Source organism: Apodemus sylvaticus, chromosome 13, assembly GCF_947179515.1.
Source record: "Apodemus sylvaticus chromosome 13, mApoSyl1.1, whole genome shotgun sequence".
Classification (NCBI taxonomy): Eukaryota; Metazoa; Chordata; class Mammalia; order Rodentia; family Muridae; genus Apodemus; species Apodemus sylvaticus.
Window position 1 is genome coordinate 40,403,104 of NC_067484.1, and position 72,089 is coordinate 40,475,192.

The window sequence follows — 72,089 nt, forward strand, 5'->3', positions numbered from 1 at the left end:
GTGGGCTTCCTTGTGGGAAAGGTCAGCCTCTCCCTAGCTCAGCTTCCTAACTGTAATATGGGTATAATACCGTGTCCTAGCAGAGCTGCATCGGAAACAATGACGTTGGTTGAAATAAGGGCCACATGTCCTGCCAGTGACTGTTGTTTTCTTTCTTTCTTTTTTTTGTTTTTTTGGGTTTGTTTTTTGTTTTTTGTTTTGTTTTGGATTTGGTTTTTTTGAGACAGAGTTTCTCTGTATAGCCCTGGCCGTCCTGGAACTCACTCTGTAGACCAGGCTGGCCTCGAACTCAGAAATCTGCCTGCCTCTGCCTCCCAGAGTGCTGGTATTACAGGCGTGTGCCACCACCGCCCGGCTGACTGTCATTTTCTATTGCGTTGCTGCTTACAATGAACATCGTGACCTTGGATAAATCTTGAAGTTGCATGGAGCTCTATAATTTTTTTTTGTCCTTTTAAATATAGGAATAGAATTCTACTGAATAGATCATTCATCTACAAACTGTGGTCCAGTGCAGGCCAAGCGTCTGTCCTTCCCCGTTGTAGAAGAACGTAACTTACAGGCTGCCCCAAGGACCGTCCACACCGCACGGTGTATTTTAGACTTTTGTCATATAAGGGCTAGCTGTCGATAGCCGCCGTTTTCATTTGTTGCAGAATGGGAAATAGCTTGGAAAAAAGTTCACGAGGGTTTTACATGTTATCCTAGCTGGCTTTCTGGCCTGTGATAAAAGCCATGACCAAAAACAATGTGGGAGGGAGGAGTGTAGCAGTTCACCTTCCAGCTCCTCATGAAGAGAAGTCAGGGAAGTAACTCAAGGCAGGAACGGAAGCAGAGGCCGTGGACTAACGCTATTTACCGATGCACAGCCTCCTTTCTTATACAATTGAAGACCACCAGCACAGGCATAGCACTGCCCACAAGGAGCTGGGCCCTCTCATGTCAACCATTAATTTTAAAAAATGCCCTGTCAACTTGTCTTCAGCTCAATCTTCTGAGGGCATCTTCTCAAATGATGTTCCCTTTTCCCATGTAACCTTGCCTGTGTAAAGTTGACAAATTTATGAAGTAATGACAATCAGCTGCAGCAGCTGCAGCAATCACAGCATATGTCCTAGATAAGTACACAAGGGTCAGGAAAACAGCAGTGAAATTAATATATACTCTTGTGATCTTGTGTAAATCACGGGACCTTCAAGTCCTGACTGTCTTACTAGATTCTGAAGACTGGAATGTTCTTTCCCTCAGTCACAGAAGTGAAGTAAATATGGGACAGAAGCAGGAGAGTCACCTTTTTTTTTTATTGGATATTTTCTTCATTTACATTTCAAATGTTATTCCCTTTCCAAGTTTCCCAAACCTCAGAAACCTCCTATCCCATCCCTCTCCCCCTGCTTCTGTGAGGGTGTTCCCCCACTCCACCCTCTTCTCCGCCCTCACATTCCCCTACACTGGGGCATCCAGTCTTCACAGGACCAAAGGCCTCTTCTCCCATTGATGCCTGACAAGGCCATCCTCTGCTACATATGTAACAAGAACCATGTTTACTCCTTGGTTGGAGGTTTAGTCCCTGGGAGCTCTGGGGGAGTCTGGTTGGTTGATATTGTTGTTCTTCCTATAGGGTTGCAAAACCCTTCAGCTCCTTCAGTCCTTTCTCTAACTCCTCCATTGGGGACCCCATGCTCAGCCCAATGGTCATTTCTGTTTGAAATTTGAAGATGGTTCAGGTTATGATGCCTAGATATTTTATGTGCACCTGGTGCCCTCTAGTGACATAATGCAGAGTAGCAAGTGTCATTAAACTTGAAGCCACCATTATTCCTACCAGACTGAGGAGTGGTAGGCAGGGGCAGGAAGGCAGGTACTGGAACCCCTTTCTAAGTCAAATGGCTGGATGTGGCTTGCATGCTGGAGTTTACAGGTTAGGGGTCCCCATCTTTTTGAAGTTTCTCTTTTCTTTAAAAGGAAGGGAACTTTCTTAACTGTGTCTCTGAGCTCCCTGGCTTGGAGCTGAGGGTTTCCAGGCTGCCTGAGGTAACTCAGATATGCTCCCCGAATCACCCAGTCCTTTCAGCTCTCGGATACCAGACATGAAAGAGCAGTTCTCCAACATCCCACAATGCCAGCCAGAACAGAATATATCCCCTTTGTAAGCCCAGGTCCTTTCAGGTCAGCCAAGAACAAAAAGTATCAGCTCAGAAGTATTCTCCACAGGGAACACTGCGGAAGCTTCTCAGAATTCCTTCCTCAGCCTGTGGTTGCACGCTGCAGCTATCCTCAGGCAGAGGCCGTGCTGTCCTCCCTGTTCCTTCTCACCCTGTGGCATTGTCACCAAGCTGTCTTCCATGTGTCTGTCTAGACACCGTTGCTCCAATCTGTCTTAGCCATTTCCCACAGAGATGATTTTTTTCCCCTCTCACAAACCAGATCCTCTGTTCCCTGATATTCGTGTTACATTGCTTCTAGCAAGTCTTCACAACATAAAACCAGCTGTTCTTTTGCCTGGCCACCTTATGAAAGGCAAGATGCAGCGGGTTTCTTTCAGCTCCCCCCACCCCATCCCACTCCCTCAGTGCACTGCCCAGGCTGTTCTACAGTAGCACACAGGTCAGCCTCTATATGGGGACTCCCCAGGGCTCCCGTATCACATGCGATGCCACCTCCAAGAAGCATCCCAGCCTCGTGGGTATCCCATAAGCCTACAGAGCACCATAATAGCACCACTGACAGGAGCCCCATCCACACCTCTGTCTCCACTCAGTCTGCCTTACTTTTTGCATACATCCAGAATTTCTGGCATGTGCATACAATCATGTATCAAGATGCACACATATGCCAGTTGAGATATAGGTGTCCATCCTTGAACATTTATTGCATTTATATTTCATCAGTCAAAACACATGTTGAAGGCACCGTGGAAAGAGCACTGGATGCAGCGTCCAACAGGACATGGTTTGAATCTTCATCCTACCTTTTCCCAGTTGTGTGACTTTAGGCAGCACAGTAACTCCGTCTTGGGTTTGGGCTTACAAACTGAGGTAATGCTTAGCCCTCGTGTAAGGTGAAATGAAATTAGACATTGTATGTAAATTCCCGCGTGCCTGTAAGGTGGTATATAAGAGCAGTCCTCAACAGTGCATTGTCCCACTGGATACAGTCTCAGCTAGCTACTGTATCTGTCTACCCATCTGTCCATGCATCTGATAACGCAGCATGCATACCTACACACAAAGAAGATTCCTGTGTATCAAAGCAAGGTTGAGGAAGCCCAGCTCCGGGCTCACAGTAAACAGATCTGCTCGTTGTTCCACGGCCCCTCCTACACTGGTACATTCTCATCTACATTTGACATAAACTAAAACATTTTAAACTAATAGGTGCTTGCTCGTGTTACGTCACAGAAACATGTCTACCGTGCCTCGCTTTCACACTGAGAGGCATGGGAAGGTGTGGCTTTGCGGACAGGCCATTCACGGTTTTCTCCTCTTACCCCCTCTATGTGCACCAGAGCCAAGTGAGCAGGAAAGGGATAGAGTATATACGGCCACGTTCTCATCCTGTCCTCAAAGCTCCTGACAGCAGCACACATCTCACCTACCAGAAGTAAAACATCATCATGAAAAAGAGAGACTTCAGCAAAATGCACATGCGCGCATGCGCATGCGCACACGCACCACATAATATCCTCTTTTCTGTAACATCAGATTCATAGTTCAGTTCTTGGTGGGTAATTCACTGTACTGAGGATGCCACAAGGCACAGGGGACCCAAAACAGGTGAAACTAGTTGCCAAGTCCCAGCAGATGAAACTCCTTGCTTGTACCCTTTAGAACATTAAGCTTAATATAAGTTTAATATAATTAAGCTTAAATAATTTGCTTAATATAAGCAAAAGAACAGGAGAAATAACCTGGCCCACCAATAAGCTATTGCAAAAATGTAAGAATGTGCGTGAAATCTAACCTCTCTGTGTTCTTTCAATGATAAGCTGTCTAATTACTGCCTCAACTGCAGAGCTATCTCAGGTTTTATGTTATGCAAAATACTGAAGAATTAAAAATCCAATTAGCCGTTTATTAGGGACAATGCTTCAACGATTTTCTGTACTGTAGTTCTTGGTATTAAAGAAACCATTGACCAGGGAGGGGGAGTTTAGAAGAACTTCAAATGTCTGTGTTTGGCTGTGGATGTTGGGATGCATCTGGGGTAGGCTAGTTATACAAAGGGAAAATAAACCTAGTGTTTTTGCTCTGGGAGAAAGCATGTACGAACAGCCTTTTCTTTTCTAAATGTCTATAACAAGACATTTAAAGACCCAGACCCAGAAAAAGAAGCATGGTATGTACTTACTGTTACATGGGTGTTAACTGTCAAATAAAGGATAATCATGCTACAATCCACCAACCCAGAGAGGCTAAATAAATAATAAAGGTGCCCAAGCCAGGGGAATGCACGGATCTACCTGGGAAGGGCAATAGAATAGATTGTTCGGGTGGACTGAGGACCAGTGGGGATGGGAACAGGAGGGATGGAAGAGGAGTACTGGGAGTGAAGACTGGAACTGGGGGACATTTCTGAGTGATGTGGAAACCTAGTACAGTAGAAACTCCTGAAATCTAAAAGGGTGGCCCCAATGAAGATTCTTAGTAATGGGGGACACAGAGCCTGAACCAGCCATCTTCTATAACCAGGAAGTGGTAGGACTGGGGCACCAACCCAGCCACAAAACCTTCGACCTACAATTTGTCCTGCCTGCAAGATGTGCTGGGACAATGGTGGATCAGAACTTATGGCCCACAGATGACCAGTCCAACTCGAGGCCCATGCCATAACAGGGAGCCCCGACACTACCTGGATGACCAGGAACCAGGAGCTAGATAGCCCAGAGACCTAAATAGAACTTAACATCACTAATTAAGAAAGAAAAGAAAAGAAAAGAAAATCAATGAAATGATTCTTAATGATACTCTGCTATATTCATTAATCAGTGCCTAGCCCAATCATCAGAGAGACTTCATCTAGCAACTAATGGGAGCAGATGCAGAGACCTACCGCCAAATACTAGGCAGGGCTTGGGAGAATCCCTTGGAAGAGGGGAAGGAAGAATTGTTGGAGCCAGAGAGCTAAAGAGCACCATGAGAGGACAGTCCACAGAATCAGGCTAGCAGGGCTCACAGGGGCTCATGGAGACTGAGGTAACAAGCACAGAGCCTGTGGGGGGCTGACCTAGATCCTCTGCATATGTTACGGTTGTGTAGCCTGGTGTTCTCCCCTAACAGTGGGAGTGTGTGTGTGGGGGGGGTGTCCCTGACTCCTCTGCCTGTTTTTAGGACCTTTTTCCTTCTAATCCAGCCTTGATGCAAGGGTTTGTGCTTAGTCTATTGTAACTTGTTATGGTATGTTTGGCTGATATATCTGGGAGGTCTGCTCTTTTCTGTAGGGAAATGGAGAAGTGGACCTGGAGAAGAGGGAGGGAAAGTGGAGAGAGGCTCTGGGAGGAGAGGAAACTGTGGTTAAGATTTAATGTGTGCGCGGGAAGGGAAACGAAAAGGGTATTTTAAAGGGTATGGTTAGTACTTTACTTCAACAGCAAGCTGAAAGAAATTCCCTTTATGGTTAGGGATGGGGGCTTGTGTCCACTCCCCTCTCAGCCCTGGGACCCCATCTGGCTCAGACCAGGGTGGGTCCTGTGCATGGTGCCAGTCTCTGTGTGGGCATGTGCATCAGACCATTGTGTCTAGAAGAGCCTGTTTCCTTGGTATCTTCTATCCCCACTTGCTCTTACAATCTTTCTGCCTCCTTATGCAGAGTTCCCCGAGCTCTTAGGAGAGGGGTTTGATAGAGACTCCCTATTTATAACTGAGTTTTCCAAGGCCTCCCTCTCTCTGCAAATTGTCTAGCTCTCGGTCTCTCTATTTATTCCCATCTGCTACAAGAGGTTTCTCTGATGATGACTGAGTAAGGTACTGGTTCGTGAATATTGTGGAATGTCCTTAGGGATTGTTTTACCATCCCATTCCATTAGTACAACAGTAGTGTTTGGTTTTCCCCGAAGTCCAAGGCCTCTCTAGTCTTAGGCTCTTGACGATCTGAGTAGTGTCAGGCCTAGGTCCATCTCATGGAGTGAGCCTTAAATTCATTCAGATATTGGTTGGTTACTCCTGCAGCATTTGTGCCACTGCTGTGGCAGCATATCGCATAGGCAGGTCACCACTGCAGATTGAAGGGATTGCAGCGGGGTGGGTGTTCACCTCTCTCCTTTGGTATCGTGCAGGGTACTTTCTAGTACCATGAATACTATTCAGTAAGGGTGGAGGTTCAAGGTAGGCACCAGATCAACGTCTTAGAGAGTTATGTGGGTGTTGTCTTGAGGAATAGAGCCTTACTGTTACAAGATATTTCTGATCCATTCACACTGAGGCAGTGAGAGGCCAGTCATTGGAGGGGAGAGAGGAGGAGGAGCTAAGGGAAGTGAGGGGCGGAGAGAGCAAAAGAGAAGGGGAGGCGAAGACCATATGAGCTGACCAGAGAAAGAGACAGGGATATCCAGATGGCTTCAGAGGTGCTTCTGGTGTTTCGGAGTGGTTAGAAATATCGGGATAAGTCGTTATCATTGTAAATTGGCATTATGAAATTGGGAGTTATATATATATATATATATATATATATATATATATATATATATATATATATAAAGATATTTGGCTAACTATTCAAGTTTAAGAGTCATGCTTTACCTTGGATACTTGGTAAAGAGTGGGTGCAGGGCAGACCTGTAGGATTCCTGCATCTAAGGTGGAGAGGAAACAGCGGGATACAGTGAGAGTTGTCCCTGGGAGTGAGACCTACCACCAGGACTGAGGCCTGGAGGGGCGGTACACTGTGGTGCAGAGGCCTGGCGGGGCGGTACTCTTTTTTAATTATTACCCACTACACCTTACCATCAGTTTGTAAAGAGCAACCAAAAGCTTTGCCAATAACCTATGTTGTGTGCATTTCATGGGACCTCTTTTGCCAACAACTCAGATTCCTGACAGTGGATGTTACTTTTGGGACTGAGAGATGCCTAGTTGGGGCTTTATCTCTTCTGTTATTCGGTGATTCCATTTAGATTTCTTGCATATAATGTACATATTTTAAGAAGTTTCTACTGACCCAGAAGCTATCTCCAACTGATAATTGTTCACAATGGAAAATTTAGTTTTCTCCAATGAAGTTTCACTAGAGATACATGCCACACATGAGGGTAGGTAGGCCCCAACCAGATGGCCAATGCAAAACAAACTCAGTGGGATTTTTGGAATTTTTTTTGTCTCATAATGCTTTGTCTAGGTATTTTTTTTTAATTTGCAGGCCTTTGTGTGTGTGTGTGTGTGTGTGTGTGTCCGTCTGTTTCTTGTGCTTTTGCTTTGTTTGTTTTTCCTATTGGGTTTTGTTGTTTAGATGTTTGTTTTCTAGTGAGTGAAAGGTTGTGTGTATTTGGGTGAGTGGGGAGGTGGGGAGGATCTAGAGGGAGTTAGGGGAGGGGAAACTGATCAGAATAAACTCTATGAAAACACTCTATTATCAATAAGAATCAAATTATATACAAAATTTACTTCAAAATACTTCTTGATGTCACTTGGAGACCATCCAGTTTTGAACTCAAATGTGATGCTTCAATATAAACTTATTTTATGGTTTCTCAGACTGCAGAACAAATTATCCAAATGTTGTAAGCAGTTTCTCACAAGCAGTGAATCTTCCAAGAGCCCTTTCAAACAAAAATGAGATCTATGGGGTGAGCAATGTGTTACCCTAAACAAAAGTATAAAATTAGAAACTCAGAGAAGCAATGCCCTACTGTTGTTTGAATTGTTCCATCCCACATGTTATTAGGTGTCCACAACTCTTAAGGAAATATCCAGAATACTGTGGAAAGCAAGTTTACTTGGTAAGTTACAGTGTGAGAAAAGGGCTTTAATGCACATTTCAGTCACTTTATATGAAATGGGCTAAGAAAATCAGGTCGTGGTGGCAGGATGGTGTTCAAGTCCCCTTCTGATGCTCACCCAGACACACAGCGTGCTGCAGAGGCCTGCCCCCTTACTGACAGATGAACAGCCAGCTAAGAGTCTCTCCCTCTGTGCCTTCCTCTTCATTCTCCTATTGGTTCTTTCACTGCACAGCTTTTTACTTTTATGAGGTCCCCTTGTCAATGGTCAGCCTCAATTCCCTGGGAAATGGTGTCCTAATCAGAAAGTCCTAGAGCTGAACCCTGCGGGATACTGCTATGTGTTCTAACAGTTTCAATTGTTGGATTTTCCAGGAACACTGAACTCCTAAAATGAGCTCCCCTGAAACTTCACTCACCACTCCCTGCATCTACAGCTTTCACTTCCTTGATGCCTTGTCTGCCACTTTCATTTCTGTTGTCAATGGCTGCTTAATATGCCTGTTAAAAATATTGTTGATGCTTGGCAAAACAAAAACAACAAACAAAAATGAGCCCAAAAAAGCAATTATATGTCTCTTGTCTTCTGGCAAGATTCCCCACTGCTCTCTGACCCAGCTTTGCTAGGTCAACTCAAAACATAAATTTGCTTCAGGCAAGTACAATCAGGACCGAACTTTAACAGAAGGATGTTGAAAAGTTTTTATACAACTGTTACCATAATAAGACTTAAAAACAGTCCACACAACACCTGAAGATATTTACAGCAACTCACAGCCACCAAAGCTCAGACGACTGAGATGTCCTTGGGTAGGTAAATGGAAAATTAACCTTTGGAACATCCAAATAGTACTACTTTTCAGAGTTAAATAAGAAAACCAAACCATGAAAATGCACGCAGGAAAGCTTAAATAAGTGTCACTTAGAGCAGCAGCCAATCCAGTGTCACAGATTTCAACTATGACATCCCAGCAAGAAAAAGAAAAATTGTTCCAGAGAGTAAGAATCCTGGTTGCCCATGGGAAGAGGCCTGGGCTAGGCAGGCAAAGCACTGGACTTTCAGAGCAGTGAATGGCATTCAGAGTTACGTAGCCCGGTGAGGCTGAATGTAAACTGTGGGCGGTTCCACTCTGTCACTGACCTTCATGTACTGCATGAACTGCCCTGACAGTCACGGCTAAACACTTGCAGTGCCAGGTGAAATTCAAAACCTTTGTACTTTCCCTCAATTCATATTGCTGACCCTAAAACAACTCCAAAAAAGAGAAGAAAAGAGAAATCTGAATGGAAAGCAGAAGCCACGCCAGGCATGAGAGTCCCTTCCGAAGCCCCTGACTTCCCACCATTACTGTATCTCATGGGTCCTTTTCCCTCTGAACTGAGTTCTCCCGCCATCATGCTGGAACCTGGCACATCCGGATGTTACAATTCTACAGAAAAAAAATGTGAATCTGATACTTTGTGGCAGTTGGTAACCAATTTAGACCCCTCCCCCAAAAGAGTACCTGGTTTTCTGATATGCTAATACAAATTAGCATTTAAGTCAGTGCACACCTTTGAGAAATAAGTCAAAGTATTTATTTATGACATATTTACATACTTACAAAATTGATTTTTCTCCAATACATCATTCTATGCAATATCATAAAATGAATACAATATCCTAGGGAAAAAAATCTACACTTAATAATTTATGTTTAACACAGCAACTTTTACATCAGATTATCAATTTGGCTTCACAAATCACACAGTCCTATTTAGTTTTCCTTTTTTTTTTCTTTTTGCCAAATAAGAGTAAACTAAATGGCAAGGTGAAGTAATTTAGTTGACCCTGAGTAAGAGCTAATTTGCATAATTTAGAATAGTTGTACATTTTGTGCCTTCATTTGTTTTCTTACACACCCACGCTTACTTCTATCTAAAGACTGAGGAAAAAAATAACGAGAGAATCAGAAAAGTCCCAGCTTCTGAACCTTTTGCAGCTTCAGAAGTGCGTGGCAGCTCTGAGTGCTGGGCTTTCGTTCAGCGTGCTTGCCTAGAGTACATGAGACTCTCAGCTCCACGCCCAGCCTTATTATGAACAAAGCAAAAACAAGACAAGCAACACAAACTAAAAGGAGGACCTTGGAACTACACAGTTGAGCCATCCTGTGAGATGGATGCTAAATTATTTTTCCTGTTTTATTTTCCAACTGACAAAAATAAATTAAAATAAAAATCCAATAATCTGGAGCTCAAAACAAAAAAACAAAAACTTCACAAAAAACACTACCACCAACCATGGCAATGGTGACAAACTGTTACATGATTTCTTTCCTGAAAGGCTTGAAAAAGGCAACAGCCACCCACAAAGTCTCTAAAACTGTCAGTGTGGATGCTACACAAAGACAGGTAGGAAGAGAAAAGTACACAGAACAGAAGGGCTGGCCCAGGCCTAAACACCACCACGCAGACTCCTGGACGAGCTACCAGGAGAGACGTCAGCACTGCTGTTCTGATTTAGCAGAACCTGCGGATGACGGAGGATAGGGAGGAAAGGACTGTGCAGTCAGCCCTGCTGATAACTTTCAATCCTAAGCCAGAGGAAACTGCCTCAGAGATTAGCCTGGATCAAACCCTTCTCTCTTCCATCTACCCTTCACTCTCCCTTCTCCCCTCTCACAGAAGGCAGACTAGGTAAGGACAATCATTCAACAAGCCATCGGAAAATTGGCCACTGTTATTTGAGGAGTCGAGGAAAACTATCACCCCATGAGATGTCAGTGACTTCCTGTTCGTCTACTAGGATGGCCTCTAAAGCTAGCACAGATTCAGTTAAACAAGGAAGGGAATAACTGGGTGCCTTCGGGATCTGCAAAACCTGCCTTCAGAGTACCGTAAACAATCATCCAGGCAATGCCCCATCGAATACTGTTACACGAGGACAGCGTTTAATCCCCCACATCGTGTGAGTGTACATGCATGTGTGCACGCTTTGGTACCGCAGACTGACCATGGGACCTGACATTAGCTGGTGCTGTCACAGAGCTACATCTGTAGAACCAATTTTTAAAGCCCGAGCACAGCCAACAAGTGGTAGAGAAAGTCCCCGCTTCTTATGCATAAACAATTCCTGAGGCCCCGTCTCCCCGGACCAGGTGTGTGCACCACATGAGCCACGGCAGTGTCCTTCCTACCTTGCCAAGCAACACACAAAGTGTTTGGAGATTGATACCCTCCTCAAAAGCAAAACGTCCCTTCCTTCTGTAAAAGCAGCAGAAATGATGTAATTATGGAAAAGCAGTATGCTTCGTCAGGCACACTGCGCATGTCAGGACAAGAGTGAGTGCAGAGACTTCTAATGCTAACATCTCCAGAACTACATCAACAAGGAAAAGAAAGTTAAATTACAGTTATGTATCAAATTGTCATCAGGAAGATACCTGAATTGCATATAAGAGCTCAAGTAAGAAAAAAATTTACTTAATTTTGACTTATGGAAATCTCCAAATGGTAAAATACAGTATGTCTGGGAGGAAAAAGCATTCACTAAACTCAATGGAGTAAATAAGCAACATCTAATATAAAATCATCCCATTGAAAACATCCTTAAGAAATAAAGGCAGAGAGTCACAGTTAGGAATGTCAGACTGTGCTTAAGGCAGACTGAGAAATAACCTCAACTCTACATATCCCAGCCTGACAACATCCCAGCATAGACGGGCCCACAGCCTCCAACCTCCCAAAGCACACAGCTGGGGAGTTACTGGCAGTTGGTGGCTTCTGAGGGAGGGACAGTCAAGTTCCTTTAAGGGTGTCACCTCTTGTTGGTCAACTGGACGCAGCCTCACACATACTTGGACTATACAAAGTGGACTTGGTGGGCTGGGGAGAAAGAAGACAGGAACGGGAGCACAGAGTACGGATGGAAGAGGTAAGGGAGGGTGGGGTGGGAGGTAAACGTTATCAGAACACATTGATGAAATTCTCAAATAATAAAAAAGCTTTAGTTGAAAAAAAAAAATACCATCCCAAAAGAAGAGGATTCCTCTTACAGTCTGCAGGACGTGAGTGGGTGCAGGAAGACCTGTTGTGAGAGCTGATGATATAAAAGTAACATGGGGGTGGGGGGTGCTGGAGAGATGTGGCAGTGGCTAAGAACGCTGACAGCTCTTCTAGAGAAGTCAAGTTCCTTCCCAGTACCCACAGGGCAGCTCACAACCAGCTGTGACTCCAGTTCCAGAGCTCTGCCGCCCTCTTCTGGCCTCCGTGGGCACTGCACACACATGGTACACAGCCGCAAGGGCAAGCAAACACCAATATATGAAAATGAACAAGATAAAAAATAAAAATAAAAACACAAATACATTTCTGATCTAAGATATACTTGATCTGTCCTTTAGTTTTTAGATAGCGATGAAAAAATAAAACATTATTTTCTAAGGTTCATAATATAAATCTGTAAAATACCAAAATTTAAAACAAAAAAGAACAAGTATAACTTCCAAACTATTCATGTACATAATGACAAAAAATATCCATTCTGTTAATTTGGCCCACATTCTGTAAAACACTGTGCACACCCACCCAGAAAGCATGTAAGGTCCTCTGCTGACCATGACTGAGGTCGTGTACACACACAGATGACAGGAAACAAGCCCTCACGAGAGAGTGAGCACACACAGATCCCATTACATATTAAGAAACCAGAAGAGTCAAGAACAAATCAACAAATATGTGAACTCAGATCTCCACTTTATAAATTTGGCATACTGAATTGTGCTGTAACGATATTTGTGTATGTTTTTTGAGAACCAGAACGTATGGAATTATGACAATAAAAAGAGGATCTATTTCTTTTGTTTTACTGGAATGACACTGTGCCTTTATTTAAAAAAAATTTTTTTTTTTTTTTAAGGATTGCTGCCTACGGGAAGATCGTAAAAACTGTTGGATTCATGGAAGCTACTCAATTTCCTCTGACCCGGAGCCCAAGGTGACGATGGCAGGTCTCTGTGTCCCAGGAGCTGGTTTCACATGGGCCTGGGTGGCAGCCGCTGCTTATACATGCCTGCCACAGCCTTGGCTGCACTGTAGATCATCTGTCGGCGAGACATGCCAGTGAAAGCCAGGTGCCAATCAGTCCGGCTGACATTTAGCAAGCTCTTTTCCAGGACCTCGCCCACTGTCACCAGCAGGCCTGACCACCTCAGATTGTAGTCCTGGGGAGTCAGGCTTTGTGCCTATGGGAAAAGGAAACTGTGTTACTTGTCACGCACTGACACAGCATTGAAACTCACTATGTTAGAAGCGATAGCTCAAAATCTCAACCCAGCTCATTTCTAATATAGATTATGACAAACCCTCTAAAACTCAGCTCTGCTGCCACCAACTGTATAAAGTGACACTGGTCAGAAGAACCAAGCAACACTGCACACACCTACTGTTAATAATAGCCATCACTTTCTGTCTAAATATAATCTGTCTCCTCATGTACGTCACATTTTTAGTGGTGCTGAGGATGAAGAACGGGACTGAGCGCACGTCCAGGCTGGAAAGAACTCCACCCGCTCACAACACACACTGAGGGCTTAAACCCAGGTCTACACCAGGGACACTTCATGCTAATAACAGGTTTGTCTAAATTGATCTTCTTATAGTCACAAAACTGCAAGCAGAGAGAGACCGCATATTACATTTCTAGCCCATTTAAGGAAGGCTTTACTTAGTGTGTGGACCATGTCTGCAGAGCCGGCCAACGTGCCAGTAAGTCAGTAGCTGTTCCCAAACAGCACCCAGGCTGGGCCAGCACCCGCCAGCGCTGGTGCTCACCACTGTTGACCAGCCTGTCCCTGCTTGCACGAAAGCCACTTGCTCGTACACAGGAGTGAAAGGCAGATGGGTCCAAGTGTTCAGTAGCCAGGGTTTGTTTAGAGGGCTACACAGTCCAGAGAACATCAGTGTGCAGAATGAATCTGCACTGTGCACGGATCCCCAGCTAGCTGCTTCACTATCGTGGGGGAAAGCTTTCTTTTCCCCCCAAAACCCCAGTTTTTAGGCTCAATTTATTTATCTTAAGACAACTAAATTGAAACCACTTCGGCCTATTCCAAGACAAATAGTCAGGAGTTACATGACACAGCTTCCCAGCAACCCTGACAGGAACAGTGCAGTGCTCTGTGCTGCGAGCACTGCAGCAGGCTTCAGAGAGAGATGTCTGATCCTCAAAGACCCCGGGGCCTGCCTCTCACACACCACAGGAGTCTCCCGGGGGTCTTGCTGAAGCACAGTCCTGACTCAGAAGTTCAGCATAGGGACTTAGAAGCTTTGATTTATTTATTTTTTAGTCAAATTTGGAGGTGACACTTGTGATGCAGCAAACATGATAATACTTCTAAGTGATCTGATTTTCAAGAAAATCCCAAACAGCTGGGTTCTACGGGAAAGAGAAGCGTAAGTTACAGAACGACACCTACTGACAGCTACAGTTTGTTGAAGAAATGATATCTAAGCCCTTAAAGTACGAAACTGTCTGGGCACAGACATAGGACGTTCAGGACAGATCAAGAAGCCACTGTGGCTTCTGGTGATGGGGGAGGAGTCAGTTATCTTTAAAGACCTAGTCACTGGGGTTGGACCATGCTGCAGTGGGTGTACAGACAACAAAAACTGGACTTGGTGGACTGTTTTCCTTTTTCTTCATTTCCTTTTGTGGAGGAGGCTATGAGGATGGGAGGGGGACCTTGGAGGAATGGGAAGCCAGTGTGACCAGAGTACAGTGTGTGACATTCCCAAATAATCAATAAAATATTATGTTGGGGAAAAAAAAGCAAAGAAATATAAACAACTAGGAACAAAAGATATTTCAATGCACCTATTTATCCTGGGAATTTCGAAACCATACAATAAAAATTTAACAGAACGAAATGCAAATTCCAGTTTGAATAACACCTTTCAGCTGTACGCAGGGCTTGCTGGGCACCTCCCGGCCCCCCCCCCCCCCGCGCCCCCCCACCCCCATCGGCCCGCACTCCTCCTCCTGCTCAGGGGCCTGCACTAACCAAAAGTGCTCTCTGACACTTGGCAGAGAGTTAGTGCTTTGGACACGTGCGTACATGTGGGTCTATTTCACTGTTTGAGCCGCATGCCCAACGAGCCCTGTAAAGAAGGAATTAGAAACCCTCAGACATCCTGCACAGGGGCCAAGAAAGCTTTTCTGAAAGAAGCAGAATGGTCAAGATTTTAGGTGTTGAGGGCAGTATTAGCCACTACAGTCCATTTGTCCTTTCAGTACAAAAACCTGTCTATAAACAGTTTGTGAATAGATCGGCAGGTATGTGCAAGAAATACATAAAAACAGGCAGTGGGCAGGAGCTGCCGTGGGTCACTGTGAGCTGACCCTGATCTATCTCTCCATCTACAACGTGGGGATGGGAGCCAGTACGACTCTCACAGTCCTCCGGATGCTTCAGCAATGGACTGAAGAGCAATACTGATCCTGACTAGCTAGTTCTCTGTGACGGCACGCCTGGAACTTCTAACACACGCCAGCTCTGCTGAAACACTTTCTTCTTAAGTCAGTTCATGTCACTAACAACGCAGCTGCTTTGTAGCTCCTTTCCAGCTCGTGGGTCAGGACACAGTGCTCTGAGGTGTTCTGGGCTGGAAGGGGTTACCCACGATTCCCATACCTGCTGTGAGCAGTGTGGGTGAGGCCTTACAATGGCCTATACAATGTTCTGCCTATGTCACTGGGTTCCATGTGCTCTTTAGTGTCTGCAGATCTGCTTTATTAGTGATTTATTGCAGGGTAGCAGCTTTCCCTGTGGTGCATCACAGAAGTAATTAAGCTAAGTCACATAAACAGGGCAGGGACTCCTCAACTAGGAAAGACAGCAATTTTTATGGCTCCATTTAATACTTCTGAAGCAAAAGTGGTAAAACTTACTTCTTCCTAGAAAACCTGTAACTCTTTGTCCACTCTAGGTTTTATTAGAGCATGACAATGTACACAGACAGCATCAGCTTATAAGCCTCTAAACATCCTGCCCGCAGGTCAGAGTAATAGAAGGGTTTCCAAAACTCCAAGCATCTTTGTACACTGCAAAACATCTGGAAGGACCACTAGCACTTTTAGCAACTTTATGGCCATACATTAAACCAAAATGTAATTGCACACATGCGTTTCCTCAGAGAACCCTAATGGTCCTCCCACGGCCTCCAATGCCTATACACTCCAAATAATTTTAAAAAGGATCAGTTAACAGTACAGAGATCTCAGTGACAGACACTTTCTATTTTGTTCATTATTGAATCATGAGAACTACCTGTGGCTACATGATTAGGTCCATTTTCCAGCCAGAAAATCTAAAGACAAATTCCTATCCACCCCATTTTTTACTTAAACTTCATTTTTATCTTATGTGCACAGTAATTTTGTCTGCCTCTGTGGTTGGCGCGCCACATGCAGGCCTGGTGTTTGCTGAGGGCATCGATTGCCTGGAACTAGAGTCACTGCCGTGTGGGAGCAGCCAATGCTATTAGCTGCTGCGCCGACTCTCCACCCTCATCCAAATTTTGTTTGTTATTTTGATTTTTTGAACAAGGTAACCATCACTGTGTAACTCTGACTGGCCTGGAACTCGCTCTGTAGACCAAGCTGGCCTTAAGCTCACAGAGGCTTGCCTGCCTCTGCCTCCTGAGTGCTGGGATTAAAGGTCTGCACCACAGCGCTTGGCTTTCATCTAGCTTTTAAATAAGTCAAATGTTAATAGCACCTGCCTGCAATCCCAGTGCAGGGCAAGTGGAGACAGGAACATGCTGGGCTCTCTAGCCAGCCAGTCTCACATAACTGGTGAGTTTCAGGTCTGTAACAGCCTTGTCTCAAAAAAAAAAAAAAAAAAAAAAAAAAAGGCAAAGCAGTGTGGACAGCTGCTGAGGAGGGCCACCCGGGGCTAACCTCTGGTTTCCGTACACACATATCCACACACATATCCACACACTGTAGATAAATAAAGAGAAAGGAACACATCACACAGATGTAAAGGCCGACTCCCTTCTGATTTCAAGGCCATGAGAAGGGAGAAGGAACAAAAGGCACAATCAGGACACCAACAAGCAAGAGGGGACAGCAGAGTCAAGGGCAATCCTCACAACAGAGGCAGAGCTCAAGAGACGGCAGAGAAAGCCAACCTGTTGCACAAACTCCAAAGGCACTGGTGTGGCTTGGGTAAACGCTTCCAGGCGGATGCCATGCACGGGGTCTTCAACCACCAAGCAGCCAATGTCAAACCATCTGCAACAGAAATGTGAGCGGCACACGGTTTACATGCTGCATAAATAAAGCAAAAGTTAAGAGACAAAGGAGAAGCAAGTCCTATTTACTGTTCAGATAAAAGGATTACAGTTCTCAGAGAGAGAGAAAATGGTTTCTAATTAGTTTGCAAATGGTCACTCCATAAATACAAAGATAAAATACTCTGTTGTCCTAATTCCAAGAAGAGAAAGTAGGAGAGTGGCAAACGGAAAAGCTGACTGACGTTACTGAGCATGGGAAACTTTCTTCTTGGTAAGATGGGGAGGAGGGCTATGGGAATGGGGTACTCAGACACGCAGCTGATAAAACCTACACTTATTTGAACATGTAAAGAGTTGCTTGTGGATATTTTTAAGTGATACTTACACTAAAATATGGGGAAGTTTGTATTACCAGTTCTCACCAGCAGGTAGCAATCTAACAATGTGACTACTAAATAGAAAGTAGTTCACTCGGGAAATAGCATGTACTTGGTACCGATGAACACAATCCCTTCAAATCACATGTTCCATGCTACCCTCCAGGAGCTGGCCTTTAAAAAGGCACTCATGAAATCAAGGTACTGTCCCCACTGAATGATACTTACCTGGAGATTATTTTTAAAAAAAAAAATGAGGCATTATAAACACACTTAGACAACTGGGGTAACACTGGAATCCTAGCTCCCAGAATCATTGAGCAATACTGAAACAAATGTAAGAAGGAAACCTGGACAAGGCTGTGGTCAATGTCTCTGCCGCTTACAGACTAAGTACCTTTAATAAGCACAAAGAACTACAAAATGATTAAGGAGATATACGGATACTGAAAAAAACAGTAGGACAGATAGCAGCATAAAAAGCCACTGTGGAATATTAAAATGGTACTCTGTAATGTCTCAGCCCTCATATGTTTAAAAATGTTTCAACTTATGAACACTGAATAATATTTATTCTACTTGACTACTGATCAAATTTTTATATTTTATTTTGACAGTGTTTCTCAATCAAGGAAATGTAGCCAAGCTCAGGTCAACCTTGCCTCCCCTCATGCATGCTGTGGGCTGAGTCCATCAGGGCATGCACTGACTCAGGCAGAGGCGTGCACCTCTGCATTCTGAGGAGCTGTCACCAGGCACAAGCAGTGTCTCACTGCCACACTGGAGAACATGCGTCAGAACTCCACAGTCAACCTTGGCTGGAGAGCACCACCTCCAGCAGCTGCTGCAACCTGGAACCTGCTTTCCCGGTCCTCCTCTGCAAACCTGCCATCTCCGCCATGTGCCCAATGCCCAACGTTTCAGTCCCTGGATCTGCTTGCCAGAGAAGGTTTCCCTCTCCTTCAACAGGATGACAACTGTGGACGGGGAGGGAAGAATCTAAGCTGATCACCTATCACTAGGGATCTCCATCCTCCCATTCTGTGTATAAAGCCAGATTGGAGGAGCACAGGCTGTGGCTCAAGGCAGTTACATTTCACATAGCAGAAAAAGGTCAGACTAGCCTCAGAAGCCACAGAGGGACCCACTAGCATCACCAATCAATGCCCAAAGAAGGAGTGCACTTAGCACATTATGAGAACATTTTGTACACTCAATACCAATCCAAGACTAATAGCAAACTCTAGATCTGTTCATCTCAGAATACTTACACTAAATTTTTCTGGATGTGGAAGAAAACATCAGACTAACGTTTCCAACTTAGCATGGATGAATGGCAATAGTTGAAAAGCTCTAAGTAGGTTCTACTATCACCATGAAATTTTAATGTAAGTAGAATTCAACAGAGTGTGGTTGTTTATTATAAAATAAGCATATCCAAAAAGGTTTTCCATTTAAAAAAAAATCTATTAATGGCATAAAGACTTAAAGTCCTTAAAAGCAAAGCTAACTTATGATTTCTAGAAGGCGTTTAAAAGCTAACCATGGAATACTATGTAACTCCAACCTGTTAACTACCATCAAGTCCTGCCTGCGTCTGCCACTCTGGTGAGTCACCACAAGAAGCGGCGTGCTTACCTGCAGTGCTCAGTAACACCCAATGTGCACTGGGTCCTAGGTATCAAGTGGTCGTAAGCAGTCTTGGAAATGTTTATCCTAGTGCCATATTGAAACATTTAAAAGAACCTTGGCACAAATAGTTAAGGTCATTGTTCAAACGAGTGAGCATCTCTGGATAGTTGGTTAAAATATCTGAATTAATATGTGGTCTAATGGCAACAACCAAGTGGAACAGCCTATCACTCATTCCCACTGAAGACTTTAACTCACTTTCCCTATTCAATTGACACAAACACCTCTATAAACTTTCTGTTGATACTCCTGGGATACTTCCTAAATTAGTTATTTCTTCTCATATTTGATTTCTAATTATCTTAGCCATGGATCACTTTCAGTTTTATTTAATAAAGTGCGTCTTCCTCTTCCATTACCCTTTGCATCGCTGCAGGCCGCCACTGTGAATTTCAGTGTGCCTTTTTGCCTTCTCTCCCAATATCCTGCACAGCCCCATTTCTAAAGGCAAGCTTTTAACACTAGGTAATGGCAGTAACAAATCTGCTTCTCTTTCTGAACGGTACAATGCAAGCGTTCTGTTTTTAAGAAGAAAGGCTTGTACTTTGATGAATATTCCATTTGCATTTGTGTCTTTCAACTTTTCTACAATGAAAATAAAATTGTCAATCAAAACAATCTTGCAGGTGAATTTTAGGCAAATCATTTGCGAATTCAGAAACATTAACAGAAGAAGACAAAAAGAAAACACCATTCTTAAACACTTTTCAAAAGAATAAGTCACCAATGACATATCTACTACTTGAAATTTGGGCATGATTATATTGCTTATTTCATAAACATATCCTTATATAAAGCTATCTAAATATAAAATTCTTTTTTCTCCAGAAGTATGACATAGTAGAGAGAAACCCAGCTCCAAATCCTAAAAGAAGCAATGCGGGTTCGAATCTGAGCACATAGCTTGAACCGACCATTAATGAGACAACGAGTGATCTTTTCACTTTGTCCATTCAGAAGACTCACAATGCTTGCTATGGGAACACATTTTATCTTGTATTTGCCAGTTTTCAAAATCCTTCAAATGCTATGGTAGACTTTGTTTAAATTTGGAGTCCAAAAGAAACTGACTCCAAGACAAAATGTCAAGCGTGGGAGGCAAACTTGGGACATGATGAGGAGAATACTGGGTGACGAGCAAGCGAGTGAGCCGAAGGACACAAAAAGAAATGACGGGCTTTGCTCCCAGTTCCCAAGGAAGGCAACCAGGCTTTGAACTTCCTGGGTTCTCTGGCAATCGCCTAAAAGGATGCTGCAAGCTTATGTCAGCTAAGGAACCGCTCCATGTCTGTTCTGGGTGTAAAGGATGCTTCTGAGGACGCACATTGTATAGCACACCTAGCGCTCTGCTGAGCAGGCCTGGTGCTTCCAGCCATTTACAGTCTTTGAGTAGAGCTATAGTTTTTGGTGGTGTGTGAAGCCGCCAGTTCGGGGGTTAAGAGAATGTCACCATAAAGTATGCTGTCTCCTCCAACAAAACCTTAACTTAAAGAAAAGAAAGCAGGCGGGGTCTGCACTGCCCAGTTACAGAAGCACGGTGAGGACACAGTGAGTGTCAGCTAAGCTCAGCAGCCCGCCCACCCACCATTGGAGCAGACTTCAACACCAAGCTGGTTCCCAGGGAGCCCCGCCCGCGCCCTTACTTGTCAGGCAGCAGCTCGGCAATGAAGTTTTCTACTGACACCGCAGTTTGTTTTTCGTGGATCACTCCAGACCTCCGCAGGCTATCGATGCGTTCCTGGGCGCCCTAGGCAACAGCCGCACATAGAAACCAGTCTTAACAAACAACATTAAAATCAAACACACCAATAGTCACACAATGCATGCACATATGTAACACACACTGTAATGTTCAAACAATATAAAGGTATAGAGTAGCACTCCCAACCTGGGTGGAGACCCCTTTGGGGCTCAACAACTCTTACCCAGGGGTCACCTAAGACCATTGAAAACACAGACATTTACATTACAGTCCATAACAGCATCAAACTTATAATTACAAAGTAATAAAGAATATAATCTTATGACTGTGGGTCACCACAACACAAGGAACTGTATTAAAGGGTCACAGCACTGGGAAGGTTGAGGACCACTGGTTTAGAGGAAAAAATGTTCAATAGAATTCCTTTGATACTAAGTTTACGGTATACTTTCCAAAATATTCCCTCATGCATGACTGTGTTGTTTGCAATTAATTTAATGGATTATTTTTAAATTATAATTTCTAATTGAGTATTCATATAAGAAAGCCTCATTTTTAAATGTTGATTTAGCAAGAGGTCATCTTCTAAAGTAACATCTTCTCAGCCCTGGCATCTGCTCGGTCATTTGCTCTTGATTTGGCTGCTTGGTCATACCCACACTCAACATGTGCTTCCCCAGTCTTTCTAATTCCCTTTTAAATATACATGCAGAGACATAAAGACTAAAATAACATAAATTTTTACATGTGTATATGGTATACTAAAGCTGATTCAGCAAAAATTGTCATTAACGAACCCAAAATGGTTTTGAGAAAACTGAGCAAATAACTTAAAGCTAAGAGTATATACTGGAGAGTAAGAGAGGCTAAAGCCAGATTATGAGGGTGGGTGCTCATGTGCGCACAAAAAAAAAAAAAAAAAGCCAAGAATAGACCTATTTTTAAGGACAGAAAGGGAGGGAGGGAGGGAGGGAGGAAGGGAGGGAAGAAGGAAGGAAGGTAGGAAGGAAGGAAGGATGGAAGGAAGAAGGCAGTGAGGGAGGGAGTGCTTAATTTCTATTCATACAATGGTTAAGAAACAAATGAAACATGAAATAGAGAAGGGTCAACTATCTAAGAATTGACTCACAACTTAAGACTCTAGCTTGGGAAGAAGGCTAATAGGATTCGACAACAGAGTGAATGCCATCTCTCAATTTCTAACCAATTCTATCTCCTTCCCCAGCATTAGGCATTAGCAAGCAAGTGTTCAGTAAGACCTCACCACATGACAAACCAAACAACAGGAAAAGCCAGTGTACAAAGAGTGCAAGTATGGCCTCATCAATCTCCTAACACTGAAACAGGAGGTGGCTACTGATTCTGAAAGAATACAGATTCTTTAATCCTTTACAATGGACACTGTAAATGTCCCTAATTTGGTCTTCCTACATCTGGATTAAAAAGGAGCTGACATTTTATTTCAGTTAAAACAGACTATTAGTGGGCTGCTCAGGGCCACTTCTCCGACCCTTTGAAGGTGCCTCTGAGTTGTGCCTTACAAAGCATTCCACATGACATGTCCCTAGACTTTACCATCCTACAACACAAGACTTCATACTTCATGGGGTTTAGTTGGTAATACAGATGACTGGTACCTACAAGGGAAAGGATAATCAGCTAGATGGACAAGTTTTATTTGTTTATGGATTTCACAAAAGAAAGTGAAAGGGAGCTATTCCCAGCCTCTCCCACCCATTGCCTCGCATGTTAATTAAAGGTAGCTTCTTTTAGAGTTTAAGACGTTTGAGTATCATTCCCTACCAATGTTTTGAGAAGGAAATTCTCAAAATTCCTTATAGGGACTCTCATCAGTATAAGGATCCACAATTAAGACAGTTTTGAGGCACAATCTCCAACTGAGCTGAGGTAGAAGAGCTCAAGACTTGTGCTACATCAGAAGCAGCTTGGTTCAGACAGACAATTTGATTGCATACATTGGCACAATGGTCACTGATGTGCACATGGTCACAATGGTCACTGGCATTGCACACATCATCACAATGGTCACTGGCATACACATGGTCACAATGGTCACTGATGTGCACATGATCACAATGGTCACTGGCATTGCCCACATCACAATGGTCACTGATGTGCACATGATCACAATGGTCATTGGCATTGCCCATGGTCACAATGGTCACTGATGTGCCCATGGTCACAATGGTCACTGGCATTGCACATATCATCACAATGGTCACTGATGTGCACATGGTCACAATGGTCACTGGCATTGCCCACATCACAATGGTCACTGATGTGCCCATGGTCACAATGGTCACTGGCATTGCCCACATCATAATGGTCACTGATGTGCACATGATCACAATGGTCATTGGCATTGCCCACATCACAATGGTCAATGATGTGCACATGATCACAATGGTCACTGGCATTGCCCACATCACAATGGTCACTGATGTGCACATGGTCACAATGGTCACTGGCATTGCCCACATCACAATGGTCACTGATGTGCACATGGTCACAATGGTCATTGGCATTGCCCACATCACAATGGTCACTGATGTGCACATGGTCACAATGGTCACTGGCATTGCACACATCATCACAATGGTCACTGGCATACACATGGTCACAATGGTCACTGATGTGCACATGATCACAATGGTCACTGGCATTGCCCACATCACAATGGTCACTGATGTGCACATGATCACAATGGTCATTGGCATTGCCCATGGTCACAATGGTCACTGATGTGCCCATGGTCACAATGGTCACTGGCATTGCACATATCATCACAATGGTCACTGATGTGCACATGGTCACAATGGTCACTGGCATTGCCCACATCACAATGGTCACTGATGTGCCCATGGTCACAATGGTCACTGGCATTGCCCACATCATAATGGTCACTGATGTGCACATGATCACAATGGTCATTGGCATTGCCCACATCACAATGGTCAATGATGTGCACATGATCACAATGGTCACTGGCATTGCCCACATCACAATGGTCACTGATGTGCACATGGTCACAATGGTCATTGGCATTGCCCACATCACAATGGTCACTGATGTGCACATGGTCACAATGGTCACTGGCATTGCCCACATCACAATGGTCACTGATGTGCACATGGTCACAATGGTCACTGGCATTGCACATATCATCACAATGGTCACTGATGTGCACATGGTCACAATGGTCACTGGCATTGCACATATCATCACAATGGTCACTGTAACGCACATGGTCACAATGCTCACTGATGTTATCCACACTGTGATTTATTCAAGCCAAGCTTTCCAATAAGAATAATGACTGATGCAGAAGTTGCAGAAGCTTGCTAACTTAATTTCTGTTGAATTTACTATCTTAAATAGTAACACAGAGTAAAAGAAAAATTAAGTTTAGAAAGTCATTGATACCAGATAAAATCTGGTACGGGGAGCTAAAACCTTTATAAGGCACAGTTCAATTTAAGATTCAACATGTTTCCATCTCATGTGGCTCCTCTGCTTCTTCTGGAGGGTGGGCAGAGCAGAGCACATATTTGTAAGTATTTCCATTTTGGGCCTATATTAAAAGCTGTAAAAAGATAATTCATATCTAAATTTGTAAAACAAAACCAACAGTCAAAATAAAGTGGGTCAAATGCATAAAAATCACAGGACAAACTGAACTTCCAATCTATCTGTCAAGGTTTTTCTGAGGAAAAAAAATCCACATCAGCCTTTCACATACCAAGCCTCCCTAACACAAATATTACTGTGCAATGTATCTGACCCTATAAAAGACTCAGCCCTAGCGCTTAGACACCGTAATGAACAGCAGCCTCATGGGTAGGTAGTGAGTTCCTTCTCTCTGGACTGCTCAAACTGCTACAACCTCCCACTTCACTTCATAATTAATGCCTCCCTCTCATATGTTACACAGTGGCCCCTTTCTCATGGTTCCAGAGACACAGTCACACCTGAGGACTGCTGTCTTTCTGAGCACCTCCCACCCAGCATCCACAGGTAAGCTCTGACCCCCTAGAGACAGTAACCACTGTGAGGGGATCCATAAAGCCACTTGCCACTCTGTCACAAAGTGATGCCAGCACCGAATCCCATGTGTATGAGAGTCATTCCTCGAGTCTCTAACGGCAAATACACTCACTATTGCTATTTTAAAAATCCTGATGTCTTCTGGCCCAAATCTACAAATCCTCATTTGCAAATGCAATTTTGAAATCTTGACAAGCAGAGACTCAGTCCAGGCAAAAGATTTGTCCCCACCTTTCAAATGGAACTAACTCATATAATTTACCTGAAGGTTTACAATTATGATGGCTACATATCTATTTTCTCGAGCTTACCACTTTTCATTTCTAGGTTAGATGGGTTACAAGCCTTAAAGACAGCAATTAGCTTCACTATATGGGATAAAGGCCTTTTTATAAACATAATCAGTGTCAACATTAAAGCAAACCCCTCACAAAATACGAGCAGATACGTGTAAAGTAATGTGGCCTGAAACAATGTTCTGTGGAAGCACAGATCACTGTGAATAAAAAAAAAATGTAATATGATTTGCATTATAAATAACACATCACATTTAGATACAGGTAGTTATGTCTGACAGCCCCAAATTCAGAGAATGGAGAAACAGAGCGAAAAAGACCCACTCACCTATTTAAATAAACTCTAACTATAATTGAATAACACCTGGAATTTGTATAACAGAATTAAAATCAAGCATCAGTGTGTGTGAAATTGTATTTAATTACTAATTTTAATCAATGCACCAGACTTTTCTCCAGTTTCCCTCATTCTAATAAATTCTAAAGAAGTACCAGGGAAGAATCTGTGTGCCTGATTCATGCGGCGACAGAAAAATTAAGCCGTCACAAGCTCCTTTATACAAAGTTTTAAAATGTAAATATAGTTGATCCTCAATAATTCTAGAATCTGTACTGGTGAATTTGACTATTAAAATATACTGGGAATCGCGACATCAGTTGTGCACAGAACTACAAAAACATTTAAGTTGTCTGTTCTATACATTTCCAGCCTAGTCACACAAATATCCCTATCTTCTTGTTTAGCTGGTGCTGCTATATTGGCGCCATCTTGTAAATTTTTGTGTTGTTAAAATATGCCACCATTCCAAGCAACCACAAGGATAATGATAAAGTGCTGTCTGATGCTCCTGAGCAGAGAAGGGCTATGAAATACTTCAGAAGAAAGACATTACATGCTAAATAAACCACGTCCAATCACGAGTTACAGGAATACTGGCTTTGACTTTATTATAAATTTTGTGTGTGTGTGTGTGCATCAATATCGGTACATGTACTGGCTAGTTTTGTGTGTCAACTTGACACAAGCTGGAGTTATCACAGAGAAAGGAGCTTCAGTTGGGGAAGTGCCTCCATGAGATCCAGTTGTGGGGCATTTTCTCAATTAGTGATCAAGTGGGGAGGGCCCCTTGTGGGTGGTACCACCTTTGGGCTAGTGTTCTTGGATTCTATAAGAGAGCAGGCTGAGCAAGCCAGGGAAAGCAAGCCAGTAAGAAACATCCCTCCATGGCCTCTGCATCAGCTCCTGCTTCCTGACCTGTTTGAGTTCCAGTCTGACTTCCTTTAGTGATGAACTGCAACATGGAAGTGTAAGCTCAATAAACCCTTTCCTCCCCGAACTTGCTTCTTGGTCATGATGTTTGTGCAGGAATAGAAACCCTGACTAAAACATTACATATATCTACATAAAATCAGACATTCAAAAAAAAACAAAAAAACAAAAAAAAAACCACTTCTTTGTTCACAGGCTAGCAAAAAGCACTGTGGCCAGAGGCTTACAGAGATCTAACCCTTTATCCCCTTGGTAAGAAGAATACCATACTCACTGAGAGTATGTGGCAACCCCAGCAAAAACAAAGCAAAAACAAAGCAACAAAAACCAAAATAAATAACAAACAAGTAAACAAACAACCCAGCAAATTTAAGTCTGTCTTGCAAACAAGGCTGAATGACAGAACAGAAACAAGTAGGAGGAGACTCTCCAGGAGATGCCAGGTTTTGTCCTCTGAGAAATTGGTGGGTGGGGCTGCCACTGATGGAGATGAAGAGTAGGGAGGAGTATAAGGAAAAGAAAAAGTTCCATGACATAGTGAGTTTGGGATACTCAAGTGACATTGTCAAAATGCAACTTTCATGTAAATTAAGAAATCCTAACAGTCACAGTGGCAATATAAAGCTGCAAGTGTCAACACAAGATGCTGGCTAAGGCCAGGGAAGGCATGAGACCAGGAAAGGTGAGCCTGGCCACACAGACCGAGAGGAGGGTGGGGAGAAAAGGGGGGCAGCACAGGAAGCACAAAAGTAGAGAACAGTCAATAAACTCCAAAGAAAGCCAGGTGAGCACCCCAGAAGCCACACAGGAGGTGAAAAGACAGACATGAAAGTCAGACACAGTGGTACAAGCACAGGACTCTGGGGGTGGAAGTAGGACCAGGAGTCCAAGGCCAGCGTTGGCTCCACAGTGAGTCTGAGGCCAGCCTGCCCACAGGAAGCCCAGCTAGACACAGAGAGATAGGACAGCCACCTGCAGGCAACCAAATAAAACAGCCAGTCAAGGGGCTGGAGTGTAAACGCGTGGCTAGGCAGCTGGGAAACCAGAGGGTTAGAGAAAAATGTTCAGAATTCTTGCAGAATTTGCTGCAAAAGGAAGCAAGCATGCTAGAAAGATACAGGGGAGTGAGGTCAAAGGATTTGCTGGATTTCCCTTCGCTTGCTTTACAATAGGAAATGTTTGGGTGCCATCAGCTGCATTTGTTCCCGCATGATTGTGTCCTAGTAAAACTACAACATGTGTGCATTCATGCATGTATGTGTGCATCTGCGTGTAGGGGTGGGGGGTGTATGTGTGTGTGTACTGGGATCCAATAGACATTATAATTTCAGCACGTGACTTGAAAATCAGTACTAAATTATGAAGATCCCTTTCAAGAGTATTCTTCTTGTTTCTTAATGTGACTGCTTTCCTGATGAGTGCTCACCAGTGTGATAGAGAGACACTGCTTTCCTCTTCCCATAAACAATTAAAACTCCTTTATATCTTCATCATATTACAGTGTTGTCTAACTAATGACAAAGCTGGCATTTCAGTATATAAATATGCAGTATTTCCACAGAGAGCACAGGACCGCTGCTCTGGAACAGCTCTTATTACTCACCTTTAATCCAGCCGCATACCCTACTGGCTGTGGGGCGATATTGGACTGCCCAGCTTCCCCAACAACCACAGCTAAGCCAAAGACCTCCTGGAAGGCATCTCGGACAGCTGCCACTTTCACTTCTTTATTTGAGGTTACAACAATATCCAGTTCACCTCCAGATTCTATAAGAAAGGAAGGAAGGAAGAAAGGAAGGAAGGAAGGAAGGAAGGAAGGAAGGAAGGAAGGAAGGAAGGAAGGAAGGAAAGAGAGAGAGAAAGAGAGAGAGAGAGAGAGAGAAAGAAAGAAAGAAAGAAAGAAAGAAAGTAAGAAAGAAAGAAAGAAAAAGAAATTTCAATTCCAGATCTAAGCAGTCACTCTCTAGTAATTACTACCACACTGGTGGTTTGAATAGAAAGGGTCCCCACAAACTAATCGATTTGAATGCTTGCCCCCCCCCATAGGAGGTATGGCCATGTTGGAGGAGGTGTGGCCTTGTAGGAGCATGTCACTGTTGGGGCAGACTTTGAGGTCTCCTAAGTTCATGTTATATCCAGTATGGTACACAGTTTCCTTCTGCTGCCTATAGATCCAGATGTAGAACTCTCAGCGCTTGCTTCAGCACTATGTCTGAACTTAAAAAAATGCCCAAACCAAGTGTAAACAAAGTAGCACTTTAAAACTAAGTTAATAAAGAAAATTCCCTATAAACCACTGAAAGATTACTATCAATCTCACAATCCACATTGTTGTCGCTCTGTGGAGCTTTAAAACTTACATAATGATAACTAAGAAAAAGATAAATCAGGTACACTGAAAACAAAGACTGAGAATAGATTTGAACTAAAGCACAGGAAGAAGTTCTTGAGTCACATGACAGAAACATGAACTGAGAGTACACGTAGCATGTGACCCTGACGAACATATCAGAGACAGTGGCTAACACCTATCTCACTTGTGTACATACTGATATATGGAGCCATGCCAGGATCCAGCGTCGTGATCACACTTTCTACAGAATGCTTGGTCTTATCCAGGACAGACTTCACCATAGGATTCCCAGCCACGCCCTGCACGAAGCAAAATGCAAACGTTCATTTCAAGCGAAGAACATCTTGACTTTCGTAAGCGTGAACAACTTTTTGAGAATTTCATACACACAACTAAGTATGATCATGCTACCCCGATTTCCTCTCCAGTTTTTCCCATGTCTCAACACACCCTCCCAACTTCATGCCTTTTCTTTGAGAACCAAGTAAGTCTGGTTCGTATTGCTCATGTCTGTAGATGTGGGCATCCACCAGAGCACAGGAAACTTACCAGCGGCCGCAGCCTAAAAAAGAACTATTCTCCCTCTGGTTTTGTGTGTCAACTTGAGACAAGCTAGAGTCATCAGAGAAGAAGAACCCTCAGTTGAGGAAACACCTCCAGGAGATACAACTGCAAGGCATTTTATCAGTTAGTGGAGGAGGGCCCAGCCCATAGAGGGTGGTGCAACAGAGCTGCTGGTCCTGGCTTCTGTAAGAAACCAGGCTGACCAGGCCATGATGAGCAAGCCAGTGAGCAGCACCTCTCTGTGACCTCTGCATCAGCTCCTGCCTCCAGGTTCCTGCCCTGCTTGAGTTCCTATCTTGACTTCTTCCAATGGTGAACTATGATCTGGAAGTATAAACCAATTATCATTTTCTCCCCAATTTGATTTTTGATCATAGTGTTTTGTCACAGCAATAGAAACCCTGACTAAGATGACCGGCAACTGTCCAATGACAAACTAGCTCCTCACTAAAGGACAAACAGTTATAAAAAGAGCTAACCGGACATTAAAAGAGACGCTTATTAAACAAAAAGGGAGAGTGAAAACCCTCAGGGACAGACCAAATAATGCTTTGTTGACTCTAAATTGTCTTAATGTTGTTGAAAATAGAACAACAGCAACTGAGAGAAACTGGGTTATTGAGAAAACTGAGGAACTGGGCCAACCAATATACTGTAAGGATATGCTGATATCAGAATGGAAACCTATGATAGTTTTAAGATGGGGACGTGGTTATGCCTGTGTATCTACAGGGAAGGAAAAAAATATGGTTACCAACAAAACTTATAAAGATTAGATCTGACCAGGAAAAACCTCTGATCAGATGAGACACGAATGTCTTCACAAAGCAAGTAAGTCAGGTTGATTCACTCTCACAGACTGTCTCAAACCAGTCTGGTCTCCAAAATATGCAAACACATTAACTTCAAAAGGGCTGCCCAAATGACCAATTACACAGAGACTGGACAACACAGAGACTTGATAAAAGCAGACTGGGCGACAAATGGAGTTTGAGGGATTTAGTTTTAGATTAACCAACTTTTCCCTTGGGCCCCAAATAAGAAATCTACAACCCAATTCAACATGAAGCAATTATAAGACTGTCATCCCTATCATACTAAGTTGTAATAGATGTTTTTGGTTGTTTATGTGTGTGGTTGTTATCATCTAGGTGGTTGGTTGAAATTATTGTATACTGGTAGAAATTTAAAGTTGTTTTATTTTATTGTATATCACTAAAAATTTAAGGTTGTTTTGTTTTTATTGTAGAATGATAAAAACTTAAGGTTGTTTTATTGTATAGTGATAGGAATATAAGGCTGTTTAAATTATTATATACTGATAGGAATTTAAGGTTGTTTTATTTAAATTATTGTATATTAATAAAAACTTAAGGCTGTTGTGTTAATTTATTGTATATATGCTGTTTATTTAAAACATGTAAAGTTCTAGTTTTATGGTTCATATAACTGCTTTTGCTATATGTAGATTATTAATGTTAGAAAAAAAATGATAATTTTTTAAACAAAAGGGAGATATGAAGTGGAAGTTTCTGGCTGTCATATGATACAGACTCACATGGTGTCTTGCTGAAGCAGACTCATGTAGAGTTTTGCTAAAGCAGGACCCATGGAAGGACACATGATGTTTGGATGCAGTATAAATAGAACCCAAAGGACAATGGCGGGTGCTTGCATAGCCTTGCAATGCTTCATTGACCTCAAGTCCTCACTGATGTTGAGAGAGGCATGGCAGAGACCTCCTGGTGTCCAGGCTGGTCCTGGTTACTCCTGCTGACGTGTGCTGATTCCTAGAAGGCCTGGCTGTTTTTACTGGATTGTGCCACTACTGCTGATTCATGTTTGACATCCTGACACTACTGAACTGGAGTACTGGTATCCTGACAATGGAGACTGAAATCGTCTGAAAGAACTACTTCTAAACAGGACCGCATCTCCTTGTCTTATTTATCATCTTTTCTCCCCTACCTTTGGATGACAGGCAAAAGGAGGTTAGAAGCATTTGAGAACCCTTATTAAAAGTAGGTTTTTAGAAAGCCTACAGGAGGGGGGAAAGGGGCAGGAAAGAGGGCTTATGGGACTTTCGGGGAGGGGGGATCCAGGAAAGGGGAAATCATCTGAAATGTAAATAAAGAATATATCGAATATAAAAAAAGAAAAGAAAAAAATAGAAAGCCTACAGGCAGAGCCTAGAGATCATGTATGATATCTGTACTAAATGTTTGCCACTGAAGAGATGCATAGCGGGTCACAGTGCTAAGCTTAGGAGATAAGTACTCAGCCCTAAATAGGACAACTTCACTCCAAGAAAGGATCAGGGAGCATCACGGAATAACAGGCAGGATAGCTGTGAAAGCCAAGGGATGCTGTGGAATAGTGCCTCCTGAACATGGGCGGCTAGTGCAACCATTAGTTCACAACAGTATGCACTCACTAATTAGTGGATATTAACCTAGAAAACTGGAATACCCAAAACATAATCTACACATCAAATGAGGTACAAGAGGAAAGGAAGAGTGGCCCCTGGTTCTGGAAAGACTCAGTGAAGCAGTATTCGGCAAAACCAGAACGGGGAAGTGGGAAGGGGTGGGTGGGAGGTCAGGGGGAGAGAAGGGGGCTTACGGGACTTTCGTGGAGTGGGGGGGGGGGCTAGAAAAGGGGAAATCATTTGAAATGTAAATAAAAAATATATCGAATAAAAAAAAAAGACTGCTAGGCAACCTCATGTTAAGTAAAAATCATGAACGTTCTTGTCAGTACTCTGACAAGAATCAGAGAGCTGAACTACGTATTACAACTGGCAATGAACAGTTTTTACAAGGGAAGGAAGGAGAAGGCCAAAGTTTCATATAAGAAAAGATTTTAACTTTAAGGAAATCTACAAAAGCAAGTGTAAAAAGACCAGAAAGATGGACCTGAAACATGACCACATTACCCACTTAGTTTAAAACGATGTTTACTGCACGTAATGAAACTGAACAGCCTCTCTGTACAATACCGGGAGGAAGCTGGCAGGAGGAATTCAAAATGTTTTTTCATTGAGAAAAAATTGGGAATGGTTAGCCAAAACCTGAAGAAAAACAAGAGGCTCCCAGCACTGGGACAGAGGCTCCCAGCACTAAGACAGAGGCTCCCAGCACTAAGACAGAGGCTCCCAGCACTGGAATCAGGGGCTCCCAGCATTGGAATCATAGACTCCCAGCACTAAGACAGAGGCTCCCAGCACTGGGACAGAGGCTCCCAGCACCTCTCTTCATCACTGAATGCCTCCCACACCCACCTAAGCACACAGGGAGCTTCTGACATGCAGCAATGGAATGACCAAGCCTTGTTGCAGTTTTAATGGTATGCTACTATTGCAGAGACAGGCTCAACGGGACAGAAGACAAGTCACTGACAGCATGAAGGTGTGATTTAGTAAGATAAGGGGGACATCAGGGCACTTGAAATTCACCACTAAAAAGCTGGAAAAGACTTAAATTTCATCTCTACCTTAAGGGTGTATTGAAACACATTAGCTACACTGAACTGCTCAGTGTAAAATCTGAAATAGTTAAAAAGAAACAAAAAACTAGACAGAATGAAAATGTATCCTTTCAGCATATAGAACTGAAAGAGATTCACAGAACATTTAAGAACTTTTGTGTTGAAAAAGCATAATAAAATCAAAATGTAGATTGAAATGGAAAAAGTTATAATGTGTAGATCATAAAACAGTATTGCTTCTGTCAGAGTTCTCAACAAAACCAGAAAAGCAAATTTCTACCCAACTCCAAACTGAGCAAAGACAAACAGAATGCATAAAACAATGTGGGGGAGCTATCAAATTTAATAGCTAAGAAATAAAAATTAAAATATGACTTTAATGTTGGGGAGTTGGCCTGTCAGGTAAAGCCCTACATCACACCTACGAGGACCAGAGCTGGGATCCTCTGAGTGGGTGTGGTGGCCACATGCAATGCCAGTGCCAAGGAGGGAGAGCCAGGGCAAGTTGCCTAGCCAGACTAGTCTAAACCACAAGCTCTGGGTGCAACAAACCTGCTCTCAATACACCACTCATATAAAAGATACTATATATTAACTCTGAGCCTCCACACATGTGCTATACACACACACACACACACACCAAAAAAAGTTTCAAATGTTTTTGTCTATTAAATCAGATAAAAAAATACCATCCTTCACAATAATATCCTTCACTACCAAGTGGACGATGCAGAACATCATACAGCAGTGTGGCCACCAGGAAGCAACAGGAAGTTCTAGGGCATTCACTGGGACTTTCATCAGGAACTATGATGTCAGTGATGCCCATCAGGATGCACACACAGAGTGCTCATCAGTTTCATTTCTCAGAATTAAGCCATAAGGGATCACTGCAGAGGTAGATGGAGACATCATGTAAATCAGGCCTGATGATACACACCTGTGATCTCTGTCACAAGCCAGGCAGAAGGAGGAGGACTATAATCTTCAGACCAGTCTGGAATTCTGAGTGAACGCCAGACTGATCTAGGAAACACGATGAGTTTTTATCAGAATGAAAGTAGTGATGTGGAAATCAGGCTTAGAAACAAAGTGCTTATCAGTATATGTAAAGCCCTCAATATCACCAAGATCAATTTTAAAAAGTATAGAATGTGATACGATTTTCTCATTAAAGTGAGCAAAAGTACTTTAAAACTTACAACCAGATAATACTGATAACAGATTTATAAAATAAAACATGATAAATGTAATAGCTACAAAGTAGTTATTAAGAAATTATATTCTAAGCCAGGTGGTGGTGGTGCACGTCTGTAATCCCAGCACTCTGGGAGACAGAGGCAGGCAGATTTCTGAGTTAGAGGCCAGCTTGGTCAACAGAGTTCCAGGACAGCCAGGGCTCTATAGAGAAACCCTGTCTCGAGAAAAAAAAAAAAAAAAAAAAAACCCACAAAAAACAATATTTAGAGCTGGAAGGATGACTCAGCTGGCAAACCCCATATGAGCACAAGGACCTGGTTCGGATCACCAGCACCATGTAAAAGGCAGAGCTCTGCAGCACACGTCTGAAGCCCTGGCATGGGAGCAGGATACAGTGAGAGCATCCTTGGAGCTCACTGAGAAGCCAGCCTAGATAAGTCGATAAATTCCAAATTTAATCATAGACCCTAAACCAAAAATGTGAGGAACAGAGGAATCCCCCTTACGTTGGCCTTCACATTGACATGCACACACATGTGCCTGCACATGCACCCCAGTCAAACATAGGCAGACTCCAAATGCCCAAGAAACAACGTCAGTCAGACAGAAAGACAGTTTTATGGCTTGGAGGACATTAATAAAGTCTTCTAGTCTTCATTAATTCAAAGAACAACTTCATTACTACAAGGAACACAGTAGCCATGTCCCTAATCCAACTGGATTCTTAGTAAGAGAGTAACTACATGTGTACAGACACACACAGACAAATGGACACACAAAAATGACAAGAGCAGCTGTGGAAATCTGGTCATCAAGGACTTCTTTCCCTCCTCTGTTCTGTGTTCTCAGAATTTTCTCTAATGAAACACCTGTCACCTTTACGCTTAGAATGGTAATTTGAAATGCAAACACCCTTACCTTAATAAAACCCCAGATCCCACCAGCAGGTGCATCATCCTGGCCTCTGTTAATTCTAGGATCTTCCTGTTCCTCTGGGAAAGTAATGGCTGATGTGGTTCCAGGTCCCTGTGCCAGAGATGTCATACTGGCTTGCTGAGTAATGGGGGTTGGCAAGATACCTAGTCAATGGCAAAAATTTAGTTGGGTAATTTATTCCACAAATGTTTTCCTATAAAAAGATGCAGTATGAGAAGCTCAAACCAAGTTCAATAACAGAAGCACATAAGCACCTGAGGAGGAAGCTATTAATTGAAACCTTTATAAATAAATACAAATGTAAAACATCCCTTTTATAGAGGTTTACACCAAGTATCCTAAAAACAACAAATTACGCACACATGTACACACACATATAGGGTATCTTTGTGTGTGTGTGCTCCTGTGTGTTCTATCCAGCATTTAGAAGACTGGTACACGTCTACTCTCCTGAATCCATACAAACAACTGAGTGCTCAAGTCTATCATAAAAAAATAATAATTACCCCCCCACACACACACATACACACACACACATACACTAAATCTGTATAAACACAGATAACCATGTAATTCTTATGCCCCAGAATACATTTTATTTGTAAAGGTAGATAAGTCAAATTGGATACTAAATAATCAAAGCTAAATTACTCCTGTAGCCTAAAATGATAACGACAGAAGATGGCAAAAATTAGGTTTTTATCATTTGTTTTTAACAACCATATAAAAAATGGGGGGCAGAAAGGGATGAAGTTGACCTTAAAAAAAAAGAAATGGGCTGGTGTCACCCACCTGTGGAACATGGGACCGGCTAGATAAAATCTACTTCCTAGGAAAGCTGGTTCTGATTAAAAAAGAAAAAAACAAATGACCTATCATGTACTTTTGGATTGCAAACCTGCAGCTAACAGTCAGTAATAAATGTTAGCACGGAATTTTGGAATTCTTCCTCACACCTCACATGCCAATCATACATCCATTTTTATAACACCCAAAAACTGCACAGTTTTTACTGTGCATAGTTTTACTGTTAATAGTTAAAGTGGCAAGAAGACATTGAGTGGGAAACTAGGAGTCAAAGAGTGAGAGTCATCATTAATGTAGAGAAAGTAAAACCCTACAAGCAACAGATGCCCACATCTACACATAAACTAAGGTAGTCTCCCATCCAAGTACTAACCAGGCCCGACACTGCTTAGCTTCCGAGATCAGATGAGATCGGGCACGTTCAGGGTATGACTCCCATGAAGAAGTAAGGAGAGGGCCCTGATACTGGAAAGGCCTGATCCAGCAGGGTAGGGGAGTAACAGGACAGAGAAAAAGGAGGGAGGTGATTGGAGTATGGGTATAGAGAAGGCTTATGGGACATATGGGGAGAGGGGAACTGGGAAAGGGGAAAGCGTTTGGAATATAAACAAAGAATTTAGAAAAAAAATGAAACTTAAAAAAAAAGAATACATATGGAATGCAATCATTGATAAGTGGATATTAATTAGCCTGAAGCTCTGAATACTGAAGATACAATTAACATATCAAATGATTCCCATGAAGAAGGAAGGAGAGGGCCCTAATCCTGGAAAGGCTTGATCCAGCATCGTAGGGGAGTACCAGGACAGAGAAAAGGGAGGGGGAAAGACAGGAGAATGGATGGAGAGAAGAGGACTTATGGGACATATGGGGGGGGGGGGGGCAGACTGGGAAAGGGGAAAGCTTTTGGATTGTAAACAAAGAATATAGAAAATAAAAATATTAAAAAAATAAATAAAAATAAACTAAGGTAGTCCACTGTCCACTATACAATCGCAGTACCACACAACGTAGAACATAGAACATAGCACACAGTAGTAACACATTCAATACAGCTGAGTACCGCAGGCAGAACAGCAAGGGAAGCCCACCTGTAACCGGGGGTGCAGAAAATGATGGCATCAGAGGTGTCTGGGGCGCCCTCCCGGCATGTCCTCTTGTGATGTCATAAGTTGTACCGACAGAAAACCCTGATATCGGAGGCCCCGAAGGCGGTGCAGACAGAAGAGCACCCGAGGCAGAGGTCGCAGGTGGGAAGTGGGACATCGGAGGGCCGCTGAAGGCAGTGGCAGGCGATGGAGACATGGACGGCGGCACAGAAGTGCCACTCAGGGGGACGGAAGGAGCTGGAGATAAGGGCACAAAGGGCGGTGGCGCTGATGGCTGCACAGGGGGCAGCGGGGGCTGAGGCGTGGAATACGCATGTGGTGGCAGAGACTCCATCCCGGACACACTGGGAGATGAGAAGGAACTGGTTGCAGCTAGAAGAGAGCCGAGAGGATAAACACACAAAGCTAGAAATGCTCTCTACTTTATTTTCAAGCATTCGCTGCTTGGGAAATTCCTACTGTGGAAAGCCAAATCTTAATAACTAATTCTAAAGGTGTAATTTCCAATTCATAACAACTGTACCTGAGTACAGGAGCCCTGTAATTCCACTGGGGAAACACCAGGACTCAAGGACACTGCCTGAGAGTAAACCTTCCTTCCTTTGTGTTAGTTTTCATCCCTGATATGAATATTAAAAACTTCAGCACTAAGACCTCAAAAAGATGAATCGTCACAAAGTCAAAGAACATCAAAGACAACACATGCTTTGAAGGCTGGCTACAAAGAGGTTTACAGCAAAACAGTATGCTTCCTCACTTAGAACAAGCAAGATTATTTCTTTGTTATTGTTTAAATTTAAAAGGAAAATTTCTTTCCACCCTGACAAGACTGGAGAGCACTAACACACACGTACGTATTCTTCCACCTGATTCAGAGAGATGAGCGTCTCCAACCCTCCAGACAACACAAACCTAGGTGAGCCTCAGTGGAGGGCGTGGCACCCAGGCCTGCAGCATGCGGGGGAGGGGTTCCAGGCGGAGTTGTCTCGATTCCACTTTCTTCCATCATTTTCCCTCAGTTATGGTGCGCTGCAAAGATACAAAAAGGTAATAAGCTTTGCTCGGGACAACAGCCTATGTAGTCTGAGAACAATTGAGATCAGTCACTAAGAGGCAAATCAGCCAGTACCACTTACAGTGTCTGCAGGAAAGACCTGTCAAACTCCTGAGAAGGGGGCAAGATGACAGCGGGTGGCAGCTCCTGCAGAGGACCTGAGTTCAGATCCCAGTGCCCACATCCCATGGCTCACAGCCATCTGTAACTGCAGGTCATGGTACCTGACACCCTCTTCTAGCTTCCGAAGGCGCGCGCGCGCACGCACACACACACACACACACACACAATCTGCACAGCTCTCCACCCTCATCAGAGCATCTTTTTGCAATGGATGGAGGTCAACAGTGACTCAGAAATACTCAAGGGACAGCAAGTAAGTTACTGTGGACTACTCAGCCCTAAAAGAGGACATCTAAAAAATACCCCTCCCACCAAGGCTCGGGAAACAACATGAAAGACAGGGTGGGAAGATTGGAAGAGCTGGAGCTTGAACTGCTATGAAATGGTATCTTCTACACAGAACAAAATGAAGGCAGCCAAATTTCTAGCACGGATGAAGCAGAGCCCTAGCTGAGGGGCTGACTCGGTCGATGGCTGTGAGGAGGAAGAGCCCCTTTCTTCAGGGATATGTCCCACACGATAGGTGGCCCATGCTCTATCTTTCTTCAGGGATATGGCCCACACCTACACTCACAGGCACCACTATTTGGAATCAATGGGTTCCAAAGAAGCCATGAAATTGGGAAGGCGATGTGGTGGGGCATACCTTAGGCGATGTGTGAGTAGGGGGATGGAGGGTGGATATGATTCTATAAAAGAAATGACAAATCTAAAGTATATGATAGTGCTAACTTTAGTCAACTTGACAGACTCTAGACTCACTTGGAAGGATGAGCCACTGGGGAATGCCTGTGGGCGATATTCTGATTGTGGTTACTAAAATGGCAGGATCCCCCATGGTAGCCAGCACTATTTCCTGACTGGGATCCTGGACTGTGAACATGGAAAATGGGAGCTCAGCAGCACCAGGGTCGGGTCACGCCATTTTGCAAACTTCATTTTGGTCGACTGGTAACAATTCCGCCAACTGGAGTAATCTGGTTTCTAGAAGTTAATTAACCTGTTGTTCTATCGATTATTGACTCTTCTGGCCTGCGGGCTCCAGGGAAGACCTTTATTGAGCACAGGACATTCTTTCACTCATTGCTCATGTCCTCCAGACAGAAGCTTCTCATCTCCCTGCACCCTGAGTTCTAACTACCTCAGTGAGTAAGCTCATGGTGGTCTCTGAGTCAGATTCGGATTCTTTTTTTTTTTTTTTAAATGGTTTTTTGTTTTGTTTTGTTTTGTTTTGTTTTGTTTTGTTGGTTTTTGGTTTTTTTGAGACAGGGTTTCTCTGTATAACCCTGGCTGCCCTGGAACTCACTCTGTAGACCAGGCTGGCCTCCAACTCAGAAATCCGCCTGCCTCTGCTTCCCAAGTGCTGGGATTAAAGGCATGCACCATAACTGCGTGGCTATGGTGGTCCTGGATTCTTGTCGAGACCCCTCTGCAGGTTTTCCTCTTGAACAAGCACGTGTCTACACTATCCTAAATCACCCATTCCCTGGTTTGTCTCTTAGTCACCTTCCATTTGGTGAGCCACACCCAGAAGGTGCCTTTGCAGGAGGCGGAGTGGGACAAGCAGGGAGCAGGACAGAGGCCAGGAAGATAAAGGGGGGAATGGAGGGAACCTGGAACCATATTCCACTGAGCTAAGGCTTTCTGAAGACAGCAGTCGAACGTGTTGTCCTCTTTCCAGGAGCCACCATTGTCAAAGGGCAGTGCAGCCAGGCCATGCTGCAGTAAATTACATTAGGGCTTAATAGAAATGTTTCCATCTAAGGAGGACACTTAATTTTATTTTATGTTTACGAGTGTTTTGCCCACATGCCTGCCCGAATATCATGTGGGTAACTAGTACACACAGAGGCCAGAAGACAGTGTCAGGTCCCCTGAAAAAGGAGTTACAGTCGGCTGTTAGCTACCATGTGGGTGGGTGCTAGGAATTAAACTCAGATCCTACAGAAAAGCAGTCAGTATCTTAACACTGAGCCATCTTTCTAACCCAAGGGCAGACACATTATTTAGGAAACCGGAGACCCTCTAGGCCAGTGGTTCTCAGCCTTCCTAGAGTTTTGACCCTTTAATAATAGTGGTGTGCGGTGAGTCCCAACCATAAAATTATTTCATTGTTACTTCATGACTATACGTTTGCTACTGTTATGAATCTTAATGCAAATATCTGATATTCGGCTTGTCTCAAGTGACCGGTCATTCAATCCCCATGTCAATTTTTATGACCCACAGGCTGAGAACCACTGCTCTGTGTAGTTTAGGAAAGTGCTGACCCACAGTCATAAAGAGATGAAAAGAGAGATCTTCCCAAACAGAAAGCAGACTTTCGAAAGGAGGAGTACCCTTCTCCTTGAAGGATCCTAAGCCCCCAAAGGACTGAGACATGTCTTCTGATCCTCCAGAGGGAGAGCAGCAGTATGGCCTTGAGGGAAAGCTCCCCACTCATCTGGGGTTTGTGAGGGGTCCACCTGGCTGAGGGTCAGAAAGGAGAAATCTCCAAAGGGTAAAATCTAAAACAACTTGCCCAAGGTCGAGACAGCCAAAGGCTGAAGGGAGTAACAAAGGAGCAGTCTTTGTTGGAATTGCCGAGGGGCGGAAAGGAGCAACTTCTAGAACAGACTTAATCTGAGGAAATCAGTACCTGTGATTGGGAAACAGACAGTTCACTGTCCACTGAGATCATAGATAGTTACAGAGGAGCAAGTAGGGGTCCCAAGCACCCATTGCCAAGAATAATGGAAGGATGGTAAATGAGAGACTCTAGGCCTAAAGATGATCATGAGTATCTCTGAGACCAGCCACCGCAGGGGTCTGAAGTGAGCGGGCAGTTTCCAGGAAAACAAGACGGGAACCCTGGTTACTGTAGTTTGGGGAACACTGCCACCACATAACCGAAACAGAGAGACCTTTCAAACCAGTGTGACCAGGTCTAGCAAGCAGGGGCACACATCCATTCATTCGCTCTTGATCCTGGTCGCCATGAGACCGTCAAGATCCCTACCTACAAGTCTCCATCTTGGTGGGCTATACCCATGAACTATGAAGCAGATAAGCCATTCTCTCCCTTAAGTGGCTTTTGTTGGAGCGTTTTATTCAGCAAGAGGAAAAGAAACTGAGACGGTAGAAAACCAGCTCTAACCATGCCAATCGGCCCTTGATGGTTTTGATCGGTTTATAAATGTTCAGCAAAGACAAACTGTTGGCCAAGCACTGTAATGAGCCTCTGGAAATTCAGTGCTAAGCAAAACCCAGTCAACTTAGAGACTGGTACAGGACACAACCAAATCACAGGACCAACATCCAAGGATGCTGGGATGAGTCAACACAGTGACAGCATTGCACTGGCTGTTACACTAGAGCTGGGTTCTGTATGCCGGGGCTAAGGACAATCATACTGGGCAGAAGAAGGATTGTGACTGCAGGTCTGGGGGACGGTCTCCAACTCACAGATGAGTTCTGAAAGATAAAGCAAACTTGCAAAAAAGCCAATGGAAGTACAAACTTAAAGAGGGAAAAGGAAACCTTCCATTAAAAAAAAAAAAGTAAGCTCGCTACAGGTATAAACAAAGGGAGCGTACACATTCTACGTGAACAAGACTGAGGGGCAGCCAGGGGAGCGAAGATGCCCAGCCTTCCTGACAGAGGTAAGAGGCAGGACATTTAAAGAACAGAAAGGCACTCGAGTGGAGGAAGATCTGCCTTTCTATTCAAACTCTTCTGCTATTTTAAATCCCTAGGAGGAAAACACAGTAGAGAGCTCTGGGCAAACTGATCTCAGTTACAGCCAGTGGCGAGACAAATTCCAAACGCAGAAAAAGGAAAAGCGTGCAGCACCACTAACAACTCTGTAGACCTCACCTGGACTCCAGCCGTGTTCACTAATCTGTGTGTATATGAGGTGTGGGGTGCTCTGGGAAGCTGAACCGCATGTGTAGGCGCAGTCACCACCCCAGCTGGAACCCAGAAGCACACGTCACTCCAGACCCCCTCACTGCACTCGTCATGTCCTCCCTCCACACACAAACACTGACTACAAAACATTCACTCGTTCTCTCATTTTTTTTCTCATTTCATAAAGGTAATATAAATAAAACTAAATCCCAGGTAAACCCTTAATGTTTGGCTTCACACACACACAACGCCATATGCCTCCGAAATTCATCCAAGTCAGTGCATATATATGCTTGATGAACATTTCTACACACAGATGTATCAGTCCACCCACTACCCACCTGAGGACATGGGCTGACCTCAGCTACTGACAATTCCTATTTGTGTTCTGAAGACTCCTTTGGACTGATGTAGCTCACTGGTAAAACTCTTACCTAGCAAAGACAACCACCAGCCTCCTGGGGGATGGGAGGTATGGGGGGAATGAAAAAGGATTCCTTTGGCTGAAGTGTGCATTGAACCACTGGGCAGAGACACCACTTGGGAATACAGAAGAATTGAAAAAAGGATCTGCCAATAGCCTACTCTAGAAATAACCATAACCTATATCCCCCAGGGTTTCCATGACAACTTCTGGTAGTTGCTAGGGTACTGCTGGTATCAATTAGGTAGCAGCCCAAATTCCCATAACGCATATCCCACAACCCACAAGAATTGTACGATCCCATGCATCCATAGTGCTGAGATGAGATTCTGTAGCCTAAACTAAGGTGGTAATGATGGGGATGAGAAAGAAGAGACAGACTTGAGAGATGTTTAGGGGGTGAGACTCAGTGAATGCCCACAAAGGCGAGGAGGGGGTGAGGCAGCATTACACAGCTGGTCTGTCTGATGGATGATGGTTACAACAGGTAAGACAGAGAGCAGTGTAAAAAGCCAAGGAGGTTCATGCTGTCTTTAGAGGATCATAAAGTGTTTCACCTCTAACTCTGCAGGATCAAGTTCCTTGAAACACTTAAGTAGGGACAGCAACTGGGTCTGGAGTTCACAAACCACAAACCACAAGTGTTGTGGATATACCAACGGCTTCTGATATCACGTTTGCCATATCTCTTCTAAGAAGGGTATATACTAAAACAAAGGGACTACTACTTAACATCAAACCTTCTTCCAGGCCTGTAGCCGACTAACATGCAGAAATATGCCCAACGGAATGTCGGGGAGAAATGAGGAGACTGTGGTTCTCAGACGCCAACATTTCAAGGTACTAAATACTGAAGAGAAGCCGGAAGGGACGCTGTGAACGTTTCCACGGGTTTGCTAAAGTACAGACAATCTCAGAACTGTTTCCAAGGGAGGGAGACTGGGTAGTAGGAAAGGAGAGGCGTATGTACCCCACCAAAGCCTGGTTGTGAAGAGGGGAACACAGGACATTAAAGAGGCTAAATCTGTCTATTCCCTACCTGGACAAAGACAGAAAACCTGACAGAGAAAGGCCCTTCCACAGACGGCACCACTTTCTACCAAGGCTATCTCTTTCTTTCATCTCTTATCAGTCATTCCAGTTTCTGCTCTTCCAAAGAAGCTAGGTAATCCTTGCCATTGGCTAGGTCCTATTTAAAGATAATCCCAATCTCTCTGCAGGAGCCAAAGAGCACACCTGAAATACAAGACCATTTACTGTTTGAGCAATGGCTTAAACACAATACTGAGATAAACGTCAAAGACATAAATATACCTTCTCAAATAAATAAATAAATAAATAAATAAGAAAGAAAAGAAAAGAAAGAGAAAGAGAAAAAGAAACCTATTAGGATAAGAACACTGATACAACAGTTGAAAGAACTTTTTTTCAGGATCGAAAAGTAGTCCGAATAAAAGATGGAAATAGCTTAGAAGTCTAGACTTCAGGGTCTGATCAAACTGCTCTTCGACTCTGCTTGCGCCTACTTTAGTCTGTTTAAAAAAAAAATAGATGACTACTTAAAAATAGGATAATGGACTTTTGGTAAAGTCGGAGCATCAGGTGCTATTCCTATTGATATTACTGATGTCTAGGACTGCCCTGAATACCCCTGGGCAGACTCAGGACGTAGGTCAGCAGTCTATCATTCTCAGTGCTGAGCCCAAAATAAACTTCCCTAAACACTCAGTGATTCAAACAGTGCTCAGGCAGCACCAAAGTGCCAAAAAGTGCAGGTTCACAGACAAGTCAGAGCTGCCTCTCAGATCAGAGTCCAGACAAAAACTCTTGGACAAGACATCCTGCCATTTAGGAAATAAGCAGTCCTAGATTTCTTGCCGAAATGGGTCGGGTTAAAGGCGGCCTGCGGGGCGGCGCTGGACACTTCCTGGGATCCCGGGAGAAGCCGCTCCGTCCCACCGGGGCCGGCGGCCTGGGCAGTCTGTGCCACGTCTGCAGGCCGGGCAGGGCCGGGCGAAGGTCCGCGGGCCCGGTCACCCGTGCACGCGCGGGAGGGTACGTCCGGGAGAGCGGGGATTGGGGCCGGAGCGATGCTAGGATGAACCCCCGCTGTCTGGACGAGTGTCTCCGCCGCCCGGAGCCCCCGCACCCCGCCGCCGACCGGCCCGCCCACCTGGGGCTCGCCCGCTCCCCGTCGCCGCCGCGCGGGTCACCACCCAGGCCTGCGCTCACCTGGGTCAGAGCGAGCGCCTGCGCAGCTGCTGCACACGCGGGTCGAGGTCGGGGCCCGGGTCGGGGGTCCCGCGCGGGGATCCGGTTTTCGGGGGACAAGGAAGACCAGAGGAGCGTGTGTCCCGCGCTAAGATGGCTTCCGCGCCGCCCCGCTGCCACGTCGCCGACACGCCCCGACACGCCCCTCGGCCGGCCTCCACCGGGCTGCCCCACCCCCACCCCCACCCAGAACTGGCCGGGTGGCACCGCTGCTCACGTCGTTCTGTCCCCACCCCCTTCACAGCGGGACAGTGATCAAAGCTTTCCGCGTCGCTGAGGTGGCCTCCGGAGAGAGGGACTGGGCATGAGATGGGCGGCGGCGAGTTACTTGCTGATGTTCTTAAGTACAGGTGATGTACATTATTTTGTAATATTAAATAAATTTTAAAATCCGAAAGTCTGGGACCAACTTCTTATCCTATAGGCACCTGGAACAATTATTATCCAATTATCCAACTACATGGGTTAAAGAAACCAATGAATGAAGTGTAAAAGAAAAAAAAAAACCAAAACAAAACAGATTTTCACAATCAGAAACCTTGATTTGGATCTAAAGACTGCTTGTTTCTACAGCATTCCCTTGCATGAACCACCTATTCTCCTTATTTCCATGTCTAAAATGGGAATTATATTGCCCAGCACTAACTCAGGTAACAGAGTCAAATAAAACAAGACAGATGAACGGACTTTTAAGCTGCCTAGTGTTCAGTATAAGAAGGATGGTAGCTTTTGTTGTAGTTGGAACTTTTCCTAGGGGGATTTAGTAACAGATTTGACATTGATGCATCTCTTGAACTTGGCAGCTTAAAGCACCGCAATACTTTGCTGAAACCAATACCATTTAGCAGCTCCCTGGCTGTAGATGTGGCTCTAGCTACAGTGGCTCGTCCCCTTTTGGTACCTTGTCCACTCAGAATGTGTGTAGGTGGCCTTCTGGGTTACTCTCCGGTATTGTTTGGGGTGGTGCTGAAAGGAGATACCATCTTTATCCCCTCACACCCTCAATAGTTATAAGGTATGTTGATTTCTTCATTCGTTTAGCAAATATTAATTAATGGCTGCAGTGTGCCGAGCGTTGGTATTTCAGATACTGCAGTGAACAAGACAGAGAGGTCTTTCTTGTGTAGCTTGCCTTCGAATAACAAAAAGCCCATGAGCTGGAAAATTAGTAAGACAACCCAGAGTGAAATGACATGGACCATAATTTCACACTTAGGATGTGGGGGTAAAAATGCAAGGCTTCGTGTAAGAAATGAGATTTGGGCAGAAACTTATCCCAAAGCTGTGGTTATCTAGACTAAAGGAAGAGCACAAAGAGAATGGGGGAGGTGGGGCAGGTGCTTTGTCAATGAGGAAGTCAGAGTCTGGTAAGGATAAAGACAGAGAGAACAGGAGCCAGGTCCAACCCAGCCTGTAGGCAATGATGAAGCCTACGGGTTCAGTTCTAATTGAAGTGGGAAGCGTGTGGCTGGGAATGGGCAGAGAGGACAAGCTTTTATCTCAGTTTTACATCACACGCTGAGCACCATGTGCCCGTAGCACACTGAGGTGTAAAGGCGACCATCACAGCGACAGTGGTGGCCTAGACTGTGAGGGTCTAGTATGTAGGCTAGGCATATATTGAAAATTGAGCTGCATCTAATTTACCAATGGCTTTGATTTGGACCCTATACATTTCCTGAGTCCGTCCTAACAAATGGCGGTGGTTAAAACCCAACAGATTTTATACAGAAGCCAGTGCTCCAAGACCAATATGTCAGTGAGGCCACTCTCTAAGACTTAGGGGAGAGTCCTTTACATCCCTTCCAGCCTTTCTGTGGCACCAGCTGTTTCCAAGCCCGTACCAACCTAGCTGCAGTCACTGCCCCTGTGTGTGTGCGGCTTCTGTTCATCCCGTGGCTCTGTGGCTCCTTCTTTCTCTATAAATATATTTGTCATTGAGGATCCAGTCTAAGTCTAAAGACACTTGGGAGTCTTACAGAGAACTTACTTACAAATAAGGTCACAGACATACATATCTTTGGGGAAGTCACTATTGGACTGACTATATAGACAAAGAGGTAGAAATGAATAAAATACACGGGATTATAAAATAGATTTTGAAGTTGTCAATCTTGAGTGACGTTTATAATATAATCATTACTTTTTTGGTTGCTATGGCCATAAATCCCTGACAGGAATCAATCTAAGGGAAAAAGGGTGCATTGTGATTTATAGTTTAAGAATTTAGACTGTCTTGTCAAGCAAGGCATGTTGGATGCATCAGTCAGTTACAGTATGCCCCAATCAGGAAGCCCAGAGAAAACAGGAAGTAGGACCATACTAAGAAACCTCAAGGCCCTCCACAGAGACCCACTTCCTCTAACTCGGTGTCACCTCAAGGTCTTCCCCAGCTAAAAGCACGTGTTCACATATATAAGCCTATGAGAGGCATTTGACATTCAAATCATGATATAAGGTATGCTTTTCTTATCCCTTTTCATTTGAACTTCCTGATAAGTTTGTATGGCTGGTACCATTATTCCAGAATTATAAGTACAGAAACCAAGACTTTCAGAGTTGTGCAGAGAACTGGAATTGAAACCCAAATTTCATAGATGCTACCCTGACTACTGGCTTACTTTTAGGATGGTAAGGAAATAAAATGTGTTTTTAAATGGGCAGACAATGAGGGGAATCAGCAGACAATTAAACCTTAAGAAAAAAACAAAATACCACTGTGGTGGTTAGTTTTTGTCAACTTCACACAACCTAGGGTCACTGGGATGAGGAGCCTCGGTTAAGAGTTACCTCCATTGGACTGCCCTGTGGTCATGTCTACGGATCATGTTCTTGGTCAGTGATTGGTGTGGGATAGCCTAGCCCGTTGTGGGTTGTGTAAGAAATCAAACTGAATAAGTGAGCTTATAAGCAGCCTTCCTCAGTGGTCTCTACAGCAGTTCCTACACCCCAGGTTCCAGCCTTGAGTTCTTGAAAAGCCAGCGTGGGTCAATATTTCCACACACACTGCTGTCCTTGATGAGAGAGACAGTCTTTGCTTGTCCAAACTGTTATTCTTGGAGGAAAAGGATGCATATGAGTTACTCAGGGTGAACCAGAGATTAAACACCTTGTGCAGGAAGGAATGCCTGGGAAGGAACGCCTATTGGCTAAACCCTTGGGGCCCATCTACATACCTCATTAGCATGCAGAACTTTAGGCTCTATGCATACCAGTGGGGTATTGTGGTCACATGCTCCAGGACAGTAATCTGGTCTGGAGCTATCAACTCCTGCCATTCTCAATTAAGAGTCCAGGGTTCTGAACTTGTGCTACTACCTTACCAGTTCTTCGGTCTGGTATCAAGGTCCACTGCCCCTCAAACAAACCCCCCCCCCCCACACCCCTCTCAGCAATGGGCAGAGACACCTTGTTGGTGGTGTTATTCTTCTATCAGTCAGGAGCAGAGCAAATGGCAGCTCTTTGTTCATCTTAGCTTGATGCCTGGCTTGGTGACCAAAGCTGTATTATGCCTAGGACACATAAAAATAATCAAATCAAATGAACTCCAGAGAGTGCAGCTCAGAAGGAAGAAGACAGAGACCTGCAGACTGCCATGTCACCCACAGACCTGACCCCCAGTACACAACAAGGTGACTGGTTGCCTGCACAGTGGAGAATATCACCAGGATCCCAGCAGCAGTATAGCCAGCCTGCAAGCTGTACCCACACAATGTGCCGGTATGAGGTGATCAAATGGGAGAGAAAGAGAAGTGGAGACTTGAGTAGAGAGGAGTAGTCTGCTGTGAGTGGCCAGCCCCACCTTCTGGGGCCATGTTGAGGACCCAGATGAGCTGCCACTGAAGGCCATATCTGAGTCCTTGACTATGCAGCCAGCGGAAGGGGACTGTGTTGATGACCATGGCTCATATATGACTAGAGAACATGGAGATGTCCCAGGCCGGGACAGCCATGGGGACCATGTGGATGTCCAGGGGATGGACATAACTGGCCATGCTTTTTACTGGAATCGATACTCTGGAGAGCTGGCCCCATCTGTCACTGCTAGTAGCCCTTAGAAGAGCAGGTCCCGCACCTCATCCAGGCATCACAGTGGAGCTGGCCCTGTGTGAGGCAGCCCAAGGGCATGAGTGTGGGAGAGCTAACTCCAACACTCATATGTCCTAGAGGTAGCACAGACACAGGGGTGATACCTCCAACCCCTCTTGCCACCACAGGGTTGTGAGCACTGGAGAGCTAGCCCTGCCCCTCACCAGCTGCAGCACTTGGGAGATTAGGTCATACACCTCACCTGGAGAGCACAGCAGAGTTGACTTTGGTGCTGTGGGCCTAGGAGAGCCAGCCCCAAGGGTGTGAGGATAGGAGAGCTTGCCCTGTCACTCATCTGCGATGAGGTAGCTTGGGTGTAGGGATGATACCTCCTCCACTCACCCCTCACAGCCTGTGACAATTGGGAGAGCTGGCCCTGGAGTCATGAGAGCAGGAGAACTAGCTCTACCCCTTCACTAGCTAGAGCACTAGGGAAAGAGGGCCCTGTACCTCACCTGGGCAATGCAGTGGAGCTGGCCCTGATGGTGAAGGCATGGGTGAGCTGGCCCCAGGAGAGCGGCCCAGCCCCTCACAGGCTGCAGCATCTGGAAGAGTGGGGCCTGTGCTTTGTCTGGGCAGCACAGTAGAGCTGGCTTTAGTGGTTTGGGTGCAGGTGAGCCAGCCCCAAGGGCATTCAAGCCGAAGAGCTGATCCTGCCTCCTGCTGATGGTTGCACTGGGTGGCCTAGCCTGAGCAGTGCCGGAGATCTTACCCTGGTAGTGCTGATAAGTGAGAGTCAGGTCAGCTACTTTAACCTAGACCGAGATCCAGGGCAGTCTAACCCAAAATCTGTATCATTTTTGAACAGTTGGAACCCTTGAAAGGCCAGTCCTGCTGATCGAAAGCTGCAGGGTCTCCATGACACAGGGCAGCAGCAGGATAACCCAGAGGAGTCCAGATCAGGATCCAGTGTTGATGGTGTCACAGCAGAGATCTCAAACCAGACTAGTAACTCATTGCAATGAATATTTACAAGTGAAGATGTGTGGACAGAGGGGTATGCTGTGGGACACACTGTGACACACCACAACTTCCACGATGTTTTCTATGCTTTGTTTTGGTTGTTGCTGCAGTTACTTGTATGCTTTTTTTATTGGGGGGAGATTACAAGGGAGAAGGATGGATATGAGGGGCTGGAGAGATGAGTGAGACTGGGGTGCCTGATGTGAAACTAACAGAGAATCAACAAACAGTTGATTTTTAAAAAATAAAATAAAATAAAATAAAATAAGCAATCACCTAGAAGCAGAAATAAACCTTTTGCTCCCCAAGTTGCTTTTGGTCAGTGTTTTATCATGACAAAAGCAAACTGGGAAGACTTAAAGTTGTTTGTTCTTTAAGTTAATGATAATTCCTCCAGTCTCTCCTTCTTGGAAGTCTCTAAAACCATTGGACTTTGTCCATATGAAAAAGCACCATAATTCCACAGTAGAGTCTCTCTCTCTCTCTCTCTCTCTCTCTCTCTCTCTCTCTCTCTCTCTCTCATGCTAAAGCATACACTGTAGGCTTAGATTTCTCTAAACCTACTTTATTTAGGGTTCTAGAAAGCTTCAAGCTCCCTTCTAGCCCACCCAGCAGAGGTAGGAGGAAAAGAAGGTTTATAGGAAAAGAGCGTTGTGAAACTGTTTAGAAGTTGTTCCTTGAGGGTGGTTCCACTCTTTAGTGTCAGGATACCAGCAGTCCAGCCCAGTAGCAAACACCAAACACAAATCAGTAGCAGCAGCTTTGGATCCAGCAGAAAGAACAAGGCTCCCTGAATCAGCATGAGTCAGCGGCAGCATCAAGAATCAGCTGAACTACCACAAGAAATCCTTTGGCACGTCTCTCTTTATGAAGTGAAGATCAGTAAAAGAAGTGAGACCAGTGAAGACCTGTGGAGCAAAGCATTGCATGCAAGTGACCTCTCAGGGTTTATGGCGTTTCATTCATACTCTATCCAAACATCAGGCACTCACTCAAGCATCCACTCCAGCAATATATCGCATGCCTTCTCAATGTCTGCTTCAGCAAAACATTCTCTCACAAGATAGCTTCCAGGAAAACATCACGTGACACAACTGAGTTTCCAAAGAAACCAGAAATCTCCACTACAATAAACAAACAGAACCATACACCCACTTGGGCTCTTTATTCTAGCCCAATTAGAGTTAATAGATCTATTTTTTAAATATTCATAGGACCATTCTTTGTGTCTTCAATATTCTTATGGCTATTCAAAGAGACATTCACAGGTAAATGGGAGACAATGCTGACTGAACATCTGCAGCACAGCTGGGAGGGAAGGTACTGTTGCAAATGATGGGCTCTGCTAAGAGTACAACTCAAGAGCAACACGGACAGCTAGGCCAGCAGACTCTGTAGCAGTATGGTCAACTTGTAGAGGTGCACACACCCAATCACATGCATACAATGTGTGTGTGAGTTGTTTGGCAACTAAGAAAGAGAGTAAATCTTCCCATGGATATCGCATGAGGCACCATTATTCTGAAAAAGTCTGTGGTGCACATACTCAGGCCCACACACATACACACAAAAGGAAAAAAGGCTTAACAATCAAATTACATATCTAGCTTGATTATTAGGTGGATAGTTAAACAATCTAAAACTCAGAGAAGTGTGGACATGATGTCTAAGTGGCATGGCAAAGGTTAGCTGTTCACTAATCAGGTGGCAGTGTTGGGATTTCAATCCAGGCTGTTTGGTCCCCAAGTTAAATGTCTTACACTCTATTGCCTTTGGGGCTTTGTCTTCAGGCTTGCTTGCCTCCTGAATATGAATTTCAGGTAATTAATTCATAATTTTTGGTTTTTGGGGGATATTTTTCTTGCTTATATGTCTGTCCACCCTGTGGGTGCCTGGTGCTCCCAGAAGACAGAAGATGATGTCAGAGTCCCTAGAACTGGAGTAACAGGCATTTGTGAGCTGCCTTATATAGGTACTGTGAATGCAAGCTAGGTCCTTTGCAAGAGCAGCAAATGATTTTCACCACTAAACCATTTCTGCAGCTCCCACAGATGTAATTTTTAAATTAAGTTTTTGTATGTTTATTCATTTTCAACTTAAAAATTTAGGCAGAGGTGTGACTACCTTTGTCTGTCTAAAATACTCTTCAGAGCTATTGTTAAGAATACCTACTATTAGTATCAAAAACATTTCAATTTGACAATATATATACACATATATTACATATATAGTATGTGTTGCCTATGTGGGTGCACTTGTATATGTGTATATATGTCCATGTATACATGTGTATATAGAGGCCAGGGGACAACATTGGATGCTATTCTCTGGGTGTTGTCCACCTTTTCCTTGATATATACTCTCTCAACATATTGGAATTCACCAATGAACTAGGCCAGCCGGCCAGCAAGCTTCAGGGATCCACCCAAGCCTCCTTCCCAGCACCAGGATTGCTGGTGTTCACTGCCACACCAGGCAGGTATTTTAACATGAGGTTTGGAGATCAAACTAGGTCTTTGTGATTGCAAGGCAAGCATTTTACAGACTGAGTCATGTCCCGGCCTTACCAGTAAATTGTGTTATTAGCTACAAAGACGCTAAATTGTGTGTTCTGGGCAAGTGAGCTATACTGTGAAAGTGTCAGTACTTGTTTCCCCAACACACACACACACACACACACACACACACACACATACACACATAACCATCATCATCACAATTACAGTGTGCCTTTAAGGACAAACTAACTTATATTTTTTTGGGGGGGTTGGTTTTTTGGTTTTTTTTTGAGACAGGGTTTCTCTGTATAGCCCTGGCTGTCCTGGAACTCACTCTGTAGACCAGGCTGGCCTTGAACTCAGAAATCCGCCTACCTCTGCCTCCCAGAGTGCTGGGATTATAGGCATGTGCCACCACCACCCGGCTCTAACTTATCTTTATAGAATACATACATAAAAGAATTCCAAGATCCTGAGTTAGCACTGGTGATCAGAAAATAACCAAGAAAACCAACTAAGAGGAGGAAAGATTGATTTGGGCCCCTGATTTCAGACATCGCAGTTCATGGTCCATCGGCTCCATTGTTCCTGACTTTGTACTGAGCCAAAGTATCATGGCAGGGAAGAGAGGGAAGAACAGAGATTCTCAACTCAGGACAGCCAAGAAGCAGAGGGAAGGGGTGGTAAGGCTCTGGTACTCCATTCAAAGGCGCCTGCCCTGTCTTGCTTCCCCCAACAGGCCCCTCCTCTCTAACAATGACCTCATCTCCCAATAGCACCACAGGCTATTAGCCAAACTTCTAGCAAATGGCTCTTGGAAGACACTTTGGATTCAAACCCAAGCAAGCCTTTGTTTTCCACATTAAAAAACATTAAACACCCAGTCTCACTTTGCTTTCTAGACGCTTCTTTAATGCTATAGCCTGCTCTACACTCCTTATCTCAGGCACCAGCCCCAAGGACCTGCAGGAACCAACCTACTGTGTGTCTGACCTACTAGGAGTCCCTTCCCCCAAAATGTGCATCTCCCTGTCTGTCCTCTGCTAGCAGGAGTCTCTCCATTTTCAAGGACAAGCTCAACGTGTTCTTCCACCATACACCTTTGCACATTGTCTTCTCGCTGGGTGTACATGCTTGTAGCCCCTACTCATTTAGGAGCTACAATTAGTCTCCCACTACATGCAATGCTACTGAAAACGATTTAGCACTCATTCAAAAAAAAAAATCTAAATTTTAGTGAGACCTTGTGCCCTGTCTTCTGAACACTGTTTTCTCCTGGCTCAGAGTGACTTTCCTTGACCACCCATGTGCTCCTGATATGAGAACATAACTTTTGGTTTACTGTCTAGCTTTCTCATTATGAAAACAAGCCCCATAAACATGTGAGCCTGTTTGCCTTCCCAAGCTTAGTCCCAGATACTTGAGCAGGCTCAGACTGTCCTGGTTTAAAGGGGCGAGTCTGAGCACCTTGGGGATTAGGAAACTGCACTGCAGTCCTGCTGGTGAGGGGTGATCTTCTCATTCTTTCCAAAGGCTTACAATTGTGATTCAGTCGGATCAAAAACATGATTCCAGACACAGTTCAGCTCTTCATTTTCTTCATATATATAAAATTCTCATAAAATTGGCCTCAGAAATGTGATCTCTGGTGGAAGTTAAGATTACTTACATAATTCTCCGTCATAGGCCTGTGGCTTGTGTATGGGTTGAGTTTTAGATGTCGGAGCTCCTGGAAATATTTCAGAATTTCCACACAATTAATGTTTATGGAGTGAAGCTCTATGCCAGAAGGCAAGACAAACAACAGCACAAAATAATTCCCTTTCCCTCCTCTTTCTCATTACATTTCTAAAACTTTCATTACTTCTTTGAGATCTCAGACAAGCATTTCGAGTATATTGACCCCTCTCTCCAACTCTTCACATATCATCTCTCCTTTCCCCTCCTACTCAACGTTTTCTTTTCTTATGCCCACCAATGCCATTTTGTACTGCCCAGATATTCTTGGGTGAGTGGCTTTCTGCTGGAGCATGGGCACTGGTAAAGGTCATTCCAATGCTCAGTCCTACCTTCTTTTCTGAAGAAGGGGGATGTTCAGTCAGAAAGATTCCTGCTCAGACTGTGACAATGTTGGTGCTATCACAGATGTGCATGCAAGAATGAGGGATCACATACTGTGTGGCATAGCTGTCATCACTGTCAGACTTTCCTGGACCTGTCAAAGGATAAATAATGACACGGAGACTTATTAATTTTACTATAGTCTAGGCTACTCATCTCTATTAATTAACCTGACTATTCTAGGTCACATCCTGTCATGTGGCCTATTGCCTCTCCCTTCCCCCTCCCCCTCCCTCTCTGCTTCTTCTCATAGAGAGCCTCTCTGTGAGAAGTCCTACCTTCCGTTTCCTGCCTAGCTCTTTATACACACACCAGAGACGTATGTTTGGCATTTTCTTCTATTGCACAATATCTTGTATTTTGGACAGACTCACTCTCTCACTGAACCTGTAGCTCAACAGTCTGCTATGTGGGTTAATCAGTAAGTTCTGAGAATTTGTCTTCCTCTACTTTCATATTACTGAGGTTAGATACATGCTACCATGTTTGGCGTTTTACATAGGTATTTGGAAACTCAACTTGGGTCCTCATGCTTTTGAGACCTCAAAGTTCACCTCCCAGTGACACACTTCCTCCAACAAAATCACACCTACTCCAACAAGTTCACATCTCCTAATAGTGCTGCTCCCTAGGGGTCTATCTGGGCCAGTTTTATTTAAAGCAGTATCATATCAAAGAAGAGTAATGTGAACACTTGAGAGTAAGCAAAATCCCAACTAGAGGGGACTGATCATACACTATCCATGAGATGACCAGCTTGTTAGGGGAAGTTGAAGCCCATCTGTGCATCTCTGACTCCAGATTTGGCCTTGACTGCTAGTTGTTAGTCACTGATTGACCTTGCCACCCTTGACCTCGAAGGAGCCCCAAGTGCTGTTAATTATACTAAACTCTGTTCTCACATAGTGACAGCTACAAGCTTCACCATGACAGTTAATCTAATCACACACACACACACACACACACACATGCAAGTCTTTTGTTACCTTCTATGCAACTGCTTGATTTTGGGGTGGTGTGCTGTGGTCTACTAGATGACAGCATTTTGCTAGAATCCATCCTTACTTACAACTAACTTTACCTGCATTGGAAACAAGGTACTGAGAGCAAGACTATCAGCAAGAGTAATAGAGCTTTGGCCATGTCCCTCAACGCTTGCCAGCCTGCTGTCACTGGCCCAGAACCTTGTCCTGCTTATTTGTTAACTTTATCCCTTACGCAGCTGCGAGCCCTCTTTATCTTCCTCAATGCTTTGGACTCTGCTGCTTTAACCCTTCATATCTCTGTGGAAGCCAGCCTGTGTTCTCACTGTGAACAATGTGCAGCCTCTTCCCTCACTATCTACAGAGATCCAATTGTCATGTTGTCGACATGGGTTCATACAGGTTCAACATGTAACTTTAGCTACCCCCTTACCTAAAGCCCGATATCATCCTTACTAACTTTCAACATTTTCTGTTCCTTACAGCTCTGTGTATATGAGGCCTTCTTTCCTTCAAATCCCCACTTCCTTATTGCCCCCTTTCAAGCCTCTTTATTGTCTCTGTTAGCAAACACATTGGTTCTGTCAAGAATTTCTAACTACGCTTGAGCAGTATGTGAATTGTATTCGTGTTGCCATAGAGTATAGTTACTTTGTCTCCCCACATAATGTTGGAATTCTATAATAGCCAGGATTATTTTCCCCTAAGTTTCTTTACTGTCTACGATGATATTTTGCGCCTATCAGACACACTACTGAAAATGACTACTGGAAAATGAGCTAAAGGTCCCACTGTTCCCTATTAACTGAGTGACCTGCAAGCAAGTTTTTTACAATCTGGTGTTTTTAAATCTAAAAGTTCACATGGTCCATATTTGAGGAAAGACACGAAGAAAGAGGGTCTTAAATTGTGAATAGATCATCGGTGGGTGGTCAAATGGATCAGTAACAACTTGGCAACTCACTGTAATGATGCTTTATACACTGGCTCTGGAGGCCAGCACTACATTTCGGCACAGAATCACTGCAAGGACTATCAGTCTCAAAGGTGTACAGTCCATGAAGTGGTGCAAGGTCCCACTATTGAAGTCCCACCACTTGGCATGACACTCTTTTTACCATCTTGAAAATGTCTAGGGCCAGAGAAATGGCTCAGAAGTTAAGAGCACTCACTAATTGCTCTTCCAGAGGTCCTGAGTTCAATTCCCAGCAACCACATGGTGGCTCATAACCATCTGTAATAGAATCTGATGCCTCTTCTGGTGTGTCTGAAAACAGCTTTAGTGTACTCATATAAATATAATAAAAAAATCTTTTAAAAAATTCTATTTTAAACAAGGAACCCCTCACATTGTTTATTTCCTTCCCTATTTGAGAAATTATGTATAAAGATGCTAAAACATTCTTTTATATGATTTGGTGTGAACTTAAGTTTTCAGTTTGAGAAAATATTAGGAAGTTGTCATGGCTGGAAAGTAATATCCCATTTACGTTTGTTTAGAGAAAAACCATCTAAACCATTGGCCAAAGTGGCTGAGACAGTTCACCTTCCTACCGCCCTCCTCTGAGGGCTCTGTTTCCTCTCCATCCTCATCAGAGACTGGTGTTTCATTACTGTGGGCTTGACTTAAGGTGTGGATGGATAGAACTGTCACATTGTTGTTTTAATTTGCCAATATCTGATAACATTTGGTGTATAAGTCCTTTAATATGTATGTTTGCCACCTGCAGAATTTTCTCTAGCAATGTATCCTCAGGATTAGTGCCCATTTACAAAATAAAATACTCTCTATTTCTTCCTTGGTGGCATCATACATGTAAGCAACGCATCTTGAGCATATCTAACTCCAACCTTCCTTTCCCACTCCCATGAGGCACCTCCAACACCTCCTCTACCCTCACCTTTCTCCCCTCTGTTGTAATCCACTGAGTCCTGTTGGTTACTATGTTGACAGGTCTTACTTTCTAGAGCTTGTACAGTTCTTACACAGGCAACCAATAGCTGCAGTGAGTTCAAGTGTGCACAGGACAGGGCGTGTCCAGAAGACAGCATTACACAGCTCTCCTCCCCACCCTCTGTCTCTTCTATTCTTTCCACCCCTTCTTCTTCATGTCCCCCGAGCTGGGGGTTAGGGGGCAGAGGATGTTTTGATACAGCACCCACCTTGACTTCAATAGCTGTTGGAGGATACGTTGTAATTAATAAGATTAGGGGTGTGGGTGATGTTGTTTCAAATGCCCTTAAATGTCACAGCTAGGGGAGAGAGAGAGGCAGGCAGATCTCTGTGAACTTCAGACAGCCAAAGATACATAGGAAGACCCTATTTCAAAGAGAGAAAGAGGCAGAGACAGAGAGACAGAGACAGAAAGATATAGAGACAGACAGACAGACAGACGTAGAAGTAAGATGGCTGAGGTAAGACTCATTAGACTGAATCTGAAAAGAAAACAAAATAAAATGGGGAAGTAGCCAGGAAACTAAGGGGGAGTCAAGATATTATTAGGATCTAGAGATTCTAGAAATTTTCACTAAGGAAAGTTAAAGCAAAATAAGAGGAGCTAGGGTAAGAGTGAAAAGAGAAGCCACAAAAAGGCACAGGTGCAAGTGTGTGGGATGTGGCTGAAGAGAACACCGTGGAGTAGTCGACCGGGAGAAGCGACACACACAACAATCTAAATCCTAACCAGCCACGGTCAGGATGCCAACAAAACCATCATGAGACACAAACAGAAAGAGTGGAGATTGTTAACAGAAAATAAAGCTTAAAAAGAATGGGTAAGGGGTTTGCGCTGGAGTGAAGGGTGAAGTTCTCAGATCCCCCTGACTCTCTCGGACTCCATCTTTCAATGTGTTGTTCTTTATCACCTAGGATATGAGACTTGTGGGCACAAAGTTGCTCCTAAATTCCCTTTAGTCACCTGTTAACATCCACAAAATAAATAGTGATAGTCTCTCTCTCAATTGTGATATTACCAGCTGGTTTCTTCTTCTGTTCTTAAGCAGATATTTATGACTTTATTGTTATTTTTAAAGTACTGAGGATTGGATTTATAGATTTTCTTTATTGAAATTTTCCATTTTATTGATTTCTTGCTTTTAGTATTTATCTTCCCACTTTAAGTTAATCTGCTATTCTTTTTCTATTTTCTTAAAATAGAATCTTAGGGTATTGATTTTTGGAGCTCTCCTCTGAGATACACGTACAAAGCTCTCAGTTTCCCCTAAAGCAGAGCCTTTGCCTGCGCCCACATGTTTTGACAAGTTTTATATCCCAATTACTTACATTTTGTTAACATTTTCTAGATACCTTCCTGCTATTGGTATCTAGCTTAATTCCATTGTGGCATAAGAGAATTCTTTTAAAAGATTGTTATATTCATGTAGTGTCTCTGTATGAGAGAGTGAGTGTATGCTATGTGTGTGGCAGTTGTGAGCCACCCGACCTGAGTGCCAGGAACCAAACTCATGTCTTCTCCAAGAGCCACAAGTGCTGGTAACTGCTGAGCCATCTCTCTAGCCCCAAGAGTTTGCTTTTTAAAGATTTCCCTTGCTGAAAGGCTGCTAAGGTGCTTTGTACGGCCCATAATGTGCTTTATTTTGCCAACCGTCCTGTGCAAGCTTGAGAAGAATCCATATTCTGCTGCCATTGAAACCTTCTGTAAATGTCAATTGGATTCAGGTGACTGACGCTGCCTCTTCAGTACAGATGTGTCGTTAATGATTTCCTGGTTTTTGGATCTATCAATTACTGAGAGAGGAACATGGAAACTTCTTATTAGAATGATAGATTCATGTATTTCTGTCTGAAGTGCTGTTCGATTCGGGCTCACGTGTTTAGATGTGTTGTTGGCTCGTACAGTAAATACATTAGGGGCTGCGACGCCATTCTGGATACACAATGCCTTTACCACTTTGTAATATGCCACATGTTAAATGTCTGAATTCTTCTTTGTATGGCATTAATAGCGCTACCCCTGATATGATTTCTGTCAGCATGCTATGTATTTCTTCATCGTGCTGCAGGCATACCTGAAAGATATCAAAGGTTCATGTGTAGAACGTTGCAATAAATTAAATGCCACAAGAGAGCAAGCAGCATGAATTTCTTGGTATCTCATCACATATAAAAGCTATGTACACAACATGCACTAGAACTATGCTTAAAACAACGTGCAACTGCAATGAAGTTTGCATCATTAGTTGAGTCTCCCTTTCACAATAGATGTCTCTGTAACTTCATGCCACTTGATTACCCATGGTAGAGCATCTATCAAAATTGCAGCCACTCTTCTCGGCGGGCCTCATGCAACTGTCTACTTGCTTTGCTGTCATTTGAACAGTGTTCATTGTTTCTCCTCTAAGAGTGCGTTTCAGGTAACTGCGTCCTCTGCTCATCAATGAGCCACATTCCCTCATCCTCTGAAACATTTTTTTTCCTGAGCTTGAACAATTCAGTTCTATCTTCAGGCATTGGTACTACGGCAGTTCTTTTATTTATTATTTATTTATTTATCTATCTATTTATTTATTTATTTTGTTTTTTTTCAAGACAAGAGTTTCTCTGTGTAGCCCTGGCTGTCCTGGAACTTACTCTGTAGACCAGGCTGGCCTCGAACTCAGAAATCTGCCTGTCTCTGCTTCCCAAGTGCTGTGATTAAAGGCGTGCACCATAACTGTGTGGCTATGGTGGTCCTGGATTCTTGTCGAGACCCCTCTGCAGGTTTTCCTCTTGAACAAGCACGTGTCTGCACTATCCTAAATCACCCATTCCCTGGTTTGTCTCTTAGTCACCTTCCATTTGGTGAGCCACACCCAGAAGGTGCCTTTGCAGGAGGCGGAGTGGGACAAGCAGGGAGCAGGACAGAGGCCAGGAAGATAAAGGGGGGAATGGAGGGAACCTTGAACCATATTCCACTGAGCTAAGGCTTTCTGAAGACAGCAGTCGAACGTGTTGTCCTCTTTCCAGAAGCCACCATTGTCAAAGGGCAGTGCAGCCAGGCCATGCTGCAGTAAATTACATTAGGGCTTAATAGAGCATCTCAGAGATGACCATGACCATCTGACTGCCTTGTTGAAATATAATGAATGCACTATTCATGATAGGAAATTCCCTTTGGGTCATAACCAGAATAAAACTGTTAGAGATTCTACAAATATTGTATAAATATATGCAGCCATGTGCTACATTAGGAGGCAAAATCAAAGTGCATTTAGTGTTAACATCGAGCCCTTAGGAGAAAAAAAAATTTTAAAAGCCTTGTCTTGCCATTTATACACACCAAGAACTATTTACAATTAGGGCTAGGATGGGCAGCAATGATACTGAATAGACTGCACCTGCAGCAAAGGCTTAAGCTAATACGAATGTCTTTCCCAGTCAGCCCATAAGCCTTCTGGTCATAAGAATGACATTTATCAGTCATTGAATAAAACCAGAAGAAAGCAAAGCAGGTCTCAGGGAGCCTCATTCTTTCCAAATGGAAAATGCTCTTCCAGGTCAGGCTTCGTTCAGTCAGGAAGATGAGTTAAGCCTTTGGATATAATAATCCTCTAAAAAAACTACTTTCTCTTGCACTAATAGTGGCTATTGGATTCTCCCTGTGTCTCTCTCCATCTCTGTGTCTCCCTGTCTCTCTGTCTGTCTGTCTTTGTTTGTCTTTCTGTTGGCAGGAGGAAGGCCCTCCTAGACAAATCCAGCTCTCGCAGAAGCAGAAAGGACACCATGGTTCATGCTTTCTAAAAGGTTGAGGAAATAATACTCATTGCATCTTCAGAGGTTTTAATACCAGAAGGGAAATTGCTTGCAAAATCGTTGGCATCATGGTCCCAGTCCATCTGGAACACAGTGATGATCTGCGTAAGGGCCTCCTGATGACAGTTAACAGATGCTAAGTACTTTCTCTAGTAGCTTCTGTCACAGTGTTTTCATGAGTAGCACTCTTAGCATTTGGAACCTGTTGTTTGCCAAAGTAAGCAAACATGGTGTCAGGTGCAAGCTGGTCCAGCAGGGGAGCATCATCATCAGTGACAGTGTGTGTGTGTGTGTGTGTGTGTGTGTGTGTGTGTGGTGCAGAGAACAAGGGCTGCTGCTCTGTCAGGCCAGTGAACAGAACCCTGGGTGACAACTTAGGAGGTAAGGGTCTTAGTTTGCTACATTTAAGCCAGAATTCCAGTTACATGGAAACTTGAACAAAAATACTGAGACCAAAACACACACACACACACACACACACACACACACACACACAGAGAGAGAGAGAGAGAGAGAGAGAGAGAGAGAGAGAGAGAGAGAGAGAGACATACTTCATGTGTTATTCAACGTATCATTCAATGCTTCCATACTTCAGGTAGCCATTGTATCATGTTCCAATCAAGGGAGGTTTCATCTCTACTCAAAACGTTTTATTTGTGTATTTTAGTTTTGGTGGTGGTGTAAAAGCAGCCAGACTCTTTCCTCTTATCTTTGTGTTATATAGGGTTCATTTCACTAGCTGAGTACCTCCCCCACTCTATTTAGGTCAGCTCACCTAGCTTAGACTGGCCTTGAACTCATGATCCTCCTTTCAGTTGCTGAGATTGCATGTGTGTACCAGTATGCTTGACTTCCATTGCAGTTTCAAGTTCCTCTGCCAGAACCCAAGGCAGTCATTTTATACCTTCATTTCCAACCTGCATCCAAACAAACCATGCTTTAAGAATGATTTAAAATCAGGTTTAAGAATACCTATCCTTATTAAAAAAGACTTCATCGGCAGGGTCTTTTAAAACTGAGAATCAGATCTGCAGCTCTCAGTGGGTTTCCAAGAATAACTGGGGGCTTGTAGATGGAGAATACTGAAGTTCATTGCACTTGCCACAGTACATCTGGTGCCAGAGACTAGTAAATCTTAGGTAGTGCCAATTCTTCCTCCTGAGTGTCAGAGCCACACCTGGTGGGCTGTATGCCCAGTGCTTAGCATCTCAGCATCAACTGTGCTCAAAAGGGATTGGTCATTAACGAGTACTGATCTAGTAAAGCTTGTGGTATGACATCTTATACGTTAGATTTCCTCTCTTCATTGGGTTGCAACCAGTGCTGATGCCTGCATTCACATCCTCATGGGCATAGTGGGGAGGACATCTGCATTCTCAACAGCAGCACTGACTGAAGGCATGGCATCATCTTGATTTGTTGAAATCCATTTTTCATGCTTTCTTACTGTTGTGCCAGGAAACATTCGTGAACCCCAAAAGACCACTAAGGACCTATCCAGATACAATTGCATTAGGGTCTCTTTATTACAAGCCTGTGCTTGGGCAGCCTACCAGCCTTGACACTGGAAGGCAGGGCCTGAGCATAGTTTTAGGCAAGCATTTATAGGGGCAAGAAGGGGTTATATAGCCTGGGACACATCTGATTGGGGGTGGGACATTGTGGCCTTTAACATATTTGGCTAGTGCTAGGAGTCAAACCTCTTGGAGGTTGTTAGGAAGCGAAGTGTCAGGGGTAGATTTTTACACTGGAGGTGTAGATATGTTGGGGAAATAATAACCTGGAAATGGATGCTAGGCTCAGGCATATTAGTCAACTCAAGTTTAACCTTAGGGTCCATTCTAAGATGGAGTCTGAACCTAAGATGGAGTTAGCCTGGTCTCTCATTACAGTCTAGTGGCTCATTTATACCCAGCTCTTCTTGCACCTCACTCCATTGTTCTACTCCACAGCCTGTTTATGAGAACCCAGGCTGGAAGCCTGCAATTCAGTCAACTGCACTTGGTCTTTAATGTCTGCCTCATCCATATGGGGCTCTAGCTTCTCTGTCATCTCTTCAAATTCCTTCCAGGTGACTGTGGCAATCTTAGGAGAGCCCCATATGGGCACTCCAGGTATGTCTCCTGTTCTTTCTGGGAGGAGTTTCTCCTCAGAATCCTGTTTGAGCTCCATGTCAGTATCTATTTCATGTAATTAAATCCCTTCAGAAATGGAAGGGATTGATCTAAGGGAGCCCTTTGATTGGATTCCTGATCTAAGAGAACCAACTCTGGAGACTTGGTGACAACCTCTGGCAAGTATACAGACTTGTGCTAGCAGGCCTTTTTAAAAACAAATTTTAATCATTCTCATTAGTGGCCGCTTCCTGATGAGACTCAGAGGAAACACACAGAGTAAGGAGCTGTCTGTTGTCACATCTATGTGCCCTGCAGAGTTACCAGATGCCATAGCAGCACCATCTTATGGGGTGCTTTCCAATCTGGCACCAGAATGAAGGACACTGAGGTCTGAAGGACACTGAGGTTTAGTCTGCTCTTCTACAACTTGTAATCTTTGATGCTATTTTTGTCTCTGCTGATAAATCTCTGACTTTTACTAAGCGGACATGTGAAAGGCTCTCAGAGACAAACAAACAAGCCAACAAACAAACAAACAAAGCTTCTTGGTTAACACAATCTGAAAGATGACTGATCAAGTTAATAAATGGTCCTAGTTACTTTTCTGTTCCTGTGAAAAGACACTACAGCCAAGACAACTTTTAGAAGGAATCATTTAATTGGGGCTCACAGTTTCAGAGGGTGAATCCATGGTCATCATGGTGGGGTGCATAGCAGCAAGAAGGCAGGTGGGGCCTTGGAGAAGTAGCTAAGAGATTATGTCAGCTTCACAAACAAGAGGAGAGGGAGGGAAGAAGGAGTTTGGAGGGAGGAAGGGAGGGAGGAAAGGAGGGAGGGAAGGAGGGATAAAAGAGGAGAGAAGAGGAGGGGAAATGGGAATAGCTTTAGCTTTTGAAATCTCAAAGTTAATCCCCAGTGCCACACCTCCTCCAACAAGGCCATATCTTCTAATCCTTCCCAAACAGTTCTAACTGCAGCATCAAGCACTTGCACATATGAGCCTATGATGAATTCAATCACCACATAGTTCCAATTACTTCCTTCATTGGATTTCATGACATGTAACACAAGAAGCAGTCACTAAGCACTCAGCCTTTTGGACTCCCCACACATTATCAGAACTGGAAAAACTTGGGCAGCAGCATTTCCTTGGTAGCTTTCTGGCCAACTCCCCTTCAAATATGTTTAAATTTGGCAGTACAGACTTTTCAAACATTCTACAGTTATAGCACATCTCATAAAGGGACGGCACACTGCAATCTCATTCCCACTCATGGGAACCATCTCGCACATTAGAGCCTCCCACTCCTGTCTTCATGTTATCATTACTATCTAGGCAGACAGATCTGTGAGGACAGTCAAATCACTATCAGTTTCTGCTCTAACAGTGCCAGCAAAGCTGCCTTAATTGTTTTCCTCAACTGATTATTCTAACCTTTAAGAATGTTTTAATCCCAATAGATAGTAAATATTTGGAAAAAGCATACGATATTGAAGGCCAATTTACCTGAAGTTATTGGAACTATTGTGGTGATTAAATTCACCATAAGCTCATGTATGTGAGAACTTGTTGCTGCAGTTGGAACAGAGCAATACATGGTATTTGTTCCCCCCATCTCTGCTCTACAGTAGGTTCTGAATCATCAAATCTGCTAGTTCTTTACAAAAGCAACAGTACACACTCTTCCATCATGGCAGTTGTCCCTCAGAATACCCAGCAAGCTGCAGGCCATCATTTGTATGTTAAGTATATTCCTACTTGCGGCATACTTGTCCCACATACGTCCCATGCGGTGTCAACCTTTCATTGTGTGAGATGAATTTCAAGGATTGGTGTGCATCCTCTGGCAGTTCCTCCAGAGCTGCAAGAGGTGTGAAGTCTTGTGCTCATCCACAATGATGTCACAGACCGTCTCTCAACTCCCAAGCTGCAGTTGGTTTGCTTATTATTTCTAGTACATCTACCGTGACTTGTTCCAGTGAAGTCTTGAAATTCCCAAACTCATCCTTGGAGGTTGGGACCAACTTCTTCCAGATTGATGCTGCTGTTGATATTCCAATTTCCTATAAATCACACATGCTCTTAGTGGCAACTACAAGGCTGAGCCTTGCCAAGTTTTTAACTTATTTTGCCCATATCCATCAGAGAACTCACTATCTATGCCAACTATGACCTTGGATAAATCATGGGCTGGAGAGATGGCTCATCGGTTAAGAGCACTGACTGCTCTTCTGGAGGTCCTGAGTTCAAATCCCAGAAATCACCTGGTAGGTCACAACCATCTGTAATGAGATTGGACACCCTCTTCTGGGGTGTCTGAAGACAGTTACAGTGTACTAACATATAATAAATAAATCTAAACAAAAAAAAGAAAAGAAAAAAGAAAAAAAGAAAAAAAGAAAAATTCCTTATTTTTTAAATATACCTTGCCGGGTGTGATGATGAAGTACTCCAGAGGGAGAGGCAAGAAATTAATGCACATTTGAGGTCAGCCAAGGTTTCTGTGAAAGAACCTATCTCAAACAAACAAGCAAGCAACCAAACAAATCAGATGTGTGTGTGTGTGTGTATTCATACATAAATACACACACATACAAATATATTTATGTATCATTCTAAAATAAGAATTCATATCACACATATGATATATGCTCTCATATCAGAATGATTTCATGATTATGGGCCTCAGAATAGGTGTGTCTATAGACTATAAACAGAATAGTGGTGTTTCTATAGCTATTCTATAGCTATTCTATATATTTTCTATAGAATAGCTAAAGAAACACCACTGGTCTCATCAAATGCCTTCCTCAGAGCTTCGCCGTGACCATGCACTTTCTCAGTGAGTATTTGGACTCAACTTCTGATGTAGGATTGGTGAAGATCTTTTCCCAATTTGTTGGTTGCCGATTTGCCCTTTTGATGGTGTCCTTTGCCTTACAGAAATTTTGTAATTTTATGAGGTCCCATTTGTCAATTCTTGATCTTAGAGCATATGCTATTGGTGTTCTGTTCAGAAACTTTCTCCCTGTACCAATGTCCTCAAGGGTCTTCCCCAGTTTCTTTTCTATTAGCTTCAGAGTGTCTGGCTTTATGTGGAGGTCCTTGTGGAGTTCCTTAGTACAAGGAGACAAGGATGGATCGATTCGCATTCTTCTGCATGCTGACCTCCAGTTGAACCAGCACCATTTGTTGAAAAGGCTATCTTTTTTCCATTGAATGTTTTCAGCCCCTTTGTCAAGGATCAAGAGGCCATAGGTGTGTGGGTTCATTTCTGGATCTTCAATCCTGTTCCATTGATCTGCTTGCCGGTCACTGTACCAATACCATGCAGTTTTTAACACTATTGCTCTGTAGTATTGCTTGAGGTCTACCTGGGTACTCTCTGTTCTGCTCTGCTCTCTCTTTTAAATCACGCTACTGTTTGAGACCTCTGTACAGGCTTACAATGGGTTTTGATCTAGCCCAGCCCCAGTTCCTTCCACTCCAGTTCCTCTTCCATCCTTCTGACTGCTATTGTCTTTCAACTCCTTGTACCTCCCTCCCCAACCCAACTGTGTGTCCTCAGACTGCCAGTATGAACATGGATAGAGCATGATTGGCCTCTCAAGAGCAGCCTCACTGAAGAAACCTTGCTTCCTCCTCCCAGCAGCCATCAGCTTTCAATAGCTCCTCAGCGGAGGGTGCGGCTTCATGACCACCTCCCGACTCCACACTGAGAACTTTGTCTGATTTGATCGTGTGCAGATCCCCAGTAGGTCATAATCACTATGAGTTCATTTGTGTAACTGACTTGTTTTGTCCTCCAAACACTGTTTCATCTTAGTCATCCACCGCCTCTGGCTCTTATGATCTCTCTGTCCCTTGTTTGGGATGAATCATGAGCCTTTGGCGAAGGGCTGGATAGCGTTGTTCCATTTAGCAGTCCACAGTCTCTTATTCTCTACATCTTGACCAGTTGAGGGTATATGTCTTAAAACAGATACCATCTACTGAAAGAAAAAAAAGCTTCTCTAATGAGTGCAAGAGATGCACTAATCTATGGATATAGTAGGTCTTTCAGGAGTCAGTTGAATACTATATACATCCCAGCCATAGGTTATGTCCTTAATAATAGTGCCAGGAATGAGTTCTGTCAGAGGCTTCAGATCCAATTGAAAAGTGCCAGGGGGCAGCCCTGGCATTCAGGTACTGAGACAGGATGCAATTTGGACAAGACCAAAGGCTGATGGGCTGTGGCCTTGTAACTCTGTCTTACTGTTCTGGGGGTCAGAAGTTGCTGGGTTTTGGTTTAACTCTTTCTTTAACTCTTTGCTATTTTGTGGCCCAAAGCCACTGACTTCTGGAAATTTAACTTCTTCTGATAGCAGGGGAAAAGAAACTTAGTTACTTTGGTTCTTTAATCTTTTATGTCATAAGTCAGCGTGGTTTTTGTCAAGAAACAAATCATCTGCCTATGTCTTATTATTTTGAAGTTTTGTATAGATAAACTAGTCCATTATTTATTTTCTGTCCTTGTACCTACAATAAACTGTCCATTCCCAGTTTGTGACCTCTACCAGATAGTGGCCTCATTCCTAACCTAGAAGGAATGTTTTCCTTGATTGTACATTTGTTCCAAGTTTGAGTTCTTCTCCTAGTACAATTAGCCTGTGACACATGAAATTTTATAGAGCTGTATTCATAGATTTTACTCTATAGGGGGTGTGAGATTACTTGTATAAATTTAGGAATTCTATAAAATCATCAGGAATTATGAAACCATTAATTCATTTACACAGCATTACTATATGAAAGTAATCTTCGTATTTATTCCGCAGGACATCTGCCCGGTAGGATGGGCTGATGCCCAGGAATCATTAGGCTATGCAGTAGTGACAGGAAAAACATATCAGCAACAATAAGTAATCCTAGGATGAAGTCTCTTGAGGATCCTTCATCTCAGAGCACACCCATTGCAGCCATGCAAAACGATGGTCCATTTCTAGAAAACTGACTTGCTAAGCCTTTCTTAGATGGCTTCTGACAGGAAAGTGGTTGTTTACTCCCATATTCTTGCCACTAGTGCACTGGTGGGCATATTCTGCCAGGCTGGTCATAATTGTAGCTTGAAAAACATAGCTTGATTGATTGCTTTTCTCCTCTACCAGCATGCATAGCACCTGTGTAAGTTATCCAGAACAGACAAAGCTTCCAGGGTAGTACAGCTTGATTTCATCAATAGTCTATTTTAAATGGACTTTATAAAACTCTTTTAGTTATTAATATGACCTAGCCAGCCCCCACCCCCAGGAATCAAGGCAGAGTCCTATGGATTTATTTAATCAGATGAACACAATTACTGGGGAATAACCCTTAATCTATTTTTCTGTACACTACATTGTCTACTTCCTAGCTGCACTCCCAAGTATTTGCTGTTTGAGTCTTGCCCGGGTTATTTCTACTCCATCAGTCCATCCTCAGGGGGCAGATTATTCCCCTGCTCCATCACATCTAATAGAGACCTTCTGTTCTTCTGTCTCCTTTTTCCTTCTCCGTTTGTTCTCTACCTGTGACCCCCCCCCCACCTAGTACCTGAAATTTTACCTGCCTCTATTCTCCCCAGTAATTGGCTATAGACATTTTTATTTAATCAATAACTTTAAATTGGGAAGAAAAGTTTACAAGCATCACTTGTTGTCTGTGAAGATCTGGAGTAACCAGATCTCGGGGACCTATATTTAGCACTTGAATAATATCGCAACACCAGACCAACCCCAAACAGTCCATGACACAAGTATATCTTCAGCAATAAGGTCTCACCACCATTTTATTCCTTTTTTGTTATAGAAATGGCTTTTTTACTTTTAAGTACATGAACCAAGTCTGCTTTTGTCTGAGACCTCACGAAGGTCTCAAACAAAATGTTTGAGTGATGTGAGTCGTTTTTGTTGAGGACTCACAAGTGTCCTCGCATCTCTGCTTTCCAAGAACTGAAGGCAGTCAGGGTCTTGTTCTGGATTAGATTTTAGCTTAAGAGACTTTTGTCTCTACCTACATGGCTTTAGGGTTGCTCTGACTGGAGCCATGTGGGAGTGAAGAGATGACCTGACACCGAAGAAACTACAGCCACAGACACATAATAGCAGGGTCTTAGTACTGTGCTTGGTCTCAAGGAGAAGATGTACTAGGAAACCCAGAAACCCCTTGTCTTAGGGTTTCCATTGCTGTGATGAAACACCGTGACCAAAAGCAGCTTGGAGAAGAAATGGGTTATTCCCCACCCCCCCCCACAGTTCCATGTTACAGCTCATCAATAAAAGCAGGAAGGACAGGATTTCAAGCATGGCAGGAGCCTGGAGGAAGGGGCTGCTGCAGAGGCCATGGAGGGCGCTGCTTTGGCTTGTTCATCTTGCACAACTTGCTTTCTTATGGAACCCAGGACTACTAGCCCAGGGATGGTCTGAGCCTTGCCCCGTCAATCATCAATAAAATGTTCTACAGGCTCCAGCCTACAGCTGCATCTTATGGATGCATTTTTTAAAATTGAGGTTCCCTCCTCTCTAATAACTTTGCTTGTGTCATGTTGACATAAAACTATTCAGAAAACTCCTAGTTGGAAAGGCTCTGTAGGGAAGTTTATATCAGGCTGTAATCACCTGGGAGGAAGAAGTTGCAGTTGCTAGTTTTTGCACACCATGCATACTGCCTGGTTTTAGGTGTCAACTTGACACAAGCTGGAGTTATCACAGAGAAAGGAGCCTCCCTTGAGGAAATGCCTCCATGAGATCCAGCTGTAAGGCATTTTCTCAACTAGTGTTCAAGGGGGGAGGACCTAACTCAGAAATGGCCTGTTTGGTAAATATTTGTTGACTTAAAATGATGATATTAGGGTGTATGACAACAATTACATGCCTTAAAAATACATTAAAAGAAAGGCTGCATTAACATATCAATAAAGTAAATCAGACAAGATAATCACTATAAATCAATTTTAAGTCAAAGACTTTTAGCTCTAAATGTCAGTCCATGCAACTTGAGAGTGTGTGTTCATTTTGTCCTGAATAATGTTGTTTTGGTTTGATTTGCTTTGGTTTTGTGTTTTGTGTTTTGTTTTTATTTCAGGTACAAAATGACAGGATAGGACTGAACTTTATTCTTGGCTGTATGTGTTCTGTGGCTGTGGTAACAGTAGTCTGAAAGCATTCTACATTATAGACATGCACTGGAGGGGGGACAGTGTGTTTCTCATGAGTGATGCAGACAGAAAGTTCAGGACATCCCTGTACCATGTATGTATATGTTGCACCAGGGGGTATATGCTGCACCATGTGAGTATATGATGCATCATTTGGGTATATGCTGCACCAGTGGGTATACGCTGCACCCTGTGGGTATATGCTGCACCCTGTGGGTATATACTGCACCCTGTGGGTATATGCTGCACCCTGTGAGTATATACTGCACCCTGTGGGTATATGCTGCACTCTGTGGGTATATGCTTCACCATGTGGGTATATGCTGCACCTGTGTGTGCATATGTTGTATCCTGTGGGTATATGCTACACCCTGTGGGTATATGCTGCATCATGTGGGTATATGCTGTACCACATGGGTATATGTTGCACCATTGTGTATATGCTACACCCTGTGGGTATATGCTGTACCATGTGGGTATATGCTGCGTCCTGTGAGTATATGCTTTACCCTGTGTGTATATGCTGCACCATGTGGGTATATGTTGCACCCTGTGAGTATATGCTGCACCAGTGGGTATGTGCTGCACCCTTTGTGTATATGCTGCACCATGTGGGCATATGCTGCTTTTGTCACCACAGATGCTTCAAAAACATTTTCTGAGGGACAGGACAGGGCTACAGAGATATAGAGCTTTAACCTTCTAAGAGATCGTCACTCTACAGCTTAGGCTAGCCTAAAACCCACTATATAGCCCAGGCTGTCTTTAAACTTAAGGCAATACTTCTGCATCAGGCTCATCGGTGCTAAGACACCACACCAACTCTGATAATTTTTTATTAACTATATTAGACAACAGTTACTGAATTCCAAGGTTGAGGTTTGGGTTTTAACTATTTCTGGGAATTTTCTTTGAGCCAGTAGAGGGAGCTCAAAACTCAATTTTAAATCCCTGACTGGGTAGCTTTTTATTTTCCACTGTTGGCATTTATTTTTTGTGTATATTTTACTTGTGTATATCTGTTTACCACATGTGTGCCTGGTGCCTGCAGAGGCCAGGGAGGGCATCAGATCCCTAAACTTAGAGTCACGGACAGTTGTGAGCTGCCTATTGGTACTGGGATCTGAGAGAAGGTAGTGTTCTCAACTGCTGAGCCGTCTTTCCTGGCTGGTACTATAATTTTCCTAGATGCTTTCCTTTTTTAAAACAATAAATATTAAAAAAAAAAAAACAAGGAGCCTGGAGGATGGCTCACTTTTCTGCCTGTCACATAAGCAGGCCGACTTGAACTCTGATTCCCCAGCACCTACATAAAAGCCAGACGTGGTCATATTCATGTGTAACCCTGGAACTGGAGGGCAGACACAAGTGGATTATCAGAATCTGCCAGTCAGTCAATCTAGCCAGTTTTGAGTACTGTGTTAAGTGAAAAACTTAGTTTCAAAAGATAAGGTAAAGAATTGCAGTAGAGATAGCTTGTTCTTTATAGACAGTAATTTTCCACTGTAGACCTCTGGTTTCTGTATAAGCACACAAATACGTTAAACCAACTATTGTAACAA

The 72,089-nt window shown here is 43.7% G+C and overlaps 1 protein-coding gene, 1 non-coding gene and 1 pseudogene across 3 annotated transcripts; 1 reads left to right on the forward strand and 2 right to left on the reverse strand.

Annotated features, from left to right (window-relative positions):
- Positions 1-11,857: 11,857 nt before the first annotated feature.
- Prrc1 (proline rich coiled-coil 1) lies at positions 11,858-44,955 on the reverse strand. 2 transcript variants are annotated; one of them, XM_052155376.1, is made up of 9 exons: positions 44,788-44,955; positions 37,979-38,095; positions 37,049-37,438; positions 35,133-35,293; positions 29,161-29,263; positions 28,215-28,378; positions 20,922-21,025; positions 17,105-17,207; positions 11,858-13,155 (listed from the first exon to the last, which is right to left on the reverse strand). In XM_052155376.1, exons 2-9 carry the CDS (start codon positions 38,073-38,075, stop codon positions 12,946-12,948), a joined length of 1,332 nt encoding a protein of 443 aa, XP_052011336.1. In that variant the 5' UTR covers positions 38,076-38,095; positions 44,788-44,955; the 3' UTR covers positions 11,858-12,945. The 2 variants fall into 2 exon arrangements, with proteins under 2 accessions (XP_052011336.1, XP_052011337.1); XM_052155377.1 differs by lacking the exon at positions 44,788-44,955 and having other exon boundaries at positions 37,921-38,012.
- Positions 44,956-48,209: 3,254 nt separating this feature from the next.
- LOC127664245 (small nucleolar RNA SNORA48) lies at positions 48,210-48,351 on the forward strand. Its single transcript, XR_007973112.1, has one exon. It is a non-coding gene; the product is annotated as a small nucleolar RNA SNORA48 (small nucleolar RNA).
- Positions 48,352-62,225: 13,874 nt separating this feature from the next.
- Positions 62,226-72,089, reverse strand: part of LOC127663626 (serine/threonine-protein phosphatase 4 regulatory subunit 1-like) — a 35,268-nt pseudogene continuing 25,404 nt past the window's right edge.

What these genes read in the sequence shown, in the direction of transcription:
- Prrc1 (XM_052155376.1), bottom strand. Translation starts at nt 38,075, where the DNA reads ATGATGGAAGAAAGTGGAATCGAGACAACTCCGCCTGGAACCCCTCCC. An exon ending in GCCGAGCTGCTGCCTGACAA is followed by an intron (nt 17,208 to 20,921) that starts GTAAGGGCGCGG and finishes TTTCTGTTGCAG; the next exon opens with ATGGTTTGACATTGGCTGCT. An exon ending in CTTTGGAGTTTGTGCAACAG is followed by an intron (nt 13,156 to 17,104) that starts GTTGGCTTTCTC and finishes CTTTTCCCATAG; the next exon opens with GCACAAAGCCTGACTCCCCA.